Source organism: Erpetoichthys calabaricus, chromosome 18 (genome assembly GCF_900747795.2).
Source record: "Erpetoichthys calabaricus chromosome 18, fErpCal1.3, whole genome shotgun sequence".
In the NCBI taxonomy this organism is placed as follows: domain Eukaryota; kingdom Metazoa; phylum Chordata; class Cladistia; order Polypteriformes; family Polypteridae; genus Erpetoichthys; species Erpetoichthys calabaricus.
This window is the reverse complement of record NC_041411.2, coordinates 36,418,303-36,472,867: the sequence shown is the minus strand read 5'-3', so window position 1 is coordinate 36,472,867 and position 54,565 is coordinate 36,418,303. Positions and strand designations below refer to the sequence as shown.

General features: G+C 40.2%; 1 protein-coding gene across 1 annotated transcript; it reads left to right on the top strand.

Annotated features, from left to right (window-relative positions):
- Positions 1-405: 405 nt before the first annotated feature.
- Positions 406-54,285, top strand: LOC114668510 (inter-alpha-trypsin inhibitor heavy chain H3-like). Its single transcript, XM_028824286.2, has 22 exons — positions 406-569; positions 732-767; positions 6,733-6,753; positions 8,292-8,458; positions 8,794-8,898; positions 9,022-9,184; positions 14,225-14,335; positions 14,483-14,611; positions 14,784-14,900; positions 18,487-18,655; positions 30,114-30,239; positions 33,518-33,699; positions 36,003-36,188; positions 37,483-37,622; positions 44,670-44,833; positions 45,676-45,702; positions 47,834-47,866; positions 49,022-49,135; positions 50,372-50,573; positions 53,125-53,297; positions 53,624-53,735; positions 53,924-54,285. Exons 1-22 carry the CDS (start codon positions 426-428, stop codon positions 54,060-54,062), a joined length of 2,760 nt encoding a protein of 919 aa, XP_028680119.1. The 5' UTR covers positions 406-425; the 3' UTR covers positions 54,063-54,285.
- Positions 54,286-54,565: the final 280 nt, after the last annotated feature.

Here is a 54,565-nt window from a genome sequence, read left to right as displayed (position 1 = left end):
GGTGTTTATACTGGGGCCATGCCAGAGGAGCACTGCCATCTGTTGTAGTGGGGAAGGAACTGCTCTTGACAGACAGCCTCACCAAGGCCATCCATTAATCTGCCAATTTAGATAGATAGATAGATAGATTTATCCGACTTGGATAATAATCAAGCTTCATCCCAACCGAGTTATGCCTCCATATATACAATAGCGTATAGATGTTACCTGCTCAGTTAAGGCACGAAGAGGCACATCGAGTTAGCTTTCAAACTGAGCGGGTTTCAAATGTCAGAGCAGAGTTTTGTCTTTTAACCAGCTTGTTGACTTATCCCTTCCTACCAACAAAAACAAAGGTTGTTGCCCCAGAAAGGAACACAGAGATCAATTGATTTCCTTTTTTTTTAAAAAAAAGCAGCCATGGCCAAAGCCCAAAGCCCACGCAGATGTTGCAATACAGCCAACTGCTGAATAAAAAGCTCTGCCTGTTAAAGCAAGACTTGTTATTCATCATGGGCTATGCAAGTGTCCTAATCCTGCTGTGCTTTCCAGCCCTGCTTGGAGCTCATTTTGTGATCACGGAGATTGAGGTAGGCCTCAAACAACTCAAGGGACAAACTTTCTTTCACCTCTCCATTCCTGGCTAGTCAAGGATCCTTCTTTTGTTAAACGAAATGCTGAGCTTTTGCAGCCACGGATATATCCAATGGGGCTAAGTCTCTTTATTGTCTTCTTCTTTTCTTCTTTATCAGGCTTTGAATCAGCAGCCAAGTGTTCGATCTCCACAGGTGAGATATTTTTTTAACTCCTCTATATCTCAGCAGCAGCCCTTCAAAGCTGTAACTGTTAAAAGTGAACAGACAGGTTCTGGAGGCCGGATTAGACGACATCAGGCTGTTTTAGTGAAATCAGGGATTAACAGGTTAGCAAATGACAGCAGATGTCCATCGTTTGAAAATGAAATTAGGGTGGCAGGGAAATCTGAACTCAGCAGTGTGAGCAACAAGTTGAATAGGACCTCAAATAAAATCAACAAGAAACAGTTGTCTTAAAATAGCAGGCTTCAGGAATAAGAGTGTGAGATGAGATCAGGATTTAACAGTCAGGGAATCAAAGGTAAATGTGGGCATGAAAGTTGCTAGCGAGGGCATCAAATGAAATTGAAACTCAGGAGTGTGAGCAGCAAAGGAAACATATTCTCACAAATCTGAACACCAAATAAAATCAGAGGTTTTAGTTCTAATCAGTGCTAAAAACCAGCAGGCTGAAGCACGAATCAAGTCATGATAGGAATTAAATGAAAATGGGCATCGAAACAGGGCATGACATGCAATTAGAAATTGGCAGCAAGATCCATCCATTATCCATTAAATAAGTGAACTAAATAAGTCTTCATTAACATCGAGCTGAAATGAAATCTAATGTATGTTGTTAGAGTACCAAAAAGAGGCTGGGCATGGGGATAAAGTTATAAAATGGCAGGCCCAGTAATGACACTATCAAATGAAATCAGCATTTAACAGGCAGCAAGTCAAATGTTCTGTGGATGTGCTAACATCAGGGGAGTCAAATGAAATCAGATGTTAGGTCTTCAGTATGGTAGACCTCGGATAAAATCAAACTTGGTGTTGACCTCAAGTAGTCTCAAACAACAGAATCAACTGAAAAGTACACAAGTGGAGAGGGAATTCAATGAAATCACCATTTAAGAGGGAAGTAGGTCTCTAATAATTTCTCCATAGACACAAAAAATGGATGAAAGTTTGTTTTAGGGGTATATTATAATGTTCATGATGGAGTTGCCTGATCTTGCACCCAAATCTTAACACACACACACACGGGCCGTACTCATTTAAGCACTGATTATGAATGATGGTTGTACTGCAGGTCACTCTTCAGAACTCCACATAGGGACTTAATAGCTTCCGTGTGAACAACATCAAACAAATTTAAATATTAGACAAAGATAACCCAAGTAAACACAAAATGCAGTTTTTAAGTGATATTTATTAACTTAAAAACTATCCAAACCTACATGGCCCTATGTGAAAAAGTAATTTCTTAAATCATGAAGTAACTGTGGTTAATCACATTTTTTGGAAAGTTGAGTTCAATTTCAACAGTGGCGAACCTTCCCAGGAGTGGCTGGCCTACAAAAATTACCCCAAGAGTACAGCGACGACTCATCCAAGAGGTCACAAAAGAACCCAGAACAAATTCACTAGCCAAACCCAGGCCTGATTACTGCCAGACCTTAAATGGAACCTAACAGACAAAGTGAAGTAGGCCAAAATATCCCAAAAAGGAAGACATCATTCTGCGATCTTAAGAAATTCAGAAAAAGATGAGAAACAAAGTAATTGACATCCGTCAGTCTGGAAAAGGTTACAAAGCCGTTTCTAAAGCTTTGGGACTCCAGCAAACCATGGTGAGAGCCATTATCCACAAATGGAGAAAACATGGAACAGTGGCTGGCCTACAAAAATTACCCCAAGAGTACAGTGACGACTCATCCAAGAGATCACAAAAGAACCCAGAACATCTAAAGAACTGCAGGCCTCACTTGCTGTAAGTGTGTGTCCTCATTGACCTGGCTCATCTCAGTACATGATTATCGGCGGTTTGGGTCCCAAAAACAAGACGGGAGCATGGAGCCGACCCAGACTGTCACAAGGACACAACACTGGCTAAATCACAGCAATGGGCAGAATTTCTTTCCCAATCTTCATTGCAGTCCCACATTTGCTTCTGTTGGCTTGATCTGCACTTGTTGTGTGGCTTGTAAGTAAGAAGTGTTGGTCACCTGCGCTCCAGGTCATTTATTAATTTCTTTTTCTTTTTGTAGCCGCTCTCTGGATCAGTTGTGCATGTTATATTCATAAATGGGTCTCGAGGAGCGGTGCAGTGGTGCAAAATGCGGACGTTGTTTGTCGGTGCTCTCCTGTAGGCACACCTCAGCACTTTGATGTATGAGTATCTCATCGTCTCACGGGGAGTATCTTGAAGATAACGGAAAGGGAATTGCTATAAATTTCATAACAAAGTTTTAGTTTAGGAACATTCTTTTATTTTTCATTTTAAACACCAGTCAATAGACCTCACAGAAAGTTGTAGCAACTGAGAAACTTTTATAATAAGCTCAAATGCATTTACATTCAACTCTTTCATCTTTGCCATTTGTTTCTGAGTGGCAAATTAGACAAAATGTGCAAATGCATAAATTGTAAAAATAATGGAATGAATTGTGAAATGCATTTGCGATTTGTAAAGAACTTTGAATAATGGCAAAAGGTTAATAAAAACCTGAATTGTATTACTTGCCAGTCCCTGCACCTTAATGGACATAACTGCAGTAGAACAGACGTACACAGCAACATGGGGAAAAAAAAATAACAAGTAACCTAAAAGTAATTGTTCACTTCCATAACAGAAATAATTTACAAAAAAGACATTTGAGTCGTACTACACCTCTAAAGCGTTGCACACTTCGTTCGAACCGTCAGTGCTGGTTTGGTAATGAAGCACAACCAAGCCCTCTGCTCATGGTGGTCTAGGAGGTGCGGACTCAACAATGCCTCTGCCTCCTTGTGCAATTACCACAACAAAGCAATGACTTTATTATGAAACAGACTTAGAACGTCCAACAAAATCCAAGGCAGCATGTGTGAAATGTGAAAGGTGTAGTAGAGACAGAAAAACAACATAGATAAATAAATCTATTATAAAAAAAAAATCTTGCGACGAGACGTGATCTTTTGAAGAGAGACACTTTCACATCCCACGAGATGGACAAGTCACGTCATACTTAACAACCTTTGGAAGCAAGTCCCGTGATACACATCCAGAGCAGGTTAGAGGTAATGGAAGTAGGAAAATTCAAAAGTCTCCAAAAAATGAGAGTAAAGATCGCAATACTGCAAACAAACGGAAATTATTACTCAGTGAAATAATGGAAAAGCAAAAAGAGATCACATGGTGTTTGAGGATGTCTGGGGGGACAAGAGAGACAAGGCAGTGAGACAGAAGGACAGCTGCTGTACAGGCTTTTAAACCTTTGAAGTGTCGCGTGACATGGTGGCGCAGTGGTAGCGCTGCTGCTGCCTCGCAGTAAGGAGACCTGGGTTCGCTTCCTGGGTCCTCCCGTCGTGGAGTTTGCATGTTCTCTCCGTGTCTGCGTGGGTTTCCTGCGGGTGCTCCAGTTTCCTCCCACAGTCCAAAGACATGCAGATTAGGTGAACTGACGATCCCGAATTGTCCCTAGTGTGTGCTTGTGTGTGTGTGTGTGTGTGTGTGTGCGCCCTATGGTGGGCTGGCACCCTGCCCAGGGTTTGTTTCCTGCCTTGCGCACTGTGTTGGCTGGGATTGGCTCCAGCAGACCCCCGTGACCCTGTAGTTAGGATATAGATGGATGGAAGGAAGTGAGTGAGTTTCCCATTGTATCACTGTTTAAGAGGGGGTTTCAGAGGAGCGACCTCGTCTCCTTGGGGTGCAATCAGCCCCCTCTTCACAATGGTGAGCGAAGTGAGCGGGGGGTGAAGCCCCCTAGTAAATAAATAAATAAATAAAATTCAGCATCCTGGACAAAGGTTGTGGATACAGTTCAGCCATGACATAGGCCTCATGCCCACTATACCACAGCCTGCTGCTCTGATAGGATATTGAAAATACATTAGAATGCTGGAATGTTTTATCACATTTCCTGTTAGGACCTTATAATTGTGGATTTTGTAGCCTCCTCTTTTTTCCTGTTTGTGATACATTTAAGTGAATACAGTAATCCCTCGCTATATCGCACTTCGCCTTTCGCGGCTTCACTCTATCGCGGATTTTATATGTAAGCATATTTAAATATATATCGCGGATTTTTCGCTGCTTCGCGGGTTTCTGCGGACAGTGGGTCTTTTAATTTCTGGTACATGCTTCCTCAGTTGGTTTGCCCAGTTGATTTCATACAAGGGACGCTATTGGCAGATGGCTGAGAAGAAACCCAACTTACTTTTCTCTCACTCTCTCTTGCGCTGACTTTCTCTGATCCTGACGTAGGGGGTGTGAGCAGGGGGGCTGTTCGCACACCTAGACGATAGGGACGCTCGTCTAAAAATGCTGAAAGATTATCTTCACGTTGCTACCTTCTGTGTGCAGCTGCTTCGTGAAGCGACATGCTGCAAAGTGCTTCGCATACTTAAAAGCTCGAAGGGCACGTATTGATTTTTGACTGTTTGTTTCTCTCTCTCTCTCTCTCCCTGCTCCTGACAGAGGGGGTGTGAGCTGCCGCCTTCAACAGCTTTGTGCCGCGGTGCTTCGCATACTTAAAAGCCAAACAGCCCTATTGATTTGTTTGCTTTCCTCTCTGTTTCTGACAGTCTGTGCTCCTGACGCGCACTCCTTTGAAGAGGAAGATATGTTTGCATTCTTTTAATTGTGAGACAGAACTGTCATCTCTGTCTTGTCATGGAGCACAGTTTAAACTTTTGAAAAAGAGACAAATGTTTGTTTGCAGTGTTTGAATAACGTTCCTGTCTCTCTACAACCTCCTGTGTTTCTGCGCAAATCTGTGACCCAAGCATGACAATATAAAAATAACCATATAAACATATGGTTTCTACTTCGCAGATTTTCTTATTTCGCGGGTGGCTCTGGAACGCAACCCCCGCGATGGAGGAGGGATTGCTGTACTTCTGTTTAAATGCTGTGTCAAATGACTCACCTACTTGTTAGTCTATGGCACTTTTTGCTACCATTTATGATAAAAGTGCTGCTCTGTGTGGCTCTCCATCACCACCCTTAACACTGATGAATCATTTTGTGATGTCGTCCTTTCTGATTTTTCTTCCTGGCCACCTCTTAAATTGCTCTCAGACTGCTTGAATTTAAGATCAATGGATGTTAATACAGAGCAGCAAACTGGCAAGTGAGGAGTGAGAGAAGCAGGCCTCAGTCTATGAGGAGAATCAGTCTGACTCGTCAAAACGGTTGCATCAAATAAAATGAAATGAAACGAATGTCCATTATGTGAAACTACGCAGGCTTCATACAGTAATGGACAATCAAAGCTTCATGCCTGGTGAGCCATAACAGTAAAGGTGCCAAAGTGGTTCTTCAGAATAATGCCATAGAGGAACTGTTTATAGATCCTAAACATCTACATGCGGTTCATAGCAGAACATTTTATTTAGAACTGTAACAGGTTTTGGAAATAGCCATGACTTGTAAAATACCAGTGGGTTTGTGATTTTCAAAGGGCTCTTGCCACATACACTAACACAGGCCAAGTTCAGGTTTTCTTAATCTTTTGGTATTCCAGTTGGTAGCCTACTACAGTTACAGATTTCTGTTTTTTTTACTGTTTTTCTTGATCTCTATGATGCAATTCTCACATCAGGAACTTCATTCTCACCACTTGTAATGCAGTTCTCAAAACAGTTCAGGTATTTCTCATAAGTGTGCAAAATCCACTATAACAATCCAAACCTTTTTCACGTATCAAAGTCAAATCAATCTCTTCAACACCGTGACCAATGAATAAAAACCTGTCACCACTGTTTTACTGAAAGAACCTTTTCAAAGCCCAAAGGAACAATTTCATATGCAAGAAGCCCTACACAGAGCAAAATGTCTCTTTGTCAAATGATGGATCAACGAGGAGGAACCATACAACCCAGTAAAGTACAATTAATCACAATTAATAAGACTGCGCTACACCAAGCATACTGAATATTCATTACTAACACTAAACCTGTCTTTTTATTACAGAAAAGGAGCACCCATGATGTGGTAAGTCTAATTAAACATTTCTGTAGCAGCAGTGGGTTTGATGACAGTGCAGGATGGAACAAGGCGGTCACATTCATCAAACGATGTCACAGATTAACTCGTGTTTTTGAATTACATGGAGAATGGGCAGTAGAAATTCCGAAGGAGCAGAGTGAATGGAGCCTCTACTTAGGCATATCAAGGACAATGACCTGACACGACTGCCATTGCTGTCACCAGTGCCTTCATATGCCGGGGACATTTTGCAGACTGTGACCTTTTATGTCATTTTTCATCTCCAAGATCTTTTGTTGCATTGCATGAAATAAAGTGTTGCCTAAGCATTGACAAATATAGGCACATTGTAACACATACATTTAATCATTAACTTAGAATGAAATCATGTTAGATCGTGATAGATAGATAGATAGATAGATAGATAGATAGATAGATAGATAGATAGATAGATAGATAGATAGATAGATAGATAGATAGATAGATAGATAGATAGAACAATAATTTATTTTAGCAAATACCTTCAGGCTATTCTCAAGCACAAACCCAAGCACAATTTCTTCTTCTTTCACTACCGTCCTATTCTTCCTCTCCTTCCACTCTTCTAGGTGAGTGTTGTCCTCCACCTCCCAGCTGTGACTGTCCGGATCACTGTGAGGTGACTCCTATCATACGATATCCTGGAGTACTTCCAGTGTCAGCATGTTGCCCGAGGCGGCACCTAGGGACCCTAACTGGGTTGTCCCTCAAGACTATAGGTCCCATGATACCCTACGGGTATCCAGATTGGAAGGGGACTGCCACCCCCCATGTTGGAGGATAAAGTGTCCCAGTCCATCTACTACACCTCAACTGTCCCAACTGGGATGGGATGGGATGGTTGGGTTGCTTTTTCCATTACGCTGTCCATCCACCCATTATGGCCTCCAAGCAGGGTAAGACAGCACTGCCCAACATACTCGGGACGCCAGTGTTTCCGTGTCACCACTCACAACTGACAGACAGACAGATAGCCAGATGCTTTGAGGTGCAGTGGTTAGTTAAGCCTGCTTCTTCACAGGCTGGTGTAAAAGGGATTGATTCCCATTTTTGGCCCCCGTCAGTATGGAGTTCGCCAGTCTCTTTATGTCAGCACGTCTCATCTTCACTTTACAAAGATTTGAATGTAAGGTTAATTGGTAACTCTTAGTTGCCCTGGGAAAGGTGGGCAGGATGTATGAGAGTACCCGTCATTGTGATCCCAGTCAGTGTTGGATCCATCCTTGCTGCCTGTTCTGCACAGAGAGATTTCAGGTCTGTAATTAAAAAGTGGGCTCAGAAGTTTGATTTCTCTGGCTGTCTCTAACTAACTTTTGATAAGTGCTGTATATAAATAGTCAGACAGATCATTTCATAAAAAGTATGCATTAACCCCCATCTCCCAGTGTGAAGACGTGGGGTCCTCTCCGCTGTGAGATGAGTGTAACCAGTAAAGAGCCACAATTATTCTTGACTATATGGTGGTCTTCTCATTTCCAAGCTGATGGTGTTTTCTTCTCATCCAGAGTGCCTTTGATGTTGAGGTCTACAGCGTGAAGGTGGACTGTAAGGTCACCTCCAGGTTTGCCCACAATGTAATGAGCAGTCGTGCTGTTAACCGGGCCAATGTGTCTAAAGAGGCGAATTTCAAAGTGGAGCTGCCGAAAACTGCTTTTATTACCAACTTCAGCATGTGAGTACCATATTTCAGTAATCATGTCAGAAAGAAAGTAACTATTTAGAAAATGTAACAAGTATCATCAGCTCCTTGTTTTCAACTTGGTTCTTATTTGTGTTTTATTTTAGGTCCACATGTTGCACTAGTACTCTATAATAAGCCACACAATTGAGAATGTTTTATCTTTTCATGGAGATGCATTTTCTCCTTCCCTCTTGGTCACAACTATTAAGTGACAGCTGACTCTTTTCATTTAGATTGTGCCGCTTAGCGAGACAGAAGGTGGTCACATTGCTGCTGACATGTTTTAATTCTGCAATCTCACTCACTCTGTGTTCTTTCAAACTCAGGACAATCGATGAAATGGTTTACGTCGGAGTTGTCAAGGAAAAGGAGGTGGCCCAGAAGCAGTATGAGCAGGCCGTTTCGAAAGGTCAAACTGCAGGACTGGTCAAGTAAGAACTCATCCTCATGTTAGCAGAATGGAAACAAAATGTGTCTTTGTTACACTTGATCTTGAGGTTTTCCAATACCAGAACTTTCATTCGTCTAGTTAACTCATCGTCTTGTTCTTCTAGGGCCTCGGGCACGAAAATGGAGCAGTTTACGGTTTCTGTGAATGTTGCTGCTTTTAGTAAAGTCACCTTTGAGTTGACTTATGAGGAGCTGCTGAAGCGCCACAGAGGGCAATATGAAATGCTCATCCGGGTCAAACCCAAGCAGGTGGTTAATCATTTTGAGGTAAGTTTTAAAAATTACATTAAAATAGTTATTAAAGACGCATTGAACATTGGGTGTTGCAGCAGGTGGCACTGCTCCAGCATAGATAGATCGAATGAACGAACGAACGAACGAACTAACTAACTAACTAACTAACTTTATTTGTCCCCAAGGGAATATTTGGCTTTTTACAGAAAATCTTTAAATTAAAAATAATAAATAGGTAGATAAAAAAAATAAATAAACAAACAAGTAAGTATGTAAATAAATAGGATTTGCTCCAGCAGACCCCGTGACCCTGTAATTAGGATATAGTTGGTTGGATAATAGATGGATGGATAAATATATATATATATATATATATATATATATATATATATATATATATATATATATATATATATATATATATATATATATATATATATATATATTGTGAAATAGTACAGCCCGGACACAGACAGGCAGACACATTTAAAGCCATCACCCCACGTTTATTTACACAATAGTATCTACAAAGTCTTACGTGCTCTGCCACACACAAACCCCCACAGTCTCCCAAAGTCCAGGCTTCACTAAGCCACCTCTCTGTCTCTTTCTCTTCCTTCTCTCACACTCCAGGCCTCTCCTTGCCACCTCCTCTCCAACCTCGTCCAACTCCTCACCCGACTCCAGCCTTGATTGAAGGGAGGCGGCCCCTTAAATAGGCAGGCGGCTGATGTTCCACACCCGGCCACCTGCCACAATATATATATATAATATACAGACACACACATTTTGGTCTGAACACACACCAGAAGGACTATAAAACAAGAAAATTAAAAAGAAAAAAACTTCTGACTTGGCAGTCTCAGTGCCAGTGAGGCCTTATGCAGAGGTATTGCTGTTGGTATAAAGGAGCTGGCGTGGGGATTCTTGACACACTTCTGCTGAATGACCTGATGGCTGAAAGTCCTCAGTGTTGTTGTGTCAGAGAGAGGATGTGTAGCATTGTTCATAATGGCACTCAGTTTTGTTTTAATTCTCTTCTTCGTTATGACTTCCAGGGGGTCCACAGTGTGTCCCATAACTATGCTTGCTCTTTTAATTAGCTGGTTGATCCAGTGGGCCTCTCTTGAAGTGATGTTACCAGACTAGCCCACCACATTGTAGAAAATCCCACTGGGCATCACAGAGTTATAGAAGATGTGAACGATGCCAATTCCCAAATTAAAGGAACGCAGTCTCCTAAGGAAAAGGAGTCAGCTCTGCCCTATCTTATATAGTTCCTCTGTGTTCTGAGACTAGTCCTACCTGTCATTAATGTGGACCCCCAAATACTTGTAGGAGTGGACCACCACCACATCCACTCCTTGAATTGTGACCTGATGTAGAGGCTCTTTAGTTTGGTGAAATTCAGTCGCCAGTTCCTTGATACAGACAATTCTCTTTGCACCAAGTTCTCCACCTGACTCCTCTCCTCTGTCTCATCCCCTTTACCAGTATGCCCCATAAGTGCACAATCATCTGAGAATTCCTGCAAGTGATGTGACCTGCTATTAAATTTATAGTCTGAAGTTGTGTCCAGCAGGGGGCACTAGCTCCCAGGGAATGAGTTCTTTTGTAATTGTGGCGTGTTACTTAACCCGAATCTATATAGATATAACATAAAAGGCGATACCCTTCCCTAGTGATATGGTGGTAAGAAATCATGTAGGAGAAATAACTGCTTTGTTTAACGTCGGCTTACACTGCATGTGATACAAAAACGAATGAAGCCAGTGACAAAACCCGGTCCAGGAGTGTGGGGGCCCAAGGAGTCTGTCGGTGTCATCGGTGCAGCGGAAGTCATTTTCAGGAACAGACGGCAGTATCTCCCATCCATTCGTTGGCTTCAAAGGCGTGCTGAGCAATGTGCCAAGGCTTTATACTGTTTTCTTCACATGCAGCATGCAGGGCCCCCCTTAGGTAAACATGCAATTCCAAACAAGGCAAACGAAGGTACAATTCCATGCTGACTTAACAGACAGAAGTAGCACATTCTTACAGCTTCCCACAGTCTGACCGTGCATGGTGTCCATTTGTTCTAATCTGTCTTTTTGTCATATTGCTTGCATGACAATTCTAGTGTGCTTAATCTGGCTATGTGTCTGCTGTACCACATGCGAGTGATAAAAACAGGTTTTTATAAGATAGATGTGCACAGGGACATATTAAACTTCTGCTTACAGAGGTGTACAAAGTGAACTGAAACGCCTGTTCCTTGCGGTGCTCACATCCGTATCAGAAACACAGGCCTCGAGTCTCACAAGCTGCAGTCTGCCAGACACGTAGTCCATCATCCAGGACACCAGAGGCTCAGTCACCCGCATAGCTCTGAGTTTGCCCCTTAACAAAGATGTCTGAGTGGTATTAAAGGCACTGGAGAAATCACAAAACATAATCCGCACAATGTTACCAGCTTTGTCCAGGTGAGAATAAGCAGACAGACAGCTGCATCCTCCACTCCAATCTTTGTCCGATAGGCAGACTGCAGTGGTGTGACGACAGGAGTGCTACACAAGCATTTGTCTGCATTCTGTTGCCCGTATTTGACGCTCAGCAGATGGCGTTGCTGTTCTTCTTCTTCTTCCTATAAGAAGCCTCAGCAATGCGCTTCACTTTCAGCAAATTTTGCATCTGTTCATTACCTTTCTGCCATGCCTCCCTCTCGAGCAGTTTGCCATAAGAAAGACAAGAACCCTGATAACTTTGTGGAAATTGCTGCTACCCCAGGTTTTTGCTTCACCGGCACGTGTCACACCATAAGCTTTCAATTAAGACTGAAGTCAAGGTTCTAGACCCAGCGGTTTATCTAAGAGGAGTTATCAACTTAGACCTCAGTGTTAACATTTACAGTGCAGCATGCTTACATCTCTGTTATATGCCACTAGGGGGCGCCTGGATGGTTCAGAAGCCATGGTTTGCAGCACTTCCACCGCACCAGGAAGTGCTGCAGGAAGGTCATCAGGGAGCAGCTGGAGCACATCCGGGTGCTTTATAAAAGGGGCTGCCTCACTCCATTTTGGGAGCCAGAGTCAGGAGGAGGAAAACGAATCTTGCGAGAAGGGGGTAGAGGCGGCAGAAGAAACAAACAAAGTAAAGTATAGTTAAGGACTGTGTTGTGTGCAAGAAAGAACAGTAGAATAAACATGTGTGTGCTTTTGGACATTGTGTGTCCTTGGTGTCTGTCTGTGATCCCGGGCTTCTTTCACAACTTCAACATCCATGTTTGCAGTGTACCATACAATGCATACACCTCTGTTATACATCATTTGGTACTGGATTTGTAAAAGCAGTGTTAATGTTTGTGATGTGCCTTCTGTTGGAATGACATTTATTACTTCAAATGTTTTTGATGCGTCATCTGTTGGAATAACAAATGCAATGCATATATCTTTGTTATATGCCATTTGGTATGGGATTTGGAAAAGCAGTGCTATTGTGTGTGATGCACCATTTGTTGAAATGACAAATGCTATGCATTTTACTACTACAAATGTTTGCGTCATCTGTTGCAATGACAAATGCAATGCATAAATCTCTGTTACATGCCATTTAGTATGGGATTTGTAAAAGCAGTGCTAATGTTTATGATGCTGTATGCAGCAGGGGGCGCTAGCTCCCTGGTTGGAATAAGTTCTTTTTAATTGCGGCATTTTAAGTAACCTGAACCTGAATAGATATATAATAACGAGGCAATATCCCTCCCATAGTGATACGGCGATAAGAAATCATATAAGAGAAAATAACTTATGCCACGTAAATTGTCATTAAAGAAAGCTAACAGATGAGGAAGCCATAGCAAGACTATTATCGAAGTGGGATCTCGATATATACAGTCTGCCATTTTTGTCGCTGTGCTGGAAGGATTTTCAGGATCGGATGATGGTATCTCCCATCCGTTCGTCGGCTTCAAAGGTGTGCCAGGCAATGTTCCAAGGTTTTATACCCTTTCTTCATGGGCAGACACCTACTTAGGTAAATCATGCCGTTCCAAACAAGGAAATAAGATCCAATATCATGCTGACTCTATCACACAGGAATAGTACAATGCCCATTTTAGTAGTTGCCTATTTCTTGTCTTTCAATCCTTGCCTAGCAGGTCTAAATGTTGAGCCCCTGTGTGCTAAATCTGGACTTTAGCTGTACATGTGAGTGGATTTATAAAATAGTTTTTGTACAGAGCACAGTGACATATTAAACTCATGTACTTATAACAGATGCACCATCTATTGGAATGACAGATGCAATGTATTTTATCACTAAAACTTTTTGGGCCGCACCATCTGTTGGAATAACAGAAACATTGCAACTGGACGGCCACAGACACAGACACTTATCCTTTTATTAAGTTCAATAGATTCTAAATTCAAACCTTTCAATCAGAATCTGTTCATAGCATGCCCATTAGCTTAACAGGAATGGCCCTTACAGGAGCACTACAGTATGTAGCCAGAAGCATCAACTAGATGATGGTAATTCAGACACCCTTTATTTCAGACGTTACTGTCATATTATGTACCCCAGTGCAATTCCTACCCACTTTTGATTCAGCTTTTCCCTCTGCATGTATCGTTTCATTTGCATTTAATGTTCTTCTCCCTGGAATCCACAGAGGTGACACTTTAGGTTGGCAGCAGTTGGAATGTACAAAATACGTTTGTGGGGCTGATTTTACTGACTGGACTGCTGCTGTTTCCTGAGTGAACAGGCTGTTGACCCACCAGATGCTAAGTGATGGACAAGTCTTCCCATTACTAATAAAGAGGTCAAAACATGGCCACGTGTGGTTGTCCACCTGCATCTCATTCATCTTTGAGCAGCCTCTGACTAGTTGGAGGAGATTTGTCACTTTGTGTTATTTCAGGGTGTGTGTTTACAAAGGCCAGGGAGGTGAAGGAGCTGGACAAACCCTAATTCTTTGGTTACTTAAATTGCGGATCAGTGGGAGGCACCACCTTCTTAAAAGAGTAAATGAATGTCAGCACGATCCTGCGGGAGAGTCCTAGATGTACTAAAATCAGTTCTTCATTTCTGTAGATTAACGTGGACATCTATGAACCCCAAGGCATCCACTTCCTTGATGCTCATGGCACCTTCATAACGAATGACTTGTCACCGCTGGTTCAGAAGACTGTCACTGAAAACAAGGTGTTGTATTCTCTTTAAAACGAAACGTGGATTTGTAGGACAACATGAATAGTTTGATTAAGTGAATGATGAGTCCATTTTAAACATCAACATTACAAAGGTGTCCATTTCTCTGAATGCAAATGACATGATATTTTTATCTTTCAGGGTCATATTTTCTTCTCGCCAACCATGGATCAACAGAGGAGCTGTCCTCTCTGTGACACCACTCTCATTGATGGAGACTTCATTGTAAAATATGACGTGAACCGGGATCAGGCAGCTGGGAACATTCAGGTATGCAGAGAAGGAAAAAGCTGGCGTGTCATGAAGAGCGCACTGACATTACGACCCACTGACGCCATGATCAGACCGATTTGAACCTGTAAAGCAACTGCTTGTCAGGCAGGTCTTATTGTGAAAGATATGAGCTCATGTCCATTTTCCCACCTTTCCCACTCTCTTTCAGATCGTTAATGGATATTTTGTCCACTTCTTTGCTCCAGTTAATCTGCCCCAAATATCCAAGAATGTCATGTTTGTGGTTGACGAGAGTGGCTCCATGTGGGGAAACAAGATAAGGCAGGTAATCCACATGTGTGTGCTTTCTGATTTTATAAAGATGGGAGTGGAGGGGAACAGGGAACCACCTATTGTGTACATAGCAGAAGAGGACCACGTCATCTAAAAAAAATGATTACCGCAATTTGACAAGATGTTAACGAATGAAAAGTTGTGAGATGGTTTTGGTGAAGGACTGCTGGCTTTCATTAGAATATCTTCTTTTAAATTATAATCACCAGCACTGCCCAGCAGTTAGATTCCTAGGGTGTGTGTCTCCAGAAGATGGCGCTGTGCTGAGGAGAGAAGGCACACCACTGGGGCAAAGAAACACGACTGGCCTAAGATTGTTACCGAAACGTCTAAATACGATCGTCAAACCAAAGAGCAAGGCCAGGAGGCACAGCAAGGGCTCTAAAAAAAAATAGGGATTGGAGGAAATATTTGGGAGCGACATGTTGATGTTTTGTTCGGTTACTGCACAAAAATGGATAAGTCAGAGGTGAAGGTGTAATTCTTCACTGCATCACACAGTGTGTAGCCCAGGATGTTACTCCATAGCAACCTCACAGCAACCCAGAGGCATATCCCTAGAAAATGACAATGTCCATGAAATTCAAAATGGTGTCGTGGGAGAGTGCAAAAATAATATAACAACAATAAAACAGCTAAATGAATAAAAATAAATGGCAAAAAATGGATTCTGCAACTTTGAAAGCATTAAGGAAAATAAAAGGAGTAATATAAACAAGAGCCAATTATGACAGACGGGCTTGCCGAGATAATGGTATGTTCTGGTTTTGGGGGTGCCTGGGCCTTTTTTAATCTAATTGCAACTACTCCCCATAACCGAATGAGTTCTGTAAACTCTCTGTCATTAGATTTTAAAACTAATCTCAGCACCTCAGCAGAAGATGTAATGAAAAACAGAAAAACTCAACAAGTTGGCACTGAGGGTGATTTTCAGGTCCCTCTTTAGTCTCCCAGGTTAACGTAACCTAATTTGTCATGTCCTGCGATTTCTAGTTCTGTACTCTGACATCCTCGGTGACTGATAAAATTTCAGTAAGTGTTTTTAGACTTCTATGGTGGCGCGGAAGGGCAAGTGACAAAAAATGTAAAGGTGTGCCGCACACAATTAAACAAGGAGACACGCGCACTTAAGGTGATGCGCACATTCACAGGAATGCAGGCCAATACCTTATAGTTCAAATAACTGCCATTAATCCCTGGCCCCATCAATGCCAGTGTGAACTTTGCATGTTCTCCCAGTGTATTTGTGCCTTTCTCCAAGCACTTTGGCCTCCTTCCACAAGCATGTTGGTTGCTTATGCACTTTTTGGGGTGGCAGTGTCCTGTGCTATTCTGTATTCTGTCCCATACAAGGTTGATTCCTTACACCCTGTACATATAGGACAGGCTTCACTGCCTTAAGATATATGATAATTAATAAATACACGTCCTGGAAACTTTAATAATTTAGATTATTGGACAATTATATTCCATGCACCATATTTAATACAGTATAATTGTACCTTTACCTTCTGTCATTAACAATTAAGAACAGAATACTCCCTAATTTTGGCTGAGCCAGTCACTTTTTGAAGCCAATGTTAAATGAAAGTTTTAGCATATTTAGCAATTTCTTCTTTGAAAAAAAAAAAAAAGGTATATTTACATAAGCAAAAGTACACCCTTTCTGCATGTAACACCAAAGGAGTAACTGAAACTGGACCCCAGGGTCCAGAGCCACTCTGTTCAGTGCTGGAGAGACTTAATAACGGCTTTGGACACATTCACACTATTGAATGGAGTTTTTAAAAGAAAACAATTGTTCACATTGTTTATCGAAGCATCTCCATCCACACTATAATGGTCAAAAATACATCTGACGTCAATGTTCACCTACAATGGGCCTGCATGCATTGGCAGAAAAAAATCCTTGAAGTATTTGTAATGGTGCCATCCGCAGAATTTATCATAAAACTGTAAAGTATTTGCCTTTTGTGCAAAGCATGGAGCATTCAAACTGTGCAAAGTATAATTCAGATGTATACAAGTAAGCAGCACAACGAGCGCCATAGAAAGCAACTCCTCAACGTCTGCTATGTTGGGATATGAATTTCTTACGTGAAGGAAGCAGAATCCGATCAAGGAAGAGCAAAGAAATAAGCACAAACCAATCAAAGTGTGATTAGAATCTGCATTTTTTTAACAGTCTACACTTTCACCCATTCACATTACAACGCCAAGCCCGCATTTTCAGAAGTGTTTTGTTTTTGGGGAAGTGCAGAAGAAAGGTGAAAACAGAGAGTAAGATCTGCATTTTTAAATAAACAACAACAATATGTATTTATATAACACATTTTCATATAAGTGATGTAGCTGAAAGCGCTTAACAGGATGAAGAAAGAGAAAAAAAGACAAAATATAAGAGTAAAATTTGGCAATACTAATTAACATAGAACAAAACTAAGGTCCGATGGCCAGGGAACACAGAAAAAACAAAAGAAATACTCTAGACGGCTGGAGAAAAAAAAAATCTTCAGGGATTCCGAGGCCACGAGACCACCAAGCCCCCTCTAGGCATTCTACCTAACATACAGTAAGTGACCTCAATCAGTCCTTATGGTTTTCAGGCTTCACGTGGAAGAACTTGATGATGATGGTCATGTGGACCTCTGGCCTTTAATCCATCAATGTAGGGACATCACGGTGCTTTGATCAGGTGGTGGTGGCGCAGATCGCCACCACAGAAAACCAGAAAAAGAACAGCAGAGAAAGTAGGGGTTGGTACGTATTTCGGAACCCTATGTAAACCTAGTATTAGGATGGGGCCATAGACTGTGATCATTTTTACAGTTTATCAGGCTAAAATGATGACATTAAGTCACTAACTGGCATCGTACAGGGGCAGCTGGGTGACAATCAACTCGGCGAAAGACAACTCGGTGAAAAGACAACTTGACGAAATACAATCCAGCGAAAAGACAACTCGGCAAAAGACAACTTGGCGAAGAGACAACTCGGCGACATCCTTTACCTGTTAGGTAATAGTTAGGTTCATAATTTTGGTTGCAGCAAATAATGTAAGATAGAGTTTGTTCCATCTGCAGAATAAACTTCATTCGTCAATTATATAAATTTATTTTCAACATTTGAAATCACATTGTCATTTAAATATAATTAAAAAATCTTTTTGAACCTAACTATTACCTAACTGGTAAAGGATGTCGTCGAGTTGTATTTCGCCAAGTTGTTTTTTCACTGAATTATCTTTTGCCGAGTTGTCTTTTCGCCGGGTTGTCTTTCGCCGAGTTTTCTTTTCGCCGAGTTGACTGTCGCCCAGTTGCCACCGAACCAGCTGGCATGGCATACTATTTTGATCATTATTAGAATTCTGAAGAAATTCAAACAGAGCTTATTGAGTTCTCAATTACATGCAATGCCAATCAATGCTTCAAATATTTCATACAGTTGCAGGTTCTTCCAGTGAGTTTTAGTTGATACTCAAAGCTATTCAAATAACTCTTCAAATTCTCCATATCTTATAAAATAGCTGTGTGTTTTCAGAGTTTGTGACTGGCTAATGAAATCATTGTTTCTTTTAGACCAGAGAAGCCTTTCTTGTCATTATGGATGATGTCCATGAAGATGACTACTTTAATATCATAACGTTTGATCACGACATTCGGCCCTGGAAAAAGACCCTCGTCAAAGCTACATCTGAAAACATCCAGGAAGCCAAAGAGATTATCAAGAAGATTGAACCCAGAGGAAGTAAGTCACCTACACTAGGATTTAAACCTATCATGATCTCGTGGTGCTTCTGTCTAGTATGATTGTGGTGACAAAGTGAAATCTGTTTGGAAAACCTGTGCTGACCTTCACAATGACAGGTGAGCTTTGATTTAGGAGTGTCTGCCTTGTGAATGAGTTATTTTTTTTTCTTAATAAAAATGCACAGGCTTTGGAAGACAGTAGAATTAATGTGATGTTAAATCCTAACACATGTACAGTAACTGTTTGGTGAAAAGGAATGCCTAAGATATTTGGAACAGGCCTTAGCTTTTACTTTCTGCATTTCTAGATGTGGTTAGTAGTTCTGAACTTGTGCAAATAATCAAAATGAACAGAATGTGTTCAGTGCTACACTTGTACTCCTCGCCTTCAAAGATTCACTTGTTACATCTACCTTAAGACGTGCCCACATACAGTGTATCCAGCAGGTATTCAGACTCCTCCACTTTCTGCACACATTATTGTCATATTGTTCTTGGATTTCATTCTCCACGCAAATTAAAGCAAACAAGAGGAACCTGAACACAACTTGGAGTGCCAGAGTGAAGGATCTGAGTACTTACAGAAAGGAGAGATTTTGGCTTTTTACAAACTTTTCTAAAAAGGTTTTCACATTGTCATGATGGGTTATTGAGTGCAGCTTGATGGGTAAACATGTAAATTTTATCTATCTAAAATTAAATTTACAACACAGTAAAGTGTGCAGCAAGTGAAAGGGTCTGAATACTTTCTGAATCCGCTGTATACATCCGTGCTGTAGACAGGCCCACATGATGTGTATAGTAGGTGATTTAGCTGGAATAAAAGAAAATGAGAGACCCTTAAAGGAGGGATAAACAAAGGAAAACAGAAAGAGAATGCTAACATAAGCTCAAATATCTAATTGGACCTTCCTCCAGTTGAACCCCCCCCCCCACCAACTCCTTGTTTCTCTTCCTTATAGAACTCCTTATAGAATTCCTGCCTGACATTCATCAGATAGATAGATAGATAGATAGATAGATAGATAGATAGATAGATAGATAGATAGATAGATAGATAGATAGATAGATAGATAGATAGATAGATAGATAGATAGATAGATAGATACTTTATTAATCCCAAGGGGAAATTCACATACTCCAGCAGCAGCATACTGATAAAGACAATATTAAATTAAAGAGTGATAACAATGCAGATATACAGACAGACAATAACTTTGAATAATGTTAATGTTTACTCCCCCAGGTGGAATTGAAGAGTCGCATAGTTTGGGGGAGGAACGATCTCCTCAGTCTGTCAGTGAAGCAGGAAAGCGACAGCAGTGTGTCGCTGAAGCTGCTCCTCTCTCTGGAGATGACACAATATTTAGTGGATGCAGTGGATAAGAGAAAATAACTTAGCTTTCTTTAATGACGATTTACGTGGCATAACAGATGAGGAAGCCATAGCAAGACTATTATCGAAGTGGGATCTCGATGTATACAGTCTGCCATTTTTGTCGTTGCGCTGGAAGGATTTTCAGGATCGGATGATGGTATCTCCCATCTATCTAGATAGATAGATACTTTATTAATCCCATTTGTCCAACTCTTGACTTTTTCAGCCATTTACAATACCCCTGCAAGACCCTTGCAAGTTGTGGTTAGCTGGACTGTATATGGCAGCAGAACCAAAGCTGTACTTGAGACCACCCAGGAGCACACCTGAGATTGGACTCCCATTTAAAAAGCCGAGTGTTGCCTTTTTTAACAAAGTGTAGGGCCCATACATTCTGCCCCAAGGCTGCTTTCTGCCACCTTCTTGTTCGACAGAAATTCCTGTAGGACCCTGGAGATTCATCTCATCATTGTAGCACTAAGCCACTTTTATGTGTGTATTTTTGTCTGGTTTGGGATTTTTGCACATAGGGATTTCATTTTTGAGTTTTCATTTCTGTTTATGTTTTGAGGGTGTTGTATGTTATGAATGCCATGCTGGCTGCTCTTCATCATGTTCCTGTTCACATTGTCTTAAGAACTGAAATTACTGATGTCACTGCTACTTCTCTCCATATATAAAATCCAAGCATCTGTCTGTCCGCTTTTCACAAGAGAACTACTTAACGGATTTAGATTGGGTTTTTTTCTATAATTTGCTTGAACATTCCGTTGATTTTTCGACTTCTCTCATTGCACTAAGAATTGCAGTTTGCTTGCAGGAGCAATATATTCACTCTAATCCAAGACAGAGGCTGCAGGCCGAGGGTAGGGGGAAGAGTGACGTCAGGAATAGGGACTCGGTCTACCTCTGTGTTTTGGAGTGTACCTTTCCTCCTCTTACCTAGCGAACCCTTTTTGTTTATTGATTTTTAAAGTTTGTCCTGTTCCACTACTACACAGGCGGAGCCGCCGGGGTAAGGCTAGTCTAAAATAAATATGGCAGCATGTGGCAAGTTCAGTATTCCTCAGTAGTTTGCTTCTTTCTCAAGTAGGCTCTTGTTTTAGGTTTGTTCTGTTTATGATGCTCATAGAGTGACCATAAAAATCGTCCTCACAGGTGGCGCAGTGGTAGTGCTGCTGCTTTGCAGTAAGGAGACTGTGGAAGAGTGTGGGTTCGCTTCCCGGTTCTTCCCTGTGTGGATAGCGCTTTGAGTACTGAGAAAAGCGCTATATAAATGTAATGAATTATTATTATTATTATCCTTCTTAATTTGATGATCTTGGATATTCTTCATCCAGGGCATGCTTTACAGTGGGTGGACCACCCTGTCTAATGTCACTGGCTTGTAACAGAGCAGTCCAAAAGAGACAGTTTTGTCAACCTTAGATTGCTGCTTGACCGTTGCTTTGTTTAAAATTGCTGAGTAGGATGGACATCTGATTCCAAAACAATGGGCATTAATATGGAGTTGTGACTCTAACTGGTACTTGTGTTTCCTGACCTGAGTGCTGCTTTCAGCATTGTGGACCACAATATTTTTTATAAACAGACTTAGTTGTTGTGTAGGCACATCTGGCTCTGCCTTGGACTGGTTTTCCTCTTATTTAATGGGTGGACGTTTTTCTTTTGGGATAAGCGCAACTCACCTGTTGTTGCACTCCTCACCTGTGCTGTACCTCAGGGACCTATTCTGGGCCTGATTTCATTTTCTTTATGCATTTTACCTTTGGCACACATCATAACGATCTTTTGAGGGTGTTTCGTATCATTTTTATGTTGACAATAATTGTTTTCTCTGAAGCCTCGAGATCTGTCTAGGCTGTCCTCTCTAACAGAGTGCTTGTCTGAGATCATACAATGGCTGTCTGCCAGATGCCTACAGTTACACTTGGAGAAAATAGAGGCAGGCTTTGAATATTGCTCCACTTGAATTTTATCCTGCAATTATTCACAAGTTAATGGCCATTATTTCTTCTCCTCAGCCTTGTCTTTGTAATTTATGTGTGATTATTGAGCAGCATTGAAGTTTGGATGGTTTGTTTCTGGTTTTTCCTTTTTTCAATTAAGGAACCTTTCTAAGTTGGGATCAATGGTGTCCAGAAATGGAAATGCTTGTTCATGCTTCTATTTCGACACATTTAGATTATGGTAATTCCATATTTACTTGAGTACAACTTCTTTGTCTTGTTCACAATTCATCCAAAATGCTGTTGTCAGGTTGTTAATGAGGTCTAATAAATGGTCTCACATTACTCCAATTCTGCGATCTTTACACTGGCTGCCAGCAGAGTACAGAATTCATTTTAAAATTCTGGTATTCACTCCTAGAGCACGGCACGGTTTAGCTCGGCAGCATATGATTGATCTTGTGCACCGCCATTCTTCTAATTGAACTCTAAGATCACCTTACCAAGATCTTTCAGTTGTTCCAAGTATGAGATTCAAGACACTAGGTGATTGAGCTCTTCAGTCTGTCGCACCGAGATTATGAACAGACTTTCCACTGCTTTGTGCGTGGAGGTCGCTATTATTTACAAAGTAGTTCAAAATACATCTGTTAAGGCAAGCATTTACTCTGGTGGAATGATTTTATTTGAGTTGTACATCTATTTGCTGCTTATTATTAGTGGTGCAGTCAGTTTTTAAATGGTTTTTAATACATTTTGTAATATGTTACTACTTTGCACAACACTCTTTGACTGCTGTCTGAGATGGGCTCTTTATATATAATTAAATAAAGTAAATTATTGAGTAAGTAACACCCTTCATTCTTCTTGTAAGGCTTTCCACGAGATTTTGGAATGTATCAGTGGGAATTTGTGCCCATTCAACCAAAAGAGCCTTTGTGGGGTCAGATACTGAGGGTGGACAAGAAGCCCAGACTCACAATCGGTGCTTCAGTTCATCCCAAATGTGTTCAGTAGGGTTGAGGTCAGGGCTCTGTGCAGACCACTCGAGTTCCTCTATGTCTTTATGGACCTGGAACAGAAAAGGGCCTTCCCCAAACATTTATCTCAAAGTTGGAAGCACACAATTGTCTAAAATGTGTTTGTATGCTGTAGCATTAACATCAGTCCTCCACCAAACTTTACTATAGACACTTTGCATTCCAGAAGGTGGCCTTTTCCTGGCATTTTCCAAACCCAGATTTGTTCAACAGACTGCCAGAAGCTTGACTGAAGCTTGATTCATCAATCCAGTGAACATGTTTCTACTGCTCCAGAAGTACAATGGTGGTGTGCTTAACACCACTCAAGCCAAGCTTGGCCAAGGAAACCCACTTTGTGAAGAATGTTCTTGTGCTGATGTTGTTGAGGATGATGCATTTATACAGCACTCGGTGGCCCCACTCTGTTTGTGTGGTTTATCATTTCATGGCTGAGTTGTTACTGCTCCTTGATGCTTTAGCTTCACAATAATAATGCTTACAGTTGGTTGGGTCAGCTCTAGCAGAGTAGAAGTTTCACATGCTGACTTGTAGCAAAAGTGCCATCTCATGACCATGTTTAAAGTCACCGAGCTCTTCAGTATGACCAATTCTGCTGCCAGTGTTTGTCAATTGATCATACATGGCTGTGTGCCTGATTTGATGCACCCGTTAACAATGGCTGTGGTTGAAACATCAGAACTCAGTGATTTGGAGGGGTGTCCACTTGTTTTAGACCATGTTGTGTTCTGTATGTTTCTGAGCATATCAGTAGTGTCTGTACACTTTTTAGTTATTTTTTTCTCCTTTCAATTGTTATCATTAGTGAAATTTGTGTTATCTAACACCCTGAGAGTTAAGCTATACAGTAATACCCCACTGCAGAAACAAGATGAACCAATCACAGGGTGGCATTTGTGCAAAATTCCAGAATAACAATAAGAAGCACAGCCTTACGACTATGGTGGGTAAGTGGGTGAGCCTCCCTTTTGTTGTAGAAATGCTTTTAAAGTAAGAGCTGCCATCCACTTTGCTTACTCCATTCCTAAGTTAAGTACTTCTTTCATCATGTCCTTTCAAAGGTACTAGTAATAACGAACTGCTTTTTCTTTATTTATCACCTTTCTAGAACTCACCCGTGATATTGAAAATGACTATTAACTAATCTGTGTAAATTCTGTTTGGACTACACCAATTTTTGCAAACCACTGAAAAAGCTCATCTGTTAAATTTAGTTTGATTTCTGTTATTGCGCAATAACAGTTTAGATAAAGGTTATTTGTCAATGTGTCCATGAATTTTATACGTTAAACCCAAGAGACAGTGACTGACTCGTCTTACATCGAAAACTTAGGAAGAAGATCTGACAGCAGTGGCCACAACAGCAGATTTTCAGAGCTTGTGTGATGAGGCCTAGGCCAGAATTCATAAAATGTGAGAGTGAACAGCAGATAAGTAAAATCACATATAGCAACAGTTCTACAAAAGTGATCAGTTGATTTGGTGAAACAAAGCTGGGGCAAGAAACAGTTAGGAAATTTGGAAAACGAAGGACCTTAAACAAGTGGTGTGTCAATGTACTGATATGACATAAGATGCAACCACCATAGCAGTTATTTTTTTTTTAATCATTTAAAGTTTTATCTTTTACAGAATTTATTAAAAACATGTAACATTCCATACAATCAAGTCAAACTTAACAAAACTAAATTCAATTCAACCCCCACCCATTAGAAAGTGAGGTAGGCCAACAGCCAGAGTCAAACTTTGAGTGTAGTAAAGAGGGAAAGGAATCTTTCTCTCCAATATAAGAGCTTAATCTAAAATATTATTGATTAGAACCTACCAGGTTTAAAAAAAATGAACAGATCCTCCAAGTGAGAATATGATGTTTTCAAATTTCAAATAGTATATAACATTGGTTACACACTGAGTTGAAAGAAGTGGGTTAGGATTCTTCCAACTGAGCAAGATAAGTCTACGTGTTGTAAGATAAAGGTGCTATATAGCGCCTGACCCGAAACAGATTGAACACACGGGAGGCACATGTAAAATAAAACAAATATTTATTTTTCTTCCCCTGTGGGCACACATCTTCCCCATGTCCCACAGGCAATACACAGTCCCACAGCCTAGCACACAAGTAATGCAAAGCACTTTCTTTTTCTTCTTGGCACCACCACTCCTCCCAAGCAGCCTTGTTCACCTCCACCCGACTCTGGCCCCTGAGTAGTGGTCGCTGGCTCCTTTTATTGGGTACCCGGAAGTGCGGCAGGTGCTTGATTGCCGACATCTGGCTGCACTTCCGGGTAAGGTGAAACCAGTGCCCAAAAGGGGCTAGCAGCTCGTGCTGCAGCACCCCGTGGCGGTGCCTGTGGAACTCAACAGGGCTGCACAGAACTCCAACCCCATGAAGCCCTGGGGGAGTCCGAGGCACCACTGCAACCAAGGGAGTCTGCCATCTAACATCCAGGGGAAGATACTGGGTTTCCCACCCTTGTCCCCCTGGTATACATGGTGCAGGGGTGTCCCAGCCAGGCATCGGCCCCGGCCATAGTGAAGTAAAGGCAATTACATTTGTTTGTCCTTCTCCACTTTAAGCCCATCTGGTAGTCCAGCAAACACAGCTGTTAGTGGGTTAGGAGGGATTGGGACACCAAGGCTGTCTGAAAGGCATTTAAAAATGTTTGTCCAGAATGATGTTAATTTGGTACACGCAGAAAACATATGGCCCAGTGAGGCTGGAGCTCAATTGCAATGTTCGAAGGTTGGATCTTGCCCTGGAAACATTTTGGTCCAATTTAAACAAGATAGATGTGCTCGATAAAAGATTTTAAGTTGAACAATTGAATGCTTTGCGCATATGAAGCTCGAGTGAATTCTGTGCATGGGTGCCTTCAACTCCTTTTCTGAAATGTTGAGTGAAAGGTCCTTTTCCTAATTGTGTTGATGGGAAGCTAAATTTGGAGTGTAATTGTTTGTAGGATCCAAAGACATTATTTATATACAAATCTCTAAATTATTTAATCCCACACATTTCCAAACATTAAAAACTATGTAAGTTTGAGGGGGTGGAAAAAGGTGGTTATCATGTAGAGGTGCCACAGACAAAATATTCTCTAACTTGAAGTACTCCTACATTGGTTCCATAGCCAAGGACAATTGGGTTGTTAGTATATTGATGATACCTTGTATTAACTGGTGTACAAAGCAAGGAAGAAGTGCTGCAGGATTTAATTTCTATTGCAGACCAAGTTAGTGTGTGTTCATCTATTTGTGTCAATGTCCAGGTTTTTAAAGCTTGTATATTTGCTGCCCAGTAATAAAATTGAAAATTAAGTAGAGCCATGCCACCTTCTCATTTAGGTTGCTGTAGGTTTGCCCTTTGGATGCGTGGATTTTTCGACTTCCAAATAATGAAGTTATGATTGAATGTAATTTCTTAAAAAAAGATGTATTAATGTGTTTGGGAATATATTGAAATAGAAACAGAATCTTAGGGAGGATGTTCATCTTGATAGTGTTAATTCTCCCTGCTAAATTAAGATGGAGGGTAGACCATCTATGCACATTTTGTTTAAGGTTTTCCAAGCAAAATTTTGTTGAAAAAGAGCTTTATATTTACTTATGATGTTCACTCCTGGGTATTTAAACTGATCTGTAATGATAAAAAGGAAGGTGTCCAATCTAATTTTGTTTGCTAGATAATTCTCTGGAAAAGGCACACTTTTGTTCAAATTCATTTTGAGTCCAGATAGATACCTTTTGAAATTCTGCTACTGTAGTTAGGGCTGCAGGCACAGAATTTTGTGGGTTTGATATATACAGTACCATATCATCTGCATATAGTGATATTTTCTAATCAAGTCTTCTCTGATAATTCCTTTTATCTCTGATACATTTAGAAAGTGAAGAGCCAATGGCTCAATGCCTATTGCCAATAGCAGCAGTGACAAGGGGTATCCATGTCTAGTACTGCATTTTAGTTTGAAATAGTCTGAAATAATGTTGGACTGGTATACAGCAGTTTAATCCATGCACATATGTTTGGGTCAAACGCAAATTTATAAAATGGAATGAACAGGTAGTCCCATTCAACCATATCAAATGCTTTTTCTGCATCCAAAGATAATAAGATCTTCAGAGTGTTAGATTTTATGGGTGAATATATTACTTTAATTAGGTTTTGAAGATTGGAAGCTAACTGTCTACCTTTAATAAATCCAATTTGGTCTTGAGGTATCATTGAAGGGAGCACTTTCTCAGTCATTCTAGCTAGAACTTTGGAGAGAATCGTAACATCATTATTCAGAAGTGAGATTGGTCTGTGTGATACAACTTGTAATAAGTCCTTATTTTTCTTAGGAAAAACATTAATTAATGCTTGGCAAAAAGTTTGAGGTAGAATTTTATTGTCTCTGGCTTTTATAAATGTTGCTAATAAAAGGGGAGCTAAGAACTGAATTTTTTTTTTTATAAAATTCAGCAAGGAAGCCATCAGGACTTGCTGCTTTCCCACTCTGAAGTGAGTTAATAGCATCTAGTAATTATGAAAGTGTCAGAGGTTTATCCAATTCCTCTGCACTGAGAGTATCTAGCTGTGATATCTGTAATGCATCGAAAAACACATTATATTGTGTCGTGTATTCTTTAAACTGGGTAGTATCTCATAGTAGTCTCTAAATGTGTGCATTATGTTTTTATGGTCAATGATTTTATCTCTGTCTGTGTTGGTGATTACTGATATTGCATTGCCAACTTCCTGCTTGTGGATTTGTTGAGCTAAAATCTTATTTCATAGTAATGATGTCACGATTTAAACATGAGTTGTTCAGTTTCTTTTGTTGTCAATTGGTTGAGTTCTGATTGCAAAGCCTGTGTTTTCCAAAAAAGTGCCTCATTTGGAGACCAGGTGTGTTCTTGAGCTATTCTGGTAATTTCACTGATTAACTCTGAGGCCTTCTTGGTTTTCGATTTATTTTTGTGGGAGAGATATGAGATAATCTGTCCTCTTCAAAATGCCTTCAGAGTTCCCAAGAATATTCCTTCAGAAACCCCTAAGGATGCATTTGTCTCTTAAAAAGAATCAATTTGTTTGGATATAAATTCTGTACAGTTCTCATCAGCTAATAGCAAGGGGTTAATATGCCAGCTGCAAGATGAGTATGTGAGGCATAATGATGTGAGCTCCATGATCAGAGAGGCATGGTCAGAGATAACAATAGCATCGTATTTACAAGATTTATTCACAGGCAAGAAATTGTAATATAAGAGAAATATTCAGTTCTTGATGATGTACTGGTGAGAAGAAGGAATATGCTCTTAAGTATGGATTTAGAAATCTCCATGTATCTGATAATTTATGATCAATTAAAAACTATGCAATTATTTTGCAGTGTTAGATGTTATTGCCCTGTAGCTGAAAACATATCCAGGTCTGAATTTAAAACACAAAGTCTCCGGTGATTATAATATTATGAGTGTTCAAGATAGATGGATGCAAATACATTTTGGATGAAGTCTCTATCATCCACATTGGGTGCGTAGGTATTTATCAAAAACACTTTATACTTAAATAAATTACCCATCACCATCACATATCAACCTTCAGGATCAGATACTACATCTGATACTGCAAATGAAATTGTTCTATGAGTTAAGATTCCCACACTTCTAGTTTTCTTTCTATAGCTGGAGTGGAATATTTGGCCGGTCCAAACTCTTTGCAAATGAAATTGATCCTTGCTGATTAAGAGAGTCTCCTGTAAAAAATACTATCATGGCCTTTAGACCTGTTAGGTGAGAGAATACTTTCTTCTTCTTTAATTTGTGATTGAGATGTTTGACATTCCATCTCACAAAGAACTGTTTGGTCATAGAGAGATTGCTTCTGAACTTTTGTTGTCATTTTATAGTCTTAAATGTGTTTTTGTGAATTTCCCCCTGGGATTAATAAAGTATCTATCTATCTATCTATCTATCTATCTATCTATCTATCTATCTATCTATCTATCTATCTATCTATCTATCTATCTATCTATCTATCTATCTATCTATCTATCTATCTATCTATCTATCTATCTAAATTAAGGTAGTAGATTATTACATATGATAGCTTTAACCTTAATTTCCAGTATTGCCAGGAGTTATGGCTATGAAACCTATTGTTGTGTTGGCACTTACAATTTTGGGGATAAAAAGGATAGATTATAAAAAGCTTGCTCTCTTTCTCCCCTCCCCCAGATCCCTCGCTCCCCCATTTTGCCTCCCCAAGTGAGGCTAGATCACACTTCACTTCCTCTGACATGTCTAGAGACAGAGAAAGTCCAGAACAAAACAAGCCCCCAAGCAGCAGTGTAGAAAGGAATAAAGTAGATATATCTATTGGCAATATTTTCTGAATACTATAAACCTAGAATATAATCTTGAACAGGCCTGAAAGAACAAACCCATGATATAATGTCTGTTTAGCAGAAGTGCACATACAGAGCGGCTCTTTACAGCATGCATAGAAAATACCAGCCAGGCAGTTTCCACTAGTTTGACGAATGTATGGCGTCTTTATTAATGAATAATGAATTAGCCATTGTGCTTATCAAAGACAGGTAATAGAATAATCTTAAAAGATTTGCTATCTTTTGCCCTATGTGTTCCTTCAGTGCCTTTGGTCTGTATTTGCATGTCTGAATCACTCTTCACCAGCGCTCCATCTCTCGAGCGTGTTCCGGTGAAGCCTGCTTCTCAGACTCTGTCATTATTTTTGAGGCACCTTTTTCACCTCCTGTCTGATTTTATACTTACCGTCTTTGAAGGTGACTCTCTCAGCATGCGTCATATGCCTTTTCCCTTCCTTGTGTGTCTCACACTTGCCTCTTTTGTTTTGTCCCCAATGCTAGACTCACCAATCAGATTGCTCTGAGGGACTGGACGCACAGACCATAACGTGTAATGATGTAGCAGATGTTTTCTAAATCACACAAAGCAATTGTAGGTCTTTTTAAAGCAGTTTTGGAAAGGATAACACAACAAAGCCAATATGGAAAAAAGTGGGATAGAAGATGCGTTCAGATGGTCATCAATTTCATTTCTACACTTGACTTCCTTTTTCAGCCACTGACATCAATGAGGCAATCTTAGACGCTGTAAACATCCTGAAGGACAGCAAGAAAATGCAGCAGCTTCCAGAAAACAGAGTCTCTATGATCATCCTGTTGACTGATGGTGACCCCACGTCAGGTTGGGCTCTTTATATTATTTCTATAGTATAAGACTGACAAGCAAAAAAAAATATATATATATATATATATATATATATATATATATGTATTTTGGGGAACAGCCTGGACACAGACAGGCAGACATCGTTGTAAGTCACCACACATGCTTTATTTACAATATTTACAAATATGCCGCACACAACCCAGTGCCCCTACACCAGTCACCCACAAAGTCCAGGCCTCTTTGCAATGCCTCTCTCTCTCTCCCCCTCTCTATTTCTCATCTGGTCCGCCTCCACTCCTCTTCTCCGAGCTCCGTCCTCTTCCACCCGACTCCCGCCATCGAATGGAGAGAGGTGGCCCCTTTTATAATCTCCCAGACGTGCTCCAGGTGCCTCCCAATGAGCGCCGGCTGGCACTCCCTGGTGTGGCGGAAGTGCCGGCTGTGCACCTGGAAGCACTCTGGGTGTCCCTGGTCTTCTTCCCCCCAGCACTTCTGGGTGTGGCGGAGGTGCTGAGGGCCAGGGCTCCTCAGGGATTCAGGCGCCCCCTGGCGGTGACCACAGGCCCCTATAGGGATGAGCTTCCAAGCTCCTTTCCCATGGTCCCCATAGCCACCAGGGTGGTCGCCCCCTCGTGGTCTGGAGGAGGCGTAATCCCTCCTCCGGTCCTTCCGGGTATCCCGGCTGGGTACCACCCCCAGCTGCTTGCCACAATATATATTTAAAAAAACAATAAACCAAAAGCAATATAGTTTGATGGTATACAAATTATTCTTTTATGCAAAACTGTAAGTTATAACTTACTACTTATGAGAAACAAGGTTTTGATTGCATTTCTGAAACCTGTTTACAAAAATATATGTCACACTGATTAAAATTTAAAGAATTCAAGTTACATTAAGCAAGCAAAATATTTAGAGGTGAAAGCAGTGTTTATGTTTTGTTCAAATTATTTTACTATTTAATAATGCAAATTACTCCTAAAATATAGTTCTATTATGTTTTTCAATGCCTAGTGATAAATATGTATATGTTAGTATATAATATTCCAAAATTCAGAATGTTCTTCCATCCTTTCTTCTAGGTTTTCTGATGTAAACTGTTTCGTTATACTTACTGTTCTCACTATTTATATGAGAGACCTGTCAAGGTGGTCTTACTCAGTGACTTCAGGATGCTTTACACACACTGCATTCAACCACAGACATCGCAGTGGCATTTATAGCAAAAGGTTTCATGGCCTGGGGGTTATACAAGTTACCATTTTCACCCTGTCATGTCTTCTTCACTGCTACAATTCCAAGAGGTCTAGAAACATGTTAATATTTACATTTAACCATCTTGTTATTGTTGGCTTATGAATGATATGTGTGACATGCAGGTGTCCTTATATCTGTGTACTGCTCATGGATGACACTTTACATTTTGATATTTTAGAATCTCTTCTCAACTAATATAAAGCCACGCAACAAGTGGAGATGAATGCAGTGAATATGAAGATAATAATAAACACAAACCTGAAACTCCAGTCTGGATAATCTGCACAACAAATGCAGATTATTAAGAGTAGTGCAGATTTGTGTGTGCTTATAACCCTATTACTGGCTTCAGTTTTGTACGGCATGTCAGCATACAAGCATATGTGCCATTTCTTCCATCTCCATCACTTGCCAAACTTAACATATTTTTGGTAATTGTTCATTGTTGTGAGTTTTCACATATGGCTAAGCATACATTACTTGGTCTAGAGCAGTGGTTTCCAAAGTGTGCCATGTGTACCCCCATGGCAACATAATGGTGAAGTTTATAATGAAGGGTCATTCTAATGGCTAGGGCCCTGAGTTATGATGTATCTATCGTGAGGTTATCTATAAAAATCCAGCTGTGTCTCCATCTCGGTCTATGAAGCACTGCACACTACCTGCATGTGAAGATTTAATGTTTCTTTTTCATTTCATTTCCCCTTTGCTTGTATATTTTTTTCTTGCTGTTTTTCTATTGTAAAGTAACTTGAAGTGTAAAGTGTAAGCCAATGTAGACACCCAATAAGAAGTATTTCTAAGTGATGTTATAACTAGTTTTCTACATTAGAATGAAAAATGGGTGACTACTCTCATTTAATAGGCTGTTGTACTTAAATAAACTTTATTAATCCCATTGGTGAAATTCACATGCATACAGCAGCAGAAACATAAAAACAAGGATACAGACTCATAGTACAAATAATACAGCCAATCAATCAATCGATATGTAAATAAAAAAGAACGAAAGAACAAATAAATGAATAAATAATGAAATCTATATTGTTTAGATATTTCGAAATGGTATTTCACAATAAACTTAACAAGTGCCCCGGGAGGAAGCATTAATTTTTTATAATTTTTTTAATTAATAATTTTTTTGCATTTATATAGCGCTTTTCTCACTACTCAAAGCGCTCAGCAATTGCAGGTTAAGGGCCTTGCTTAAGGGCCCAACAGAGCAGAGTCCCTATTGGCATTGACGGGATTCGAACCGGCAACCTTCCGATTGCCAGTGCAGATCTCTAGCCTCAGAGCCACCACTCCGCCTGGGTTGGCATTGGGTTGCTTGATAGCAGTGGGCAGAAAATACCCCCAGAGGTACTTCTTACCACCCTGCGGTGCTAAAAGTGCTCCAAGAGGGCACCCCCTGGAGCAGATAGAGAGGAGTTTTCATGATGGCATCTAAGTTTGCCACCATCCTCTTTTTTACAACAGTTTCCAGTGTGTCCAAGTTTTGTCCTGTGATGGCACAGGCTTTTCTGATAACTTTGTTCAGGCATTGAGTTCAAGTTGCTTTATCAGGAGACTGCAGTGTAGACCACCAAACTGCCTACTATGGACTAGTAGAACATTTCTAGTACATCACACATCAAAAGACCTCAGTCTCCTCTTCTTATACAGCGCCACTGCCCTTTAATGGTGTGGTGGCTCATCTAGGGCCCACTCCAGTCTTGTTCCCAGTACTGACTTCAGATGTTCCAGTTCCTTGCAACCCTGTAAAGAAAGCTGAGTGCTGTGACGATTGATGTTTGAGTGTTTTCCTAAATTTTATTCTCATAATATAAGTAGAAGAGTTCAAAGGGTTCAAAGATAATCTCTCTTCTTCACACACTCTTTTCAAAGATTTTTTCATGTTTCACAAAAAATCCTTGCAGCCCCTTTTGTAAACCAAGTGACAAACTGACATTCTTAAAGAGTCGTGTGTGTGTGGGCTGTGGGCATGTCATATTAACATGCTAGCACCAACCTCACAACTGTGTTTTTTATTGTAGGAGAAGTCAACAAGAATAAAATCCAAGAGAATGTAAAGAACGCCATTGCTGGGGAGATAAACCTGTACTGCCTTGGGTTTGGAGAATATCTTGATTTTAATTTCCTTGAAAAACTGTCCCTAGAAAACTCTGGCATTGCTAGAAGAATTTATGAAAAATCAGATGCATCCTTGCAGATTCAGGTAATAAAGTGACATGAAGGTGACTGCTCTCAGTGCCACCCCACTCTGATGCATTAGAATGCAGCTTTCTCAGATGTGGCTAAAAATATTGGTACCCTTACATTTTATTCAATTAATGCACCATTCTTCCTGAAATGTATTGAAACTATAACATTTGTCACGCATACATGCATTTCTTTGGTTTGCAGTGGAACAAAATGAAAAGGCTGTGAAAAGAACTCAATTCTTGCTTTTTCTACAAAAACATTTCAAAAGGGCCAGGAACAAAATTATTGGAACCCTTTAGACATTATAAGAAATAATTGTCTTGTAGTGATCCTTCAAACAGACATTTATGTCTTTAAGCGATTATCACGTGTCTTTTTTCCAAGAATACTCAATTTCTTTTAAATAGATGAAACTGTAATGATATTCTATTATAAGTATTAGATTGAATTTGTTGTTACATTTCCTTTTATAGTTTGGTTTGGGAATCTTAGTATAAAAAAAAAAACTATCTGAACAACAGTGTTAATGTAACTACTGTCACTGAAAAATATCCAATACTATGTCCCACGGCTCCGTCCACATATTAGTAAAAAAGGACAGGGAAGAGGACCCTACCCAGTGCCTACCCCTGACATCATGCTTCCCCCTCCCCTCAGCCCGCAGTCTCTGTCTCGGATTAGCGCGAATATATCACTCCTTCAAGCAAATTATGATTCTTAGTGCGATGAGAGAAGTCGCAAAATCAACTGGAATGTTCAAGCAAATTCTAAGTAGTTCTCTCGTTTGCTAACTAAGCGGAGGTAAAGAAGACGCCCCGAGGGTGGTGTGTGTGTGAGGAGGGCCTGCCCCCCTCGTCTCTCTACGATTCTCGCAAATAATTTGGTACCGCAAGCGAATTATGATACGTAGCGCAATGAGAGATGTTGCAAAATCAACAGAATGTTCAAGCAAATTATAGAAAAAAAAAACCGATCTAAATCCGTTTAGTAGTTCTCTCGTTCGCTAGCTAAGCGAAAGTAAGGAAGACGCCCCGAGGCTGGTACGCGAGTGAGGAGGCCCTCCCCCACTGCATCTGTCTCGGATTCGCGCAAATAAATCGGTACTGCAAGCGAACTATGATACTTAGCCCGATGAGAGAAGTCGCAAAATCAACCGGAATGTTCAAGCAAATTGCAGAAAAAAAACACATCTAAATCCATTAAATAGTTCTCTGGTGTAAAGTGGACAAATGGACAGACAGACAGACGTTGGATTTTATATATATAGAGATATGTACGGCAAAGGGATAGCAAGCAGAACCAGTTATTACAAACAATAATGAAGCTGAAAGATAAGTTGAGAAATTCCCTAAAATACAAAAAATAGAGATAGCAATTCACACACTTCAGTGAAAATACGAGTGCGTATAAACAGTACCAAAACATGAGGGAGAGAACACCAGAGAAATAGTTTACAATTATATATAAAAAGCAAACAAGGAATACAATAATAAAAGAAATACATTGACATGAAAAACAAAACACAGTAAAAAGACTGTAAAAAAATGAGAAAGGAAGTATACACCTTTAAATGGGTGACAAAAGCATAAGGGGATTCAAAAGAGAAATGAAAAGAAGATATAAATAAAGGAACCCAAGAATATGAAACCAAACGATGACGAAGGAGACACAATTGAGTTCAAGCATGAGAAGACGAGATGTAATAAAGAAGAGTGGCTACAGCGCCGCAGAAGCCCCACTGGTGTGGTGGATAACAGTAAACCCTCAGAGTAAACTGAAGAAGTGGAGATCAAATTGAGGAATAGCCCATTGTAGGGTTCAATTTATTTAATTTCAAGTTCGGAAAGGAGGATGGCACCATCAAGTGTCATTGGTTTCAATATTCAGACAATGCGTTAAAACGAGCAGCACACGTGCCATGCTGTTGTATCACAAAGAAGCGGCCCTTTCTTTCCTCAGTTTTGTCTGTTGCTATCAGGCTGCGGATTCAGGTTCTCAAAGATAAAAATCAACAGATTTAAGAGTTCTTTTATCTCAATATCAATAAGTGTTTTGAGTTCTAGTGGTGGTAGGGATCCTGCTGAGTTCTGAATTCTTACCGTGCACCACTAAAGATCATACAGTAATTCCCTATTTGTAGAAACCTTATGGGTGTAAGTGCTGATTTTTAGCACTGGTTGTCATATGTTGTCTCTTGGCTTATTGTCTTTATGTTTGTGTTACAATATCCTTTTGTTTTGTACTTTCCTGCTGCACACAAATTTCCCTTTAGAATAATAAAAGTCCCCCTACCCACCTGCCTATGTTTCTTTACAGGGTTTCTATGATGAAGTTGCCAGTCCGCTGCTCTCTAAAATCCAAATGCAGTATCCTGAAAATGCTATCGCTGACCTGACTAAGAACACTTTCGGGCAGTACTACAATGGTTCAGAGATTATCGTAGCAGGTCACATTACCGACAACAACCTGCAAGACTTTGCTGTGGATGTCAATGCTTTGGGGGTATGTGGCCTCTGTTTATTCTTTTCTTTGCTGCTCTTTGCCACTCGTAACGTGCGTGGACGAGCCCCAGCCTTTCCCCAATGAAATGAACTTGTGTAATTGTCACAAAACATGAGCTGGTGACACTTCAGGAAAGTGAGGTGGGTATAAGGCCTTGCATCTTGACGCATTCTCCTGTGATTGAGGAGTATGTGACCAACTGACAGCAGTTTGTGAGTCTGAGAGACTGAGTGTCAGAATACTGGAGCACCTTAGGGAGCTGTCCTGTCTCCCTCCTTGTTCATTCTCTATACAACATACGTCCAACACAATACCAGCGCTTGCCACCTAATAGGAATTTTCAGATGACTCCTCCATCATAGGCTGCATTAATAATGGAGACAAGTCAGAGTACTGGAAGGTTGTAGAGAACCTTGTTTTCTGCGGCAGGGAGAACCACTTGCAACTCAACATCAGCAAGACAAAAAAATTGGAGATGGACAAAGAGCCTTGGAGATGAGCCGCCATTCAGGAGAAGGACATGGAAGTGGTGCAGGGCTACAAGGACCTGGGGGTTCACATGTACAACAAACTGGGCTAGTCTGACAACACAGTGGCGATGTACAGGAAGGGTCAGAACAGACTGGACTTCCTAAGGAGACTCAAGTGTTTTGATGTGTGCAGCAAGCTGCTGGAAATGTTCTATCAGTCCATAGTGGCCAGTGTGGTGGTCTACGCCACAGTCTCCTGGGGAAGCAACTTGAGCTCAAAAGAAGCACAATGCCTGAAGAAACTTATCAGGAAAGCCTGCACAATCACAGGGTAAAACCCTGGACACACTGGAAGCTACTGTGGAAAAGAAGATGATGGCAAAATTAGATCCCATCATGAAAAAATCCCCTGTAGGTGGCGCTGTCTTGAAGCAGTTTTAACCACAGGCTCATTCCACCACGGTGTGCTAAGAAGTACTTCTGGGGGTCTTCACTGCCCACTGCTATCAGGCAAATCAGAGCTACCTACTGATGTCCCAGACTAAATCACGTATACTCTTTAAGTTCAAGTTGCTATTTGTGCATAATACACATTTATTATTTATTTACTTATCTATCTGTTGATTAACTGTTTTATTAGCCCTGTGAATTTGTGTCTTTGTTTTTTATGTTTCTGCTGCTGTATGCATCTAAATTTCACTTTAAAATTAATCAGGTTTATCTAATCTATTCTAACATTATGCAGTGACATTGGCTTTTAAAAGCAGATCTCAAATTGTGGTTTGGAGCATTTTTGTTAAGTACCTTTATCAATTCTTTAACAGATATCAGGAGAACAAAATTTGAAGCTTGAAACCAAAATACCCGAGAATGAAGAGTCCTTCAAAAGCCAGCAATATATATTTGGAGAGTACACGGAGCGACTCTGGGCCTACCTTACCATCCAGCAACTCCTGGAGAAGCGGTGAGCCATTAAAGACCAGTGTGGTGACTTGTTCAGAAGGGAGTGTTTGTTTTTCTGGAGAGGGAATCATTTGTTTAATGATTCTATGTTATATGACAGTGATAAGATTACATTTATTGGCTGAAGCAACAGCTGAACTACAGTAATCCCTCACTTATCGCGGGAGATAGGTTCCAAGGCCGACCACGATAACTGAATTTCCGCGAAGTAGGGACACCATATTTATTTAATTATTTAACGTGTATTTGGACGTTTTTAAACCCTCCCTGTATTGTTTACAACCCTCCCTTTACTCTATTAATAACAGGGACAACTGCTAAGCAATATGAAAATGGTAGATAGGTTTACACTTACTGTATAGCGAAGTACACGTAGCTATATATGACGTGATGATGGTGATGAATATGCTGCGCAGTAAAAATGATGAGGATGAAGGTGATAATCCCCTGAATGCAGTAGCAAGAGCACGTTAATGCTGAATGAGTGAGATGAGACTTCCTGGTTAATGCAGCACTCCGTCGCTGAGCCAATCAGCAGTACACAGGAACTTAAGTGCGTGCTCTGATTGGGTAGCTTCTCAGCCATCCGCCAATAGCATCTCTTGTATGAAATCAACTGGGCAAACCAACTGAGGAAGCAAATACCAGAAGTAAAAAGACCCATTGTCCGCAGAAACCTGCGAAGCAGCGAAAAATCCGCGTTATATATTTAGATATGCTTACATATAAAATCCGCAAAGTCGTGAATCCGCGAAAAGTGAACCGCGAAGTAGCGAGGGATTACTGTACTATTACTCCAGGCTGAATTGCCGCCTATGACTTCATTGTCCTAACGCAGCAAATGTTAAAATTTAAAAAGAAAAAAGACAGTGTTGTGACAGTCAACAAGTTTTGATAAAAAAAGTTCTCGTTTATGATTTTTGTAGAAGAGTGGTTATGATCTTGCTTTGGTTTTCTCTTAAGGGCGTTCCTAGAAAATGTGCAGGTTGAGCACATGTTGGTACACACCTGAGATTAGTAATCTACTTAGAACATTAGAACAATAATAATAATAATAATTCATTACATTTATATAGCGCTTTTCTCAGTACTCAAAGCGCTATCCACACAGGGAGGACAATCTAGACAAGAACAGGTCATTCAGCCCAACAAAGCTCACCAGTCCTATCCACTTATTTCTTCCAAAAAAAACATCAAGTCGAGTTTTGAAAGTCCCTAATGTCTTACTGTCTACTACACTACATGTTCACCTATTCCAAGTGTCTAACGTTCTTTGTGTAAAGAAAAACTTCCTAATGTTTGTGCGAAATGTACCCTTAACAAGTTTCCAACTGTGTCCCCGTGTTCTTGATGAACTCGTTTTAAAATATCAGTCTCGATCCACTGCACTAATTCCCTTCATAATTTTAAACACTTTAGTCATGTCACCTCTTAATCTTCATTTGCTTAAACTGTAAAGGCTCAGCTCTTTTAATCTTTCCTCATAATTCAACCCCTGTAGCCCTCTAATCAGCCTGGTCGCTCTTCTCTGGACCTTTTCTAGTGCTGCTATGTGCTTTTTGTAGCCTGGAGACTAAAACTGCACAAAGGACTCCAGATGAGGCCTCACCAGTGTGTTATAAAGCTTGAGCAGAACCTCCTTAGACTTGTACTCCACACACCGTGCTATATAACCTAACATTCGGTTTGCTTTCTTAATGGCTTCTGAACACTGTTGGGAAGTCAATAGCTTAGAGTCCACTATGACTCCTAAATTAGACTGCCCATTGTGTATTCAAACCTCACATTTTTATTTCCTATGTGTAATACTTTACATTTACTGACATTAAATTTCAACTGCCACAAATCTGCCCAAGCCTGTATGCTGTCCAAGTCCTTCTGTAATGATATAATGGATTCCAAATTATCTGCTAATCCTCCTATCTTGGTTTCATCTGCAGACTTAACCTGCTTGTTACTTATATTCCTATATATATTAAAAATAACAGCGTCCCTAGCACTGACCCCTGCTGGTCACCACTCTTAACATCGGCCAGTGCTGATGAAGTTCCTCACACCATCACCCTCTGCTTCCTGTGTCTGAGCCAATTCTGCACCTATCTAAAAACATCACCCTGAACTCCCACTTCTTTTAATTTGATGCCCAACCTCTCATGTGGCACCTTATCAAATGCTTTCTGAAAGTCCAGATAAACAATATCATATGCTCCACTTTGATCGTATCCTTTTGTTGCCTCCTCACAGAATTCCAGCATGTTAGTAAAACACGACCTCCCTCTTCTGAACCCATGCTGAATGTTCAGTAAAACTCCTGTTCTTGCCAAGTGTGACTCAATCTTATTTTTAATAATTCCTTCCATTAATTTTCCTGTGATGTATGTTAAGCTTACTGGCCTATAACTGCTTGGCTCTGCCCTGTCACCCTTTTCATATAATGGGATGATATTTGCCATTTTCCTGTCCTTTGGAATCTCTCCAGTGCGCAGTGACTTCCTAAAAATATGTGTTTAGCTCTCACTAATATCAAAGTCGGAAATGAAACTACAATAATTCTGGGATTTTGTTTGCAATAGTTATTATTTTTGTCCCTCTTTTGCATTTCTTTGCTCGTTTTTTGTTTTTGATATTTTAAGGGCAATTTTGATATATTTTAGTGTCATGTTTATTTATTTCGCAAAACCATTTTGTTTCTCATGGGTGCCACCATTTTGGTAATCAACTGTTATGTTGTTGTTCCATTGTTCCCATGTGGTGCCCAGAAGATACATGCCATGACTTCATCACCTCAAGTACATTTCAGATGCCTTCATGCTATTCCTGAAATCCAAGATTTTAGATCGCAACACAAATAATTCTTGCAGTGTTAGTTGACTTCTTTTTATCCTGACAGACTGTGCCTTGTGTGCAGTGCTTGAGTTATGAATCATGAGGTGTTGAGCTCATAGTGACTGGGGGTGGCATGGGGGCTACGCTGGCCACAGAAATTTGTCCACCGGAGCACAGCACTGTTAACAGTGAATTACATCATCAGCCTAATAAATACATGAGATTGGCGCTGCTTACACATATACTGACACACGTAAACTACTATTTCACTTGGATACTTTACTATCTTAAGTTAATCTGCTGTCAATACCTTTATGGAAATTTTGCTCTCCTCAGCCTCATCTGATGTGTTTTCATTGCCATCGCCTCACTTCTGTTCCTTTTACCTTATCCTCCATGGCATCCTCTACACCTCTCCATTTCTATGGTTTGTGTGGCTTCCAGTGGTTTTAGTGCACTTTTTTCATTTTCACAGCAACCAATGAAAAAACAGTCGTAATGTTAACTAGACTACTTTTATAAAGTTTAAATAAAATCAATATAATAAGCTTTGCTCATTTAAAAATATATTATTATAAATAATTATAAACAATAATTTTATCCAGATTTTCAGGTACCAGAGCTCATTTGAAAGTCCTGACCTCAAAATCAGATGAACAGAAGCAGAGCACAAAATAAGATCTGCTTGTGTGGTATTTGACTTTGATTTTTGGTTAGCATTTGGCCTTTGGTGCTTTTCTTGCTTTTGACTTCTCCCCTTTAAGGACAACATTTTTGCCTGATCTTATCTTCCCTTGCTCTGCTATTGCCATCCAGGAGTAAAGACAAAATAGTCAAAACTCCAGATACTTAAGGTCCTAAAGTTGTTTCCTCAGGTGCCATGTTTTTCACAGAATCTTCCTTATATGTTAAACAAAGCTTGGAATTCCAACAATTCATGACATACTCTTTTATAATCAAAGATTCCGTGAATTAGCACGTTCTTCTGCATGTACGCCAAATGTCCAGAGACACACAGCATCGTAGTGACCAGGGACCTCATTATTTAAAATGTGCTTACACTCGAAAATGTACATAAGCCATTTCTTACACAAAAGTTGGGATTTATAAAACATGGTGTTTATATAGGGATCAAAACCGCAAGGTGTGGGAATTCCAGGAGGCTCTAGAAGTGAGATCACCATATTCTTCTACCATTCTCAAACTGGAAGAGGAAGAGAGTTTAGTACAAGCTTAGAAGTTGTCTGATTGTCTGGACTGCACCAGCATGTCACCCCGCTTTTCATTTTATTTTTGTGTTTTTTGTTTTCTTCAGACCCTTTACCCTTGATCTTGTCATAGATCTGCTGAGCCGAGACTACTTCTTGATTAAACCATGCTTGTACACAAATCTAATACCAGACTTCTCCTGAAGGGCTCTCAGGTGCTGCAGTCAATTGTGCTGCCATTCCCTGAGGAGACCATAAAAGAACTCTCGGTTGCCAGAATTTTGCTATATAGTAAATTGTTTTTGCTCCGATTCTTTCAGCCCTTCTGTTCTGCTAAATGAACGTGAGGATTTCTCACTTTGTGCTTGTACCAGATGATTGAGTTGTCCTTGGGAGACATCTGTATTAGGACTGCTTTGATATTGATTGGTATTTTTGGCATTTGGAGTTCTCTATATTGGTTATGTTTGTAAGAGCCATTTGCTAGTTATTAGTGCATACTCTAAGGGGTTCTTACAACCCCCACAAGTTCAATTGAATTGTATAGCCTAACTATGTCAAGCCTCTCTGACTATAGATTAGCCTCAGTTAGTGACCTGCCTTGCCTTGCATGGTTTTAAACCGGGCCTTAAGTGCCCAGTAGCATGAAAGATAACACGCTCTATTGAACGTGCAGTGCCATACGTTTACAGCATACTGAAGATGAAGTAAAGCATCTTTAATGGACTGAAACAACTAAAGTTTGACAAGAAAAGCTAAGTTTAGAGAAGAAACATTTTTTCCAATTTTTTGCCTTTTAATCTACGTGTGTAACTACCTTTTATCTTTATTCTTGTGTGAACTATTTTCTTTGAATTTTCATTACATCTTGCCTGAAGTTGGGGCCTGAGTTGCCTCGAAAGCTTGCATATTGTAATCTTTTTAGTTAGCCAATAAAAGGTGTCATTTTGCTTGGCTTTTCTCTACATTCATAATGGCTAACACGGTACAACACCTTAGTACCACTAAATCTTTTAAAACAAACTTTTGGACTGAGAGATTTCACACCAGCAGCTACAATGTTAATGAACTATTTACTTCTTTGCTCTTCACTTTACTCTTTTTTAGGCTATTTGCGTAATTTAATTACCGCAAACAGACCCTACCCCTTGACCTCGACTTTCTTCCCATTCCAGTAACTTCGTCTGTTTCCAATCTTGGAATCAAAATGGATATGGTCCTGAAAATGGATGCTCAAGTCAACAGCACAGTAAAATCCTGCTTTTTCCATCTCAGGCGAATTGCCAAACTCAAACCAATTCTGCCTTACCACCTCCTGGAATCAGTAATCCATGCATTCATTACGTCCCGGCTCGACTATTCTAATTCCTGCCTATATGGTATTAGTAAAGCCACTCTTTCGAGACTCCAATTGGTTCAAAATGCGGCTGCAAGACTTTTAACTGGAAGCAGCAGAAGCCAACACATTACACCGATTTTAAAAACCCTACACTGGCTGCTGGTTAGCTTCAGAATTGATTTTAAGATACTCCTGTTAACCTATAAGGCACTAAATGGTCTAGCCCCTGCCTACTTGAGTGTCTTGCTCCATCGTCACAATCCCCCTCGTGTTCTTAGATCCGCAGATCAGCTGCTCCTAACCGTTCCCAAGGCACATTTTAAAGCTCGTGGTGAAAGGGCTTTTTCTGTCTGTGCACCCAAGCTCTGGAACTCCTTACCTTTAGTGGTTAGGCAAGCCACTTCAGTCGCCACATTCAAATCAAACCTAAAACGCACTTCTTCACATTGGCTTTTAATTCTTAACCTGTCTTATTCCCACTTGCTTTTTGCTATTTCTCTTGTTTTATTGGGTCCCCTGACCTGTTTTTAGTGTCTCTGTTTTAATTTCTCTCTTAATGTTTGTTTTTAATATTTTGCTTTTAGTCTTGCTTGTTTTAACTGTACAGCGCTTCGGTCAGTTGTAATGCTGTGTTTTTAAGCGCTTAACAAATAAAAATGGTATGGTATGGTATGGTAAATTAGTCAGTCAGTCAGTCAGTCATTATCCTAACACAGGGTCATGGGGGTCTGCTGGAGCCAATCCCAGCCAGCACAGGGTGTAGGCAGGAACAAATCCTGGGCAGGGCGCCAGTCCACTGCAGTCATTTAAATTATATTTTAGTTTAATATTTTATTTCTTTTCAGAGCTAGTTTGGGCTCGGTCTCTCAGTTTATTTATGGTTATTTTATTTTTAATAGTTTCCATTTACATTTTTCATTGTGTCTTTGTTTAACTTAATTTTCCAGTAAACCTATTAAAGAGTTTTTTGGTGTCTTCTTTGTGTTTATGGTTTTATCTTTCTCATCTTTGGTATAACTCATCCTATGTTCCTGTCTTATTTCTCATATTTTCAGGACAGAGTCAGGTCCCCTGTAACCCTATACTGGAAAAAGTCAGTTCATAAATAATAATAATATGAGCTAATACTCGCCTCACACCACTCATAACTCTGTCCTGACATGAGGGCATTTAGGAAATGAATGAATGAGTAATACGTACTAAAAATGTAACTGTCTGTGACTCTGTAATGAAAGTGCTAGAAAAATGAATGAATGGCTAATGTTTATCTCATACAGACACAAATTAGTGAATAAATAAATCTGTCGTCTGGCATGTTCCCCATTTTTTGTATGGATTTCTTCCAGGTTTCCTTACGAAATTCACAAACATACCGGTTAGTTGATTTGGCAGTGCTAGAATGGTCCCTGGTAAGTTTGTGTGTTGGACTGGCACCTAGTCCAGGTGGTGTTCCTGCCTTCCATCCATCATGGATCATCGGATAAGGAAGATTGATGGATGGATCACCTTATGATACAGACTCTATTTGAAGTGGTTTTCCTCAGGGCACAAGTCAATTCTTTCTCAATTAACTGTTACATTAACTGAACACTTAAAGTTCCCACAAATTTCACAACAAAGGGCCGCTGAATATGTGAGGGAGTAATTTGCAATGTATGTCTTTTCTTGGTTTCAGGACATCTGGATCTGAAGACGAGAAGAACAATGCCACAAGCAAAGCCCTGCAGCTCTCCTTACAGTACAATTTTGTCACCCCTCTGACATCCATGGTTGTGACCAAACCCAGTGAGGAGGACAGTGTTATGATAGCCACAAAGCCCAATGGGGAAGTTCAGGAAGGTGTGTTGATGTAACTAATTATTAACATTGTTCCCTACTCTGTCCCTGTGCCTTGTTCATCTAACTGCAGGGGAAACATATTGCATGTTGGTTGTACATGCAAGATAGAATTTTGTGGTATTCTTACTAATAGTATGAGGTGAAATTCTACAGCCACAAACTCCTGGAATGCAATCTGTAAAATGTGTAAAGGTTTGTGTGATGTCCTAAATTATCATGAGGAAGAAACCAATAGTCTGCTTAACTAACCTTCTTCTCAGAAACCCCTGTGCCCTCTGAATCTGCCCTATAGCATAATACTAATGTAGTTGCTGCGAGCCGTAGGTAATTTCAAGCAGCTGCTGCTACATATTAAGTTGGCGTTGTGTTATATCCAGGCTTGGAAACAAATCTGGGACAGAGCCTTTGTGGTGGCTCAAAATCCAGTGCAAAAGAACCTTGTATTTAATATCGTGATGTAATTATTAAAGTTTGTAATTGTTTTTTAACTGAGGATTTGTCACAGTGTACTGTGCCTGTACTCAGTGAAGGGTGCTATACAAAATAAACTGAAATGACTTGAATTACAAGGATAGTGAAATGTTAATAAAATGTGAGTGGCCTTGCCGTGTGACTATGAATTAGCTCCAGAATTAGTCAATCGCTCAGTTGACAGTATAGGCTTTCACCTTTGTTATGTTCTCTGCCATTATCCGCATGATTTCTATAATTCCTTCGGAATTAGCACTCATGACGAATCACACAAATCAACTGCATTCCACGTGAAGTAGAAAAGCAGAGGAAACAATGGGTTCATTTTAAAACATTTTCTCATTTTTTTCTTTTTCTTTTTTATTTTTCAGAAGTCTTGAATGTTCATCACTCACAGAGTAAGTTTATTGTCTTCTGGGAAATCATGTCTTAAATTATCTTACTTTCTACTAAAAGCAGTTTGAATGCCTGAAAATAATTATTGTATATAATTTCATGACCAGGAATGGAGTCAGACTACTGTTTATTTCTGTGTTCCTGATACCAAGAGGCTGCACTTTACGTGGCTGATTGTACATTTTTGAAGTGTTATATTTATGTCATGGCATTACTCTTGATTGTTCAAGTCTGTGAGGTGCTTTCGCCCCGTAGAAGTGTGTTGTGTTTATAAATTTCAACTGGGTACAAAACCTCATGGCAGCCCTGAGTGCAACCAGGTAAGTATGAATGAAGCAGAGGCATTTTGGGAAGAAAACTCCAGCGGGGACACTTGGATCTGGAAGTTAGACACCATTAGATTTTGGTGGCTTCATGCTCAAGAAGCAGCGCAGAGAGTGTGTGCGTGTGTGTGTGTGTGTGTGTGTGTGTGTGTGTGTGTGTGTGATGATCAAGCACTCAAAGAGCCAAACTCAAGGCATTGTCCTGAATACGACATGCAAACTGTGCCTACAGTGACATACTTGAATAAACACATATAGAAAATGTGCCTCTTTCACTCATTTATTCAACAAAAATATAAATAGATGTGATGGTCTACTGAGGAAAAAAGTAAGTCCACCCTTGGTCTCAGAAGCTGGTATTGTCCCCTTTAGCAGAAATGTTTTCTTGTAGGTGTTTTGCATACCTGCCTACCAGCCTCTAACATCAACTTGGTGATATTTTTGGCCAGTCCTCCATGTAAAAGTCCTTCATTTAAAACGTGTTTGTGGATCTTCTTGCATATACTGCCTGGTTCTAATCCACCTCAACATTTCAATGGGATTCAAATCAGGGCTTTGTCCATGCCAGTCCATAACCCTCCCTTTCTTCTGTCTGAGCCATTATTTGGTGGATTTGCTAGTATACTTTGGATACCTTTGAAAGGTATATTCCTTGTTCAGCTTCAACTTTCTGACAGATGACAAGCATTCTTCTCAACTACACTTTTATATGATGTAAAATTCATCGTGGACTTGATGACTTCAAGCTGCCCAGGCACTAAGGCACCAAAGCAACCCCAAACCATCACATTTCCACCACCACACTTCACGGTTGGTATGAGGTCCTTCTCCTGAAATACTGTCTTTGGTTTGCACCAAACATGTCTACCGTTACTGTGGCCAAACGACTGTCTTTGATTCATCTGTCCAGAGCACATTTGTCCAGAAGGCCTGGTCTTTGCCTGGATGTTCAATGGTAAGCTGTCCTCTTGCTCTAATGTTCTTTTTGCCACACCTCCCTTGCAGGTCAAATTTATTCAGTCTCTTGCTGATTTTAGATGTATACACTTTAACACCAGATTTTGCTAGAATTGGAAAAAATAAAGAAATGTAACCAATTGTATCCTAAATGTTATAAGTCGTCTTGGATAAAGGTGTCAGCCCAATGAGTAAATGCAAATGTTTTTGGTGACTTCTTTTAGTATCAAACGCTCAGATCTTAAACTGAATTTGCTGAGTCCGCCACTTTTGGACAATTTAGTAGTCATTTGAAATCTATGCCACTACTTGAAGATAATTTTTCCTACAGTGGAATGACTGATTTCAGATAATTTGGTGGTCTTTTTAAATCCCTTGCCAGACTCCTAGTCATCCATAGCCTTCCTTCTGTAAGCCTAAGAAAGCTCTTTTGCTCTTGGCAGGATTACACCATGCACGTCAATAGCAGAGAGAACACTAGACCCCATGATACCTGCTGGGCCCACCTACATTATAAGATATGGCTACAAGGGGCTTCTAATCACTGACACCTAATCTGGAGCACATAATTCTTATTTCATGGATTTGAAGTGGCGATAAATTTAAGGGGGTACAAACTGTACTTTGCCCACATGACAAATCTGCATTTCTGTTCATTTAGATTATGAGAATGAATATACCATGTCAGGTTTATGTGTCATTTGCTCATGTATGACTCTTTACCTGTAGGAACTGTTTGCCATATGTTGAACATTAGTGACCACATACAGTACAGCAAAAATTTAATGTTAAATTTTAAAAAGAAAAATGAACTGTGTTCATCTTAAACTCTTCTTCTTTTTCTCTTTTTTAGCATTTGTTCATGGCTATGCATATATGAAATATGGTACGTGTTTCTCTGTATATTTTAGAGACATTGCATGAATATTTTTAACATTTATCTAATATTTCTTTTGTTTTTTTTTATAAAAGCTACTTCAACCATTAAATTAAGTGCCAAATCTTGTAAAAACAGCGGCCTCCTCAGTGTTTGCAGAATTTCGATGTTGTTGTCACAAACCTACTTAGAAATTGGTAATTGGCGAGTCAGTCAGATTTGAAGCATCTTACTAACAGAAAGGTTACTTCTGAAGGACATGAAGAATGTCCTCTTGGTGTTTAAGTGTTTGCTGGGGATCAGATCCTCTCAAGTCTAACGTGTCAAAAGTTAATGTGTGATTTATTGCCTTCTTTGGTAGCTAACCAGGCAGTAATGGATGACTAGAAACATCAGTCATTGATGAGTAATTACAGTGTAAGAGACACTTCATGAATGGCATCGACGAGCTTAGCTGATGTCGCTGTTCTTCTCCTTTCTGCCATGTCATCCTCTCAAAGAGAGTGCACGGAGAAAGGCACAAATCCCAATAACTTTACGGAGGTTACCGCTACCCAAATTTTACAGTTAAGACTGAGATCAAAGGTTTACATCCCCATTGGTTCACATGACAGATGGGCACAACCTTAAAACATTGATAATAATAATAATAATAATAATAATAATACATTTTATTGAGGGTGGCGCAGTGGGTAGCGCTGCTGCCTCGCAGTTGGGTGATCTGGGGACCTGGGTTTGCTTCCCGGGTCCTCCCTGCGTGGAGTTTGCATGTTCTCCCCGTGTCTGCGTGGGTTTCCTCCGGGTGCTCCGGTTTCCTCCCACAGTCCAAAGACATGCAGGTTAGGTGGATTGGCGATTCTAAATTGGCCCCAGTGTGTGCTTGGTGTGTGGATGTGTTTGTGTGTGTCCTGCGGTGGGTTGGCACCGTGCCTGGGATTGGTTCCTGCCTTGTGCCCTGTGTTGGCTGGGATTGGCTCCAGCAGACCCCTGTGACCCTGTGTTCGGATTCAGCGGGTTGGAAAATGGATGGATGGATACATTTTTTTTATATAGCACCTTTCCCATGCTCAAGGCAATTAAATGCACTGTTACTGAGTTTTACACTCAGCGATGTACGCTGTGCAGGACATTTAAACAACTTGAGTTTGGTCTGCTCTTTTCTAGTTGATGGGGATCCTCATTTCATGGTTCCGGTGCCTGCAAAAAATGACAATATCTGTTTCAACATTGATGAGAAGCCTGGAGTTATATTCAATCTCGTGAAAGATCCTGTTACAGGCAAGTCAGACCTCATCTTTCTGTTTGGAAGAGATTTCGGAGAGAGAGAGAGAGAGAGAGAGATAGATAGATAGATAGATAGATAGATAGATAGATAGATAGATAGATAGATAGATAGATAGATAGATAGATAGATAGATAGATAAGGTTATATAACCCTTCTCTAACCTACTCAAAGTGGTTTACATAGACCAGGGGTGGGCAGATTCAGTCCTGGAGGGCCGCAGTGGCTGCAGGTTTTTGTTCCAACCCAGTTGCTTAATTAAAAAACAATCCTTGTCAATTATATAATTTCATGGCTTGCTAGTGCTTTAACTCTGCCATGTCAAGTCATTCTCATATCCTAGATTTTTTTTCCTTTCTAAGGATACCATCCAAATAATTTGAAGTCTAAAACAGTTATTCACAGTGTTTCACTTTTTTTCTCTCCACTTTCCTTCCAAGTATTTAATTAAACCCAATAATGCATGTTAAATACACACAGGTGTAAACGGAAACAAGCTAAATGGAGAAATGTTGGTTTCTTTTGTCATTTGCATCTTATTGCTAATAAGGAGCAATTAAAAACCAAGACTACAGCTGTTTAAGACTAAAATAAGTAATAAGGGTTCAACATCTTAATGAGAGAGACAACTAAAGTGAAGCAGAAGTGTTATTTGAGCAATAAGTGCTTCTTATTAAGCAATTGGGTTGGAACAAAAACCTGCAGCCACTGCGGCCCTCCAGGACTGAATCTGCCCACCCCTGACATAGACAATGGGGAGCCAATTCAACCACCGTCAATGTGCAGCATTCACCTGATTAATGTGACGACAGCCATTCATGTGCCAGTATGCTCACCACACATTAGCTATTAGGTGGTGAGATATAGTTAGCCTATAAGGGACAGGGGATGATTAAGGGTCTGTGATGAACATCGGGGTACACCCTAATTAACTGGATTAACTGCAGATAGTCAACATATTCACACAGGCCATGTCTTAATCTCACAAGTTAGCCGAATGAGGGTTAAAAGGTCATACATCTGTCAATTTCACAAAGTCACTTCCTGTCCTAAAATGATTAATTTCACCTGCCACATCATGGAAGTTTGCAAATCCTGTCGATACAGTGCAGCGTAAGAGTATTTGCCCTTTCCTTTGTGTTTGAGTTCACATACATACTGAACATGAATGCACATTTTGTAAATGATTGTCCATCAAACATACATATTGCTTTTTTTAAATATTATTGCAGGTATTGTGGTTAACGCAGAGACAATTGGTGATAAGAAGGTCATACCTGGCAAAAAGCAAAACACATATTTTGGGAAAATTGCAGTTCTGAACAACAAGTTGGACGTTAAGATTGAAGTGTCAACACAAATTATTAAAGTTTATTATGGTCAGAAATATTCGTACTTCACCTGGACACAAGTGGCATCACTCAAACAGAAAAGGTGAGGCATTCAAGATTTAATGTATGTGGCTGTCATCAAATGTAAAGCCGCTGCTCTATGTACAGATTCAAACTAAAAGAAGTGAGAGTTCAGGGTGTGGTGTGTAGATGGACGCAGAATTGGCTCAGACACAGGAAGCAGATGGCAATGGTGTGAGGAACCTCATCAAAATTTTCTGATGTTAAGGGTGGTGTTCCACAGGGGTCAGTGCTAGGGCCGCCGCTATTTTTAATGTATACAAGTAATTTAGATAGGAATATAAGTAACAAGCTGGTTAAGTGTGCAGATGATACCAAGATAGGTGGCTTGTCAGATAATCTGGAAGCCATTGAATTATTGCAGTGGGGCTTGGACAGCATACAGGCTTGGGCAGATTTATGACAGATGAAATTTAATGTCAGAAAATATAAGGTGCTACACATAGGAAGTACAAATGTGAAGTCTGAATACATGATGGGAGGTCTGAAATTTAAACATGTACCCCTTATGAGATGGACATAAGATTCAATGTTGACTCGACACTATCAACTGCCAGACAGTGTTTAGAAGCCATTAAGAAGGCAAAGCCAGGTTATATGGCGCCTTAATGTGTGGAGTACAAGACCAAGGAGGTTATGATGAAGGTTTATAAAGCACTGGTGAGGCCTCAACTTGAGTTCTCTGTGCAGTTTTGGTCTCCAGGCTACAAAAAGGACATAGCAGCACTAGAAAAGGTCCAGAGAAGAGCGACGAGGCTGATTCCAGGGCTACAGGGGATGAACTATGAAGAAAGATTAAAAGAGCTGAGCCTTTACAGTTTAAGAAAAGGAGATTAAGAGGAGACATGATTGAAGTGTTTAAAATTATATAGGGGATTAATCCAGTGGATTGAGACTGTTATTTTACAATAAGTTCGACAAGAACAGGGGGACTCAGTTGGAAACTTGTTAGGGGGAAATTTTGTGCAAACATTAGGATGTTTTTCTTTACACAAAGAACCATAGACATGTGGAATAAGTGACCAAGTAGTGTGGCAGAGAGTAAGACTTTAGGGACTTTCAAAAGTCGACTTGATGATTTTTTAGAAGAATTAAGTGGATAGGACTGGCGAGCTTTGTTGGGCTGAATGGCCTGTTCTCATCTCGATCATAATGTTCTAAAAAGTTCATTTTTTTTACAGAATTATTTGGAATTTCCAGTTTTTCTAAGATATGCAGTGTTTCAGTTTCCAATTTAATTTGCAGTATCTGTAACACACCCTAAAAATCCCATATGAGGCTCCTTCAAACACACAATAAGCAGTTGTTTGCTGAAAAAGCATATTTCAGAAAATTATTTAGATGTATTGAAACTATATCAAATATAAATTAAATTCATTATTTATTGGAAAGGTACGGACACTTGACCGTATTTAAAGATCTCTATTGTAGATTTATAGGCTCACCAGCTGTGCTACCCATGTAAAATGGGATGAGATCTAAGCTATCAATGTTAACGTTTGCAGTGCACCATCTGTTGGAATGTGTTTTGTAACGCACGCAGTAATAAAGGGCGGCACTGTGGTGGTGCAGTAGTGCCTTGTAGTAAGGAGACTGGTGTTCACCACTTTGGTCCTCCCTGCGTGGAGTTTGCATGTCCACTCCGTGTCGGCATGGGTTTCCTCCAGGTGCTCCAGTTTCCTCCCACAGTCCAAAGACAGGCAGATTATATGGACTGCTGATGCTCAACTAGCCCTAGTGTCTCTGGGTGTGTGTTCACCCTGTGATGGAGTTGGCGCTCTGTACAGAGATTGTTCCTGCCTTGTGCCCTATGCCTGCTGGGATTGGCTTCAGCTCCTCCCATGATCCTCCTCAGGATTAAGTAAGCTTTGAAGATGGTATGATATAGTAAGGAAATGCACTGCATTTTTCGTTCCAACAGATGGCACTGCTTTTACGAATCCCATGCCAAATGGCATATAACAGAGGCTTAGCTGCATGAACACACAGACACTTGTTCTTTTATTATGATGGATTACCTCATAGGCGGCACGGTGGTGCAGTGGTAGTTTCCGGGGTCTTCCCTGCGTGGAGTTTGCATGTTCTCCCCATGTCTGTGTGGGTTTCCTCCTGGTGCTCCGGTTTCCTCCCACAGTCCAAAGGCATGCAGGTTAGGTGCACTGGCGATCCTAAATTGTCCCTAGTGTGTGCTTAGTGTGTTCTTGGTGTGTGTGTGTGCCCTGCGGTGGGTTGGCACCATGTCGGGATTTGTTCCGGCCTTGTGCCCTGTGTTGGCTGGGATTGGCTCCAGCAGACCCCCGTGACCCTGTGTTCGGATATAGCGGGTTGGATAATGGATGGATGGATTATCTCATAAAAAGCATGCAGTCAGACTCTTACTTGCAACATGTAGTATAAAACAAATGAATTAAACAGTGCCTTAAAGTTGCATTCAAAAGCAAAGACAGATTTGGCTAAAGCTAAAATACAAAAGTATAATGAACAATTTTGATATTAGATTTTTTTTCTCTTTTAAAGGATGTGTATGTTTTTCCCAAAATTAGGAAACCACTGTTATTTTCTTTTTAATTTAGCTTTGATGTTATCACAGACAAAGACAAAACTCTAAGGGTGGTTTTTGAAGGAATGGCCCAGTTTGTCATCTTGCTCCATCGTGTTTGGAAATTCCATCCCCTTCACCAGGACTATCTTGGCTTCTACATTATAGATGATCATCAGCTATCCAAACAGACCCATGGCCTTCTAGGTATGATTTCCTAAAATATTATCTTAAGGAGGTTTGCCATACCTGAACATACAGTAAATATCATTAGCTGCTGTATGGCATGTCCTATAAATCAGAGTGAGTGTGAAGTGGTCAGTTTTAGTTTTGGTCATTCACCACTCAGTATTCTCCTAAGATCAAGAAATGTTTGAGATGGTTAGAGAGACACACAAATGATACATTTCATCAAAGGTTTCAGCATAAAGATATTATTCACCTCACTTTAATGTGTTCACAAACATTAGTAATTTTCAGACACCCCAGATCTTGCTGACGAAGATGGTAAAACTGCATATGTTGCCTTGCAGGACAATTTTACAGTGGCATAGACTATGAAGTGATTGAAATTCATGAAGGTGAAAATACAGACAAACCTGATGCATCAATGCTGATTAAAGGCAAAGTGCTGACAGTGACCAGGTAACAACCTCCATACAGTACTTGACAGAGATCTTGAAATGGAACGATCAGGAGCTGAGACCTGTCACCATCTCTGAACAATAAACCGTTACCGCAGTGCATGAAGGAGCTCACGGTGCACTTCAGTGCTGTTCTCTTTGGCCACGAGGTTCATGCAGTTGAACTAACGCACTGTGTTTTATTTTCAGGGGCTGGCAGAAGGAATACAGGAAGGACATCAAACGTGGAGAAGACATTCCCTGCTGGTTCATACACAACAATGGCACTGGGTTAATTGATGGGGTTCCTCGTGACTATATTGTATCAGGAATATTTGAATCCAAGTAATTTACCAGGTGAATACTAGAAACATAATTAAGTGTCAAAACAAATTGTTAAAGTTTATTAGTATCTAAGACACACTTCATCGGGACCCAGGTGGTGTCCCTCAAACAGAAATGTGATTCACAGGGAAATGTTACCGACATGGCAGTTGATTCTTATTCAGTATGACACCATGGGAAAAAAGACTTTTCTCAAAATACAAAATGAAATCTCACAATTACTAAAAGACTCAACATTTTATTAAGTAATGCCTCTTAAAGACTAAAGCAAAGGCAGGTTTGCTATTCCAGAGTAACTGATGCAATAGGAATCATGTAGGAATAAGACAATGGTGGTCGTGCAAGGAATGACAACTCCACTGAATCGATGTTGGTCCGCCAACCCGACTGTCCTTACGGGAATAAAAAAGGAGCTGCATGGTGTGAGTAATAATAATAATAATACATTTTATTTATATAGCACCTTTCCCATGCTCAAGGCGCTTCACAGAGTCTTAGAAAAAACAG

What these genes read in the sequence shown, in the direction of transcription:
- LOC114668510 (XM_028824286.2), top strand. Translation starts at nt 426, where the DNA reads ATGTTGCAATACAGCCAACTGCTGAATAAAAAGCTCTGCCTGTTAAAG. An exon ending in GCATCACTCAAACAGAAAAG is followed by an intron (nt 50,574 to 53,124) that starts GTGAGGCATTCA and finishes TTTTTAATTTAG; the next exon opens with CTTTGATGTTATCACAGACA. An exon ending in AAAGTGCTGACAGTGACCAG is followed by an intron (nt 53,736 to 53,923) that starts GTAACAACCTCC and finishes TTTTATTTTCAG; the next exon opens with GGGCTGGCAGAAGGAATACA.